We start from the raw sequence: 72,089 nt of genomic DNA on the forward strand, positions 1-72,089 counted from the left end.
GAACAGTTGGTTTAATTATACATTTTGTCCGGGAACACAGTTACAGAAGGGGGTCTGAGGGCTGGCTTAAAGTACAATCAATCTGAAAGAGTCTTTGTACAGTTCTTGGGTGTCATAAAATACTTCAGATGATCCTTTTTTGGTAAAAGAATGCAGGCCATGTATGGAGAGTCATACATAAGGCCCCTGATAGCAAATGCAGGTGGGCCTTGACATTGTGTATACACAATGGGGGCCAGTGTGTAACGTGTCCAGATGTCCAGCATGAAGGGTGGATGATCACTGCATTTACTGTGTGTTCTGTGTCCTGATTGGCGAAGTGTTCCTAACTTCATGTGGAATCTGACTTTATGATGTTTTGGTAATGCGCACAGCCCTCTGGCCATTTGTACTTTATTGGGGCAATCTCCTTGGACCATTGTGGTGTCACTGCGCTTATCTGGGGCATTGACTTGAGTTTCCTGTTCGCACGTTTGTCTACTGGATATGTGGCAACCCACCTGTGACCTGTAAGTCAGTAACTTCAGGCTTAGGTCACAGAGCCTGCCTGACCATTTATTTCTGAGTCAGGGTTGATGGAGAGTTCCTGACATTTTGTGCTACTGAGATTGAGATGTGGCATTGCCCATTATCTTGTCACATTTCCTGAAATTAGGTCTCGTCCATCGGATTTGGTACCATGTCCAAGTGACAACAAAAGTAAACAGAGCACACTGCACTTTTTATTATTCTGTAACTTTTACCGTAATCTTAGATGTTTTTATCTTAAACCTGTGTTTGCTGCCCAAAATATGAGGTTGCATAAATTAGCTATGGAATTTTTGGTGTCATTAGAGGATCCGCTAACATGTTACAATGTCGCCCTGTTCATCCTGAAATTGATCAATGGAAGAAAAAGCATTCTGTTACAATTTAAGAAATGAATTGCTCTTAATAATTGGTATTGTAAATTATGTGTTTATTCTTGTAGATGTATCTTATTGTCTGTACTTTCATGGCTGTTTTTTCTTTTAATAGCCGAATAAAGATTTTGAATGTATGAATGACAGGTGAGTTTTATAATAGTGATGCGATTTCGCGCATATAAGCGAATGTATCATTATACACATTGCCATCGATTTTATCAATTTTAACAGTAATTTACAGATGAGCAAAATAGCAGATGTTTATTAGTTCCATATACAATAACAATGATTAATTCCTGCCACTTATGCCATTTCTTTAGCTTTGGAGGCCCGGGATAGTCTGAATTATCCCATTTGTAGGAGTGTTATGGCTAGTAGTTGCGTAGGTGTTGTTGTTGGTAGTGCTGGGACGGGCAATGGGTGGTTTAAACTACAGTGGCCTACTGACAGGGCCCTGGCGCACCTGACAGGGCCCTGGCAGATATTTCATTACAAATTAAGCACAGCACCCCTCTACTCTACAGTAGGGCATGCTATTGGCTCCTCAAAAGACTCCAAGCTACAGCCAGGCACTCCTCTGTATTTTATGTATCATCATCTTTGGATACATCCTGAGCCAATCCTGGAACATTGGAAACTTAGTTCTACACGTTGCATAGCGCTGTATTATTAATGGCATAATATTGTGAGTCATTATTTTCTGTTTCTTTCAATGTGCTTCTCCACCGAGAGACATAGGGGCCTTCTGTGATGCTGCCCATATTAACCAGTAGCCTAGTGGGCTATATTTACTCTCACTCATATTACTAGTGAGATTGCACTTCTCTGAAGAGTTAAACCTTAAATGTAGAAACACCTGAGCAGTCAGCCAAACATGAAAGACTCAATAATCAGCAAGGACAGGGTTGAGGTTCCTTTCATTCAATCCATTTCTGGAGGTTCTGGGAAAACATTGTGCAAACGTCATGAGACTTGCTGTTGAAATAAAGTGACTCATGATTTTTGTAACTTATTTTTCAACAACCTAACGAAAGTATCCCGGGGAATGTATTCGCAAATGTTGCGGAAAATAAACTAGTAAACTGACTTTTTTATGTAAGATCTTTGAAAAGATGATTTTGCATGAATACTTTGACAGTTACATACTTGAATAAAAGGTTATTTACTGCCTAACTTCCTGAAATTGGAAACTTTTTTACTTCATTCTCTCCTACCCACGGAAGATACATTTTGCACACTCCAGTAATAAATGCAATCAAAAAGTAAGTGAAGAGTAGACAAACGGTCTGTAAATTCACAACTTACAAATGAATCCGTATAGAAGGATATGTGTTGTGAGCTGTATATCTCTCTATAACTTCATTTACAGCCAGCCTCTCTAATTAAGAGGTAGTGGGTGAGTTATTTTCATGACTCGTCATTTATTCGTTCTTCTACCTCGTTGCATTATTGTCTTTTCTCATAATATGACTTATGCCAATGCCCAGCAAAGCACAGGATTTCTGCCCCTTACTTAAAACATTTTATTGTTTGGGGTTACTCAGCGACTTGAGTATGTGCTTAGGAGCCCTGCTTCTCATAAGAAGAAATTAATTTTGAGTATCGTCATGAGATAATGAGGATTATGGATTACAAAAGACATATGGTTGATCCGTAAATTGTACACAGGATTGTGTATCAAAATAATGCTCCTTTATTCAAAGGCAACTGTTATATGTTTATGAACACCCTCATGGTTCTCCAAACACTACCAATTGATCTCTTCCTCTGGTGCACCCCGCTTGGTCTACTTCAGCCTCCATCTTCTGAAGATGCCTATCTAGTGAACAGCGCCCACAATAATTCCAGACTACCAAGCACTTTTTCTCCCAGTGCGCCACGGGAGTCAAGGTAGAGCCTTCTTCTCCTAAGAGGTTCCATCTTTCCAGGCATGAAAGCTCTTCTTTGCTGCCTAATCCCCCCTTCTTCAATTACACATAGATTTCCTATTCCCTGATCTCTGGCTGGCTCTTCTTATTGGCACCGTGCCATCACGCCCATGTCTCTTGAGCTCTCCTTTATATCATGAGAGTCTCATTACTGTACCTAGAAGTTCCTAATTGCATCTCATCTGCTGCTACATGCCATGTTTATGTTATCTTGTCTCCATACAGCTTGGCGCTCTACTCCCTATGGCTTGCCACTTTCCGCTCTATGACAGGATGCAAGACTTCTGCACAAATGAATGACAGTCTAATCAGGAAAGTAATATGTGGCTCCACTAAATATTCAAGAGGCATTCCAAGCCAATGAATGCAATCCAATCTCCTGTTTCAAGAAGATGGAAATACATCAAAAGATGTGGATGCCTCCGTGAGAAACAATCGCATCAGCACCGAAATGATCTAATTATTACCAGACTATTAACAAAAGTAACACTCTGGTCACTACTGTCATATATTTAGTTTCAGAAATGATTATTTTTTTGTTTATAAAGCACCGTGTCCTTTATGGTAAAGAAAAGGCAGAGTAAAGGTCCATTGTGCATATTTTTACACAATTTCCCAGGGGAAGAGCACGCTGAGAATCAGATCCCTTTAGATTGATTTTCTAAGTGTGTCCCCTAAAAATGCTGCTTACAAGATGCCTCTGATTGCAGCCCCATTAATCACAATGAAGGCTTCCTCTTAATGTGGATGTAATCCATAATGCCTCAGCAAGTCCAATAGCAAGGGCAGCGGATTGCACCGCTGCCTTCCTCCTGGACACTGCGGCGTGCCGTCCCCTCTCGCCCGTGCGCAGGGGCGGCTTTAGGTTTAGCATATACACTGAGGGCGACTCCATTTATATTCTCGCATCTTGCATTATTCACGAGTTGATTGCCAGCTGCTCTGCTCCCTTTGTGCTGTGTGATGATGATTCCCATTGTCTGCAGTTTTTTATGTCGCCGAAGAGCCTTTCAGAGGGCTTGTTGGGACAGAATGAAGGGTATATGAATAACACGTCCTCACGAGCGCAGCCTGCACGGAAAGTTCAGCAGCCAGTGTGACTGGACTGGGAAAAGCAGTGACGTGCAGCTCTCGGCTCACTATCACTGGCTGGCGTCGTTCCTCGTTAGTGAAATAATAATGCAGCGTTTTATCTGTTTTCAGACTTACTGTTCAACTCTGAGAGGTCACTTTGAACTCTTATGTGACGAACTAGTACAAATAATTAAGCAAAGCTTTTGCAGCTGTGTATCAAATTCCTTTAGGCCTAGTCAGTAACAGGCAGTGCCGCTGGAATTTCGCGATTCTGTGGCTTTCCCGCATAAGTATGCATTTGCTGGATGTGCCCCATAATCCATCTGCGGCATTCATTGTCAGATTTTAGCAAAACAAAATCTTGTTTGTATCTCCGACAGATTAAAAGTTACTGAAATTGCGTTGACCCATGTTGCCGTGCGGTCGAAGGCCCTATGCAAAGGTTGAATTATTTTTTTTCACTTACCTGAACTCGCCACGTCTCTCCTCCCTCTCTCCAATGTCGTCTCTTCCAGTAAGCATCCAGGCTCCCCACAGCCAATCACCAGGCTGCAATGCAGCGTTGTGATTTTAAGCACCCATGATCCCCTGTGCCAATCACAACGCTGCAACGCAGCGCTGTGATGGTTCTGAGCGACGGGGTTTGGCGCTCAGACAGGGGCTGGGGGCCTGGGCATATTCTTCACCCACGCTGTAATGCACCCTGGGGTGAGAATATACAAGTGCGCATTACGCATTGGCCGGCCCGAGAAAACCGGCCAAAGCGTCATGCACACTTTAGAGTGCAGCAACCACTCCTCCTCCCTGACATCAGGAGAGCCAAGCCCTGCCCCGCCCGTGATGATTCTAAAAATAAAATGATAATAATATCATCATTTTATTTTTTCTTTCACACTGCTCCGCGAGCAGTGGGGCAACGCTCCTCTGCCTTAGTGGAGGAGTCACCACTGGTTGTACCTGAATAGTGGTATAAGACCGAACTGTACTATTTGGGATTTTAATCACGGTTTACTAGTTTGTGTAATCAAATGTCATCTGTCCTCTCTATTGCAATGATTTTAATTAATTACGCAAATAAAGATATTACTACTTAATAGAAATTAGCTTGGTCTGTATTCAGTGCTTAATTTGTAAATAAATAAGTTCTGGGGCCCTCATCAGGAGGCCACCACAGTTTGCACCACACATTTCCACTGCATTTACTCAACTACTAACCATCACACTGCTACAAGTGTGACAATTCAAACTGTTTAAGGCCGCCAAAGCCTTAAGTATGGCTTGGGCGGTAGGTATTAGTTGTTTTTATTGTATATTGAATTAACAAACACCTGTTTTTCTGCTCATCTTCAAATTACACAAACAGCCACCATGTGACAGCTGTCGTAAGTGCAGGTGCCAGCAATTAAGTGCTGGTGCCCAGAACCGGAAACCACCGGCTCAAATTAAGCACTGAGACCGGGCCATCATTTTTTGTCCACTGTGCCGCAGCGGAAAGGGACCAACAAAGACATGCCAATGTTGACTTCAGCTCCGAAAGAAGCAGTCCATGGAATTTCTGAAGCCATATGCCCCCTGGAAAAGGAACACACAGGCCAGGAAATGTTTACTCCAGTTTTGACACTATTGCACAGGAGACCAGCAACATCAAACGGTGCAGGCATGTATCACGGTCTGCAGACACACTTCACACCGCCACCCTTTCAGGAGGATTATACTCACAGTAAACAGTAAAATGTGGTGCAACCTCCGAGAGGGAGTTGGGTTTTTAGGAAGTTTGCAGACGATCCGCACTGTTAAAGTCCATTTTGTCTTTTACCACTCTCTAGGACAGGGGAGGCCAGCTGGCCTTCTTGTGTTGGGCAGTTGTGGCAACTCAGCTGCTCCAATACTGGTCTTGCTCGAAAGCCCCACCCCTTCCCTGGACCATGCTGCACCACAGTACTTTTCCTTTCCACTCTTTCACACAGTGAAAGTTATTGCCACAAAGGCAGGTATGACATAGGCTCAAATGGCCACGTACACTAGATAAAGCTTCTGATACATTAGATAGAGCCCATCTGATAGAGCTCCTAAGTGTGAGTTCGAATTGTGGAGTTTTCAGTGAGTTGACTGAGAAAAAGGGCAGTGGACCATTTCACAAGTGCTTTTAAAGGTCAGCATAATCCTGAGCCATTCTTTTGGGGTTCGCCAGTTGTGTCCTTTCCACACTTGCTGCGTGACCTGCCATCTCTGAGTGCAGTCAGTGTGCTGCCACAATGCAGGGGTGAATTATAGTGCCGACTCTGTATTTGACCGAGGCGCTGTAGGACATGGTGGTTGGACTGTGCTCCTGCATAAGCTGCACAGATTTATTCATGAGTCGGGGGCCTGCCAGAGTTTGGGGCCTATGCAGGTTCTAAATGTACAGGGGCTTATTTATGAGCCCTTGCGTCACTTTTACGCCGCCGGTGCGTCACTTTTTGTGACACACCAGCAGCATATAAAATGCAGCACGTTGTTTCATATTTACAAAGTGACGCCTCTGGGTATATGCATCTCTTTGTAAACCCCAGCGCCACATTATACCTGCGCCAGGTATAATGTATGCAGGGTGGGCGTTCCGACGCATGTAAGCCTCTTAGAACTGACGCAGTGAAATTTATGAGATTTCACTGCGCCACTTCTAGGACACAGATGCGTCAATATATTACGCCTGCCTCACAGTACGCATAAGACTGACGCAGGCACATTTGAAATCGGACTTGCCCATGTGAAATGACCCATTACTGAAGTTATGTCACTTTTGTGACACACTCCAGCATTGCGTCATTTTTGTGCCTACAGATACGTCAGAAATACTAATGTATCTGTAACCCCTTGCGACATGATGCTGTCATACTGTAAATATGATGCATCCAGCGTGTCGCAAGGAGGGCGCAATGAAAAGTGACTCATCGCTGTTTTCACGCAACGATGCATCACTTTTCATAAATCAGAACCTTGAAAACTCCTGAGGCGGAAGCCGGGAGACCGCCGATATTTTAAAACTGTCACTGTTGTGTATTTCTATGTCACCACGCTGATAAATTGCATTTTAAAAAAGCGCACTCACCCGGCAAGCAGTCAGAGCGGGCTAGAGTCACGCTTAAACAGCGACTCCTTCGCTGCAACGATCATACCCAGGAAAGCACTTTCCCGCCGCCACTCACGGCGAGGAAGCAAGGACACGCCTACCTGAGGCCACGCCCACCCGCCCCTCCTCTGCCCTATAAAAATGTGTAATCACCGGATGCGCAGCGGACGGGCGCAGCGGGCGCGCCGTCAGCGCGCCGAAGGCGCGCCAAAGGCAAGCCCGTCTGGGCCCGTCCGAACCCGGACGGCCCTTGGCCCCGTTACACTGCCAGGTGACCCTCAGGATCGAGTGATGTATACGGCTGATACATTATACGCCCTACGTCCTAAAAACATCCTGCCTGCTACCACACGTTCAGTGCAGAGAAGGCCTTCTCGACCTGCCCACACTGCAATCCGATTCCCCCCCCTAAATCTGCCATACCTGCCCTGAAATCAGGACTCCTCAACTGCCGTTCTCTCCCTAAACACGCCACCGAAGTAAATCTCTTAATTCAGAATCAGGATCTTGACCTGTTGTTTTTAACCGAAACATGGCTTTCTGACTACACCGACCCGGACGTTGTCACAGCCCTCCCTACAGGTTACCTCTGTCAAGCTCTAAATAGACCTAAAGGGAGAGGAGGTGGGGTAGCCATAATTCACAGGGAACAATTCATCTGTAGGATGACTAACGCTGACATTGAGGACTGTGAGTGCGGCCAGTTCTCCATCCAAATCTCTCCAGCCCTCACCCTGGCAGGGCTTCTGACCTATCGTCCCCCTGGGGCGCCAGGCAACTTCAGCAATGCCATAATTGAATCCATTTCCCAATTAGCTTCATCCACCTCCAACTTCTTTTTATTAGGTGATCTGAATCTCCACTTCCTAGACCCGATGGATCGAGTAGCCTCGGACATTAGACAGGACCTCACATCTCTAAAGGTATGTCTAGTGAACAACGAGCCCACCCATGAGAAGGGCCACCTATTGGATCCCATCTTCACCAATATAGCAACGGTGACCACCAACTCACCTGTGACCCTTCCATGGACAGACCATTTCCTGGTCCCTTTCTCCTGGGCAACTCCCATACCTACTCACCTAACCCCTAAAACCCAGGTTACCGACCGCCAATGGCACAAACTATCACCTGAGAAATGGGCCCTTTCTCTTGCAGATTCCATTCCCGAGCTCTCCTCTGACTCTAATACGGCCGACAAACAATTCAGTGATTGGATCACGTCGTCTCTCGACACTACACTTCCAAAAATCACCTCCTTTAAACAGCCTAAAAGGATACCCCCCGCTTCATGGTACACGCCAGAGCTTAAAGCCCTACGCCAAGAGTGTAAAAAAACCGAACGCTCATGGAGACGCAATAAATCAGGAACCAATAAAAATATCTACTCTATTTCTCTTCTAACCTATAAAACCGCTATTCGCAAAACAAAAAGCGTGTTTTTTCAGGAGAGGATAGAGAAGGCGGGATGCTCCGGGAAGGAAGCATACGCTATCCTTAAAGAGCTGTCAAAACCTCCAGAACAAGAACGAGGACCGCCCTCCGACCCCAAAGCCGACCAGGAGAAATGCCAACAATTGGCCAACTTCTTCCAGGACAAAATTCGTCTAATCCTGGACTCAATTCCTCCCTCGAGCCCGAGGGGAGAAATTGCTCTCCCTTGTGCGACTTCTTCTACTAGTCTGTCCACGTGGGGCCAGGTCACTATAGACGAAGTACGGACGACGCTCAACTCAATAAAGAGCGGTTCCCCCAGAGATCCTGCTCCTCTTCGGATCCTTAAGGAGGTAGCCCCTTCTATCGCCCCCTCCCTCACTCATCTGATTAATACCTCACTCCAACAGGGAGTTGTACCCCCGAGCTGGAAGAAGGCTGTGGTAAAAGCCTTACTGAAGAAACCTGCGCTTGACCCTGAGAACTTGGCGAACTACAGGCCCATTTCCTTACTCCCAGGAGTTAGTAAGATCGCGGAAAAACTTGTCAACAGGAAACTCTCGCAGTTCCTAGAGGCCAATAACAAACTTAAAAACTCCCAGACGGGCTTCCGACCAGGACAGGGCACGGACATCGCCCTCCTGGCGGCGGTCGAGGAAGCTAGAACGCTATTGGACGGGGGAGGATCAGTGGCAGTGATCCTCCTCGACCTTAGCGCAGCGTTCGATACCGTTGACCACCAACTCCTTATCGAACGACTGGCAAGAGTTGGAGTGGAAGGTACAGCCTTATCCTGGCTTTCATCCTTCCTGACACAACGATCATATCAGATCTGGGAGAAGAACGCCCGATCCTCCGAAATGCCCCTCCAATGTGGTGTGCCTCAGGGCTCCTCCCTGAGCCCCACATTATTTAATATCTATATGTCCACATTGGAGGAAGTTATCACCCCTTTCGGAGTGAGTGTCGTCAGCTATGCTGACGACACACAATTAGTGGTGTCTCTGTCCCACCCCAAACAACAGAAAGCTGATCTCTTCAACTGCCTCACGCAGGTCCATCATTGGATGAATAGATCAGCCCTAAAGCTAAACGGGACAAAAACTGAGGTCCTCTTACTTGGCCCAAAAGGAACCTCACTCCCCCTGGACATGTGGCCAACCTGTCTAGGTCCCCCCCCAGACCCAAAGACTGAGGTGAAAAGTCTGGGTGTATGGATAGACTCTGAACTCTCATTCGCCCCGCAAGCAAAGAAGGTCGTAGGGACCTGCTTTGGTCTTCTAAAGTCCTTGAGGAAAGTCCTGCCTCTTCTTCCTCCTAAATCGCAAAAATTACTAGTCCAAGGTCTTATAATATCAAGACTAGACTATAGTAACGCGATTTATTTGGGCGCACCGGAAGCAACTCTGAATAAACTGCAGAGAATCCAGAACACGGCTGCCCGGATTATAACCAACACCCCGGCCAGATCATCGGCCAAACCCGCTCTCAAACTCCTGCACTGGCTCCCCATAAGGGAGAGAATCAAATTTAAAGCCCTGTGTCTGGTGCATAAAACTTTGCACAACCAAGGCCCCCCAGTCCTCTGCAATTTTATCACCCCTTACATAGCCACTAGATCCCTCCGTTCCAACGCAGAAAATTTCATCAGCACCCCAAGATTTAGGAAAGTCCGTTCAGGAGGAAGACGCTTCTCGGTACAAGCGGCCCGTCTCCGGAACTCTCTTCCTCGTGAACTACGTCTTGAACCTCAATATCTGCGTTTCAGGAAGCTGTTAAAGACACATCTGTTTCCCTAGTTCCTGCGCCCTCCCCGTGAAACTCAGCCTCGGCTCTCAGGCTTTTTTCTGTTTTAGGGTTCTCTAGCGCTGGGATACCTCCGGGTGACTATGCGCTTTATAAAAATAAATAATAATAATAATAATAATAATAAATGAGGCCCACATTTTTTTCCTGATGAGGAATAGGCATCCTCGGTGTTATTTGTTTTTTGCATTTTAATACATGAAAACATCAGTAATAAAATCTACCTTTCAATCTGCACTCATTCAGGTAATGAGAAAACCCGGATAATGCTTTTAAATGATTCACTGATCCACGCCTGGTAGTTCAGGGTCACTGTCCTTGCCTCTGACCTGTCGTTTTAAGGGTCGAACATAAAGAATTTGAATGCCCTTTTCGTGTTGCTTTAGCTGAAGGGAGCTCACTCGGGGGCTGCTCTTGAGGTGTGCAGGCGGCAACAGAAACATATGTTGCACTTATCCACAGATATAATTCTCCCCCTTTCAGTGCGCTTTAAGTCCCCCCTTTTAATTAAGTCTTCTGGGGTTTAAATATGTTGATCCCATTTTAAGACTGAGCTCAGCACAATTAGACACACCGGTGAGATGGGAGATAATCAGCAGGCACAAGAATCTGCGGAGACAATGATCCCCCTGCAAGGCCGAAAATGACGATTCTAGTTTTTATCTGGTTGAAAAGAGAGAGCAAAATTGATTATTTTCTGCTTGTCATACATCTCATTTGCGGCGGGTCAAACCTTTCGCATTCACAATTACCACTAGTTAATCTTATCAGGGAAAAATTCAATTACATTTATCAAGGTTATTCCATACACTGTGCCTATTGCCTCTGAAAATCGGCTTTCTGTTTAAGTATGTCGGCATTGTGTTTTCTCTTTTTGTTTGCTAAATAATTAATTTCTGCTTTTGCACTGATATTACCAGTGCAACGGCAATAAAGCAACGTATTACAGATTTGCATAAAGTTTTATTAATACATAGATGACTGAAGTTTGAAAGGAAGGCCCCTAATGGTTAATAGGTTTCAATTCTCTGCCTACATTGACATTTAAAAAATCTAGTTTCAAATTTGATAACAGATTACTAGCGAGACTGGAAGCCAGCCACCTGATTAAGGCAATTTAAATGCTCGCAAAGTGGCGAGATTAAAATCAAATAATGCTGATTTTTTTTCCCCCGCCTGACTTATCTCTTCTTGGATTCGTTCCTCTGCTGCCAGGTGGTAGAGGACTCTGGGTAATTTTTTCCCTCCGCCAATTACCCCAGGATGGTTTTTTAGGGTGAAGCAGAATAATTACTGTGCTATCAATCCAAAATGGGTTGCTTAATGTGTTTAAGAAATACTCGGCGCCGTGGCAGGGGGCTGCCTGGAGCGCGCTAGGCTGGCGGTGCCAAAGCCCACTCACGCCTGTTCGTGTAGCTAACTGCTCTGCGGAGAGCCTGCGCACACCCAAGGTGAAAGACAACACCGAAAACTCCTGGGAAGCCGCGCGAGAGTTAATGAGCTGCTACCGACGTGTGGCAGGCAGCAGTCGCAGGTGGCTGAGAGAAGCTAGGCAGGTTAAAAAAATATTATTTATCATCCAGCTGCCTGCCAGGACCGCCGTCTTCATCAGAACAGTATCTCAAAATCTATACTCAACATGAGGGAGAACAGATTTACTGTAAAACTATTAAAAAACAGGCAGTTTAGCAGAAAACCAAGTCCCGTCGATGCAGTCGGTCTTTTTGGGCGCTGCGGCAATCGGATCTGATGCTATAAAAGAAACATATTGATTTAATTTTCTCTTAAGGCCTAATCCAAATGCACACATTATGGAGACAATGGTCTTGTTTAGCTACAGATTTAAAGAATATCTTTCAGAAATAGATAAAATAATCTACATTTCTTCCCTTTTGAACTAAGTTGGATGCTAAAGTGTTTTATCTGACAAGAGTTTTTGTTGTCCAAATATGGTCAGGGGATGTCCAGGGAGATAGAACATAAAAAGTGTTTGCGCGTTGGAAATCAGACGGAAACTTCCGCCTGGTGGGATATGTGTGATTTATTGGATGGAATTCGGTTTGTCTCATGTTCTCTCCCACTTTGAGGGAAGAATCTTCAGAGGATTCGATAGCAGGTCTACTATTTAGGCGGCTAGCAAGCAAAACCATATTTTGTGTTAATGTTCTGTTAGCGTCTGCACTATTGAGTTGTAGAAGCCTTGGTGTCCATCAAAGGTTGACTCGTGCTGTTTTCATAGCTCAATGACAATGAACTGTAAATTCCAGGCTAAATTTGAGCAGTGCAACCAGCTTGGACCAGTGTACATGGCCTTCACTTTATGTTTGGGTTTGGGCTCACAGATCCTCAGAATAGTAAAACCCACCAGGGTTTTTCTTAATCATTACCAAAACTTTGCATATAGTTTCAAGCGAGGTGCAATGTATGTATCATTTTTCTCTACATGTATTTTACTGTTCACTGGATTGATAAATCCTTTGTTGCTTAGGAACAATTGCAAAAGTTGAAGTTGACTTTTCGTGGCATATTTGTCACAGGCAGGAAAATGCTTAAAAGTGTCACTTTTAAAATACCAATGTAAAATCAAGCTTGACAATTAAGTTGGATTTTAAATTACCATTAAAAGAGTGTTATTACCCAGTGTTTCCCTACGGGAGAGACAGCCGCCTTCCAGCAGTGAACAATAACTTTTGAGATTTTTCACTGCCAGAACTTTTAAAACATAAGTACATATGTCCTAAACTTTTAAAACATAAGTACTTATGTCCTAATTTTAAAATACCGTGCACCCTGCCCTGTCTGCATATAAGGCCTACTTATAAGTATTAACATTGAAAGTTTAGACCTGGCAAAAGTTTTATTTGCCAAGTCAAGATGACAGTTTTAAAACTGATTTCCAGACTGCAGGGAAAGGCCTGGAGACATACTTTAGTGGTGCCACAATATGTGCTAGAATCCACTAGTGGCATTTAACTTACAGGCCCTGGGTACACTTTTGTACCATATATCTGGGGCTTTTATGTAAATTAAATATGCCAATTAAAGAGTGTAGCCAGTTTTGTCATATTTTTGGGGTGAGAACAAATACACTGGGGCCTGCTTAGCAGTGTACCAGTGTGTAAAGTAAAAAAACACAGCAGCATCAGTTCAACCATGCGTAAAAGAGCCATTTTTCTACAACTTCAATACTCTTTCAAAGAAAAAAAAAGTAATTCATCCTAATCCTATCCGCTCCATAATGCCAATTCCCTTTAACAGCAATCCTGACTTCTGATCCTCATTCTACTCCCATTATAACACCAGTACACTAGGGGTGTGAGGAGTGTGAGGAATTGTATTTCACATTAATACAAATGCAAAGTCAGGAATTTTTCAGCTTTGAGAAAGCATATTGAGTTTCTTCACATCTTATATCTTGCATATCCAATGTAAAATGAAGCTAAAAAATTTCACATTGGCAATGTTATCCTTCTGTCCAACTAGTTGACATCTTGGAGAAGGAAATCAACAAATAGCCAAATCACAGTTTCACACTCCAGGATGTAATGCACTCAGCCACATTATGCACAAGTAAATCATACAAGACCCCATCGAGTCCCAGCTCGTCCTTTCCCTAATTCCACGATGCCGCGTACAATACTGCTAAATTTTGCTGATTTTCAAATCAAGGAAAAAATATTGACTAAAGCAATACAACAGAGGCAGTTTCCAGTAAACGAGAATGTAAAATGTCGTGTTTTTTCTGATATGACTGCAACCGCGGCTCGGAGAAGGAAAGAATTTGTTAAGATGTTGTGTCTGTTTAAAGCCAGAGGAGCTCAAGCAACCATTGCTCAGCAATCGAAATTGAGAGTATTGATAAGGGGCAAGTTTTATATGTTTTCTGATTTGGGGGAAGCACAGAAATTATTGAATGAAATCTCAGAGGGTCCTGCATCTTAGGCAGGATCGGTCTAAGTTTAAGACTTTTTCTTTGATCCAAGAAGGAAGGGAGGAAGAGAGGAGGGAAGAAAGGAGGAAAAAAAAAAAAGAATGATGAAAAGTAAATTTGTTGGGGTTGCCGGGATGTGTGATCACTCGGGTGTAACAACAGGACACCCAGAGAAGAGGAGGGTGGGGAATGTGGTCAGCGTGGTTGGTGGGGAGGATTCCACATTCAGAGGGGCTAATGAGGGAAGGGTTAAAGGGTGTGGGGTATAAAGCAGGAAAAATAGAGCAAGTGCAAAATGGTAATTTTTATTACAATCAGATGTTTGAGATGAATGCAGAAATACAGAATTTTAATGGTAATTAATAATTGCAAAATCTTATCAGTCAATATCAACGGGATGTTAAACAAACAAAAGTATGGGGCCCTGATGAAGTGGTTGATATCCTGCAATCGTCAAGTAATATTTTTTCAGGAAACCCATCTAAAATCAAACTCTCCCAAAGTATATATACCCATATATTTCTCATATGCATTTTTTGCATCGGCAGGTTTGGCCCAGAGAGGTGTAGCAATCTATTTTTCAAGAAATCTACCCTGGGAAATAATAGAAGTCCAAAGAGATATACTGGGGAGATATATAGAGGTCTCAGTTAAGATACAAGGGCAAATTATCAATTTTGTAAATTATTATGGACCAGTGTCAGACGATACAATCAGTCTGGTCAAAATAAATGGGCTTCTAAGAGGAGCTTCGGGGCAGCTTATATTGGGAGGGGATTTTAATTTTATACAAGATTTGAAGAGAGATACATCAAACAAAAACAAAAAACAACTAAAACCAAAAACTTTGAAAATCATTGAAGCCTTGAAACAAGAATATCAGCTAATAGACCCCTGGCGCGTTAGAAATCCGGAAAAGACAAAATTTACTTGTCAGTCATATCGTTTTCAAACCGCTTCTCGGATCGATTTCTTTTTGATATCGAGATCCCTCCAAATAGACAAAGTAGATAATAGCTGTAATTCCTTTTCAGACCATGCAAAGGTCGAGCTTGAGATTCTGTTAGAGGCCCGGAGCGGAGAGCGACCCAGGTGGCAACTGGATCGCACTCTGCTCCAGGATCAAAAATGGGTCGAAAGTTTGAGGAAATGGATTGTAGATTATTTTAAAATCAACGAAGAAACTGCGGAACCTTTCTCTATATGGAGTGGATTTAAGGCGGCTGTGCGTGGACAGATTATCGCCTATACAGCTGCTCAGGCAAGGAATCGGAGATTAAGGATAGATACATTAGAAAAAGCGGTTGAACAGGAATATGCTCTACATTTACAACAGCTTCCTAATAAATTTGAGCAGGTGAGAGCTGCTCTTAGAGATTTTTTTTTATTAGAGGAAATCAACAGCTCAAATATGTATCAGCAAAGGGTATACGAAGAGAGTCAGCTGGTAGGAAAACCTCTGGCTAACGCTACAAGGAATAAGCAGGAGGCAGCAAAAATAGTGAAGATTTGGAATCCCTCTCAATATCGATTAAAAAAACAGCGGGCGCAAAAGCATGTGGGAATGATGGATTCCCTATCGAATTCTATAAAAGTTTTTCAACGGAACTATTGAAACCCCTTCAAAGGCTATTTAATTTTATTAAACAGGGAGGGTCAATACCCACAAGTTTTAAAGAATCAATAATCGTGTCTTTTGTAAAAAAGATAAAAATCCTAAAGATGTAAACTCCTATCGGCCAATAAGTCTTTTAAACTCGGACTACAAGATTTTTATGAAAATATGGGCCGAGCGTTTTTCCTTCGCTGCTCAGGAAACAATTCACGAAGTCCAGACAGGACGATCTATGGCAGCCAATACGGAATTCCTAATACAAGCCCTGGATTATTTTAATACTACCCTAACTCCAGTATGTATAATAATGGTAGATGCTGAAAAAGCATTTGATTTAGTTAACTGGTCCACTTTGTTTTTAGCCCTTAGAATATCTTGGCTTTCCAGTCCAGATAGTAAATATGCTATGAAATATTTATAAGGGGGCGACGGCCCAGATTTTAATAAATGCAAAACAAGCAGGGACAATATCAATAAATCGCGGGACAAGACAAGGTTGTCCCCTTTCGCCATTACTTTTTACGTTTTTCATTGAGCCTCTTGCAGTCAAAATAAGAAATAACACTGCAATTGTACCCCCATCCCCCGAATGACTAAATTGAAGTTATTTGCAGACGATATAGTTTTATTGTCAAGAATTCCTGTCATACAAGGGAAACACGCCCTTATGTAAACAGGAGAGCTGTTACATAACTCAAGGGAAACACGCCCTTATGTAAACAGGAGAGCTGTTACATAACTCAAGGGAAACACGCCCTTATGTAAACAGGAGAGCTGTTACATAACTCAAGGGAAACACGCCCTTATGTAAACAGGAGAGCTGTTACATAACTCAAGGGAAACACGCCCTTATGTAAACAGGAGAGCTGTTACATAACTCAAGGAAAACACGCCCTATAAAGGGAGGAACCGGGAGGTACAAGGCTGTCGGATATTGTGTTTACACCGACGTACCTGCTTCGTGAAGAGCAGTGTTCCAGAGTGGTGCTCCAGTAAGGCAAGAACGGAGGTAGGTCGAGTCGTTACTCCCTGGGCCGTGTCTTGCCCCATCGTCACCTGTGAAGGACCCGGAAGCTCTACCGGTCAACCATTGAGCTTCGCTTTTTGACTCGGCTGAGTCCAAGCGCAGTGGCGCTTTTGCTGGTTGGAGTCGTAACTCCCAGCCCGACCAGAGACACAGGGACTGCCAGCTGTAACGCACACCAGGAGGTGTTTGCCGCGTTACAGACTCGGAAGTCCACAGGATCGATCGAGCGGCTGCTCTCGGTTCAGTCTTCTTGCTTGTGATTGGGGTATCGGTGACGCATCACCAGGAGGTGACTCCGCGTCCCGGTGCAGTCTGAGGAAGAGGTTGAGCGGCTGCTCCCTTCAGGTAGAGATCCCGGCTGGGTGTTTCCCTGACTCCTCGATTCTCCCCAACACTCTTCGTGCCCCTCACAGCCTACCGATTGGCATTGTCGGCCATTTCATTTCTGCCCTCTGTTGGCATACGCCGGGATCGGCGTATATGCAGAGGACGGTTAGGACCATCCGTGCTGTGGGCTGGTAACGTACTTAGCCTGGAGGATTCCAGTGACTATAACTTTTGTTTGTTCTTTGTATTTTATTTGCCTTCATTAAAAGAACTAACCCTTCACAAGTGGTTGCGTCCTCATTGTCGTGTCTGTTAAATGATCCTGAGACGTTCAGGGCGTTACAAAATATCCGACCTTAATAACACTAACTGTCTCCCGGTCGATAACAGACATGGCAACACTTGATGATGTGCTGGCTGCTTTAGCGGCCATGCAAGTTGAAGTGGCTGCCTCTAGGCAAGAAACAGCCGATGTAAAAGCCAGACTGGATGCTATCCAATTGGACCCGCTCACGCCCAGCACCTCCCTCACGAACCAGACCCCTGCGGTAGTAGTGGAAATGCCGGTAGCCATCCCCTTGGCAACACCAGAGAGGTACAGTGGGGATCCTAACACAGTGCAGGTATTCCTCACACAAGTGGCGCTACATTTATCGTGCAAACCAAAGGCGTTCCCCACGAGTCAGGCTCGTGTGGCTTTCCTTATATCCTATTTGGCTGGAAACGCGGCACAATGGGCCGTACCTCTGGTGAGCAGGGACGACCCCCTCTTATGTGATTGGGGTGCTTTTCGCGAGGAATTCCTGAAGGTATTCGACAGAAGGGCTGACTCGTACACGGCGGACCGTGAAATGCTTGAGTTGAGACAGGGATCCAACGACCTGGTGCAGTATCTCAACGCGTTCCGAAGGCTGGTTGCGGAAACCAAGTGGCCTGTTGCTAAACAGACGGCGCTCTTCCATCAAGGGCTGTGCGATGAGCTCAAGGACGCCGTGGCTCATATTGACCCTCAACCCAAGACATGTGAGGGCCTTATCAACCTGGTATTACGGCTGGAACATAGGCTAAGTGAAAGAAAGGGGGATCATGGGAGAAAAGGAAAATCCCTTCCATCCTATGTGACGGTGGGAAGTCCTGAAACTTCCACCGCATCCAAGGGAGAACCCATGGACATCAGCGCAATACGAGCGAGCCTCACAGCCACGGAGAAAGAGTCACGCCGTAAACAAGGATTGTGCCTATATTGTGGCAAAAAAGGCCACTACGTACGTGAATGCCCTGCCAAACCGAAGACGTCACGTTATCGGGCCAACCGGTCGGTAACAGCCGTGGTGGACATACCGGCGGAAAACTAGAGGACTCCAAGACCAGAGAAGGGGCATCTCGGAGTCACTCATCCATCCCTTCACTTTCCAACTCGGTCACTAAGGGACAACGACACCTGTTTATCACGGTGCACGTGGGAGTGCATGACCAGTGGATACCCGTTGTGGCCATGGTGGATTCAGGGGCCACTGGCATGTTTATGGACCACAACGAGGCATGCAGGCTAGGGCTAGTGCTTCTTCCCAAAGCAGTACCCGAAGACGTCTATGCGGTAGACGGAAGGCGATTGGTGACGGGGCCCATCGGACAGCACACGGGGGTCCTTCCGATGAGATATGGGAGGAACCATTTGGAACAAATCGATTTTAACATCATCCGAGCGCCCCAATATGGCGTCATATTGGGATTGCCGTGGCTACAGAAACACAACCCCTTTGTGGATTGGCCAACACATCGCATCGAAATGACGTCACCGTATTGCATCCTGCATTGTGGAATAAGAACGGAATCCCTTGACGCAGATGAGAGCGGGAGTCAGACGGTGGCTACAGCGGCAGAAAAAGATGTGGCTCTCCCCCAGGCTTATCACAGTTTTGAGGATGTATTTGATGAGGTGAAGGCGGAAGTGCTACCACCACATAGACAGTTTGACTGCCAGATCGACCTGGTGCCAGGGGCCAGCGTTCCCAGCGGCAGGCTGTATGCCCTGACGGAGCCTGAAAACGTGCATCTCCGGGGGTACCTGGATAAACTCCTCAAGCTAGGATTCATCCGCCCGTCCAAGTCTCCGGCCGCCTCGCCACTCTTCTTCATCCCGAAGGCTAATGGGGAGCTGAGAGCCTGTGTGGACTTTAGGGCATTGAATGCGATAACCATAAAAAATCGGTACCCCTTGCCTCTCATCAGTGTACTTCTGGAACAGGTCAAGAAAGCTCGTATCTACACCAAGTTGGATTTGAAAGGGGCATACCATCTGGTGCGCATGAGGGACGGAGACGAGTGGAAGACCGCCTTTAAGACCAGGTTCGGCCTTTTTGAGTACCTCGTCATGCCGTTCGGTCTGTGCAACGCCCCGGCAGCCTTTCAGTACTTTTTGAATGAGGTATTCAGAGAGGAGTTGGATATCTACGTGGTCGTATATATCGACGACATCCTCATCTATTCGTCCAGTGTGGAGGAGCACGTACACCACGTCAAAGCTGTGCTCCAAAAGCTGAGGGAAAACATGCTGTTTTGTAAACTCAGCAAGTGTGACTTCCACGTCACATCCGTGGAATTCCTCGGAGTGATGCTGAGTCCAGAGGGACAGGAGATGGCAGAACGAAAGATCAAGGCGGTGAAAGAATGGCCGGTGCCCCAAAGCGTGAAGGACGTCCAAAGTTTCATTGGCTTCGCCAACTTTTACAGGCGGTTTATAGATGGATTTTCAGGAGTGGTGGCCCCAATCACACAGCTACTGAGGAAGTCCAAGGAGTTTGTCTGGTCCCCTGAAGCGAACAAAGCCTTTGAGGCCCTGAAAAGCGCCTTTGGTAAGGCGCCGGTGTTGGCTCACCCCGATCCGGATCTCCCCTACGTGGTGGAAGCGGACGCGTCGGATGTGGCGCTGGGGGCTATCTTGTCCCAACGCAACCACGACACAGGGGTGCTTCATCCCGTTGCGTACATGTCCCGCAAACTCAACGACGCCGAACGCAACTACCATATTGCGGAGAAGGAGCTTCTCGCAATCAAGGACGCCTTCACCGAATGGAGGCATTGGTTGATGGGGGCAAGACATGTGGTATCGGTGTACACGGACCATCGGAACCTACAGTTCATGACGGCCACTAGACACCTTTCTCCCAGGCAGCTGCGGTGGATGATCTTCTTTGCGGGGTTCAACTTCCGCATCACATATCGGCCGGGGACGGAAAACCGGAAGGCGGACGCCCTGTCCCGTCAATCTGCAGTTAAGGAACCATTGCCTGCAACCGAGCGTTCCATCATTTCCCCGAGGATGGTATTGGGGGTTATCCAACCGGATACTTTCCTGAGGGGAATAAAGAGAGGGATCAGGTCATTCGCATGGCGGAGGTGGCTCCTCAGTCACAGAGAATGGCAGCTGAAGGACGGGATACCCCTGAAGGGCAGGTGCCTATTGATACCCACGCCTAGGCTAAGGAAACAAGCATTCATCTGGTGCCATGACTCTCCATGCGCAGGTCATTTGGGCTTTGAAAAAACGGTGGCTAGCATGGGACGGCATTTCTGGTGGCCAACCATGAGAGTGGATGTCAGGAGGTGGGGACAGGAGTGTCCTACGTGTGCTACCATGAAGGCCGACCATGGCCGAACCCAAGGGCTCTTACATCCACTTCCGACCCCGGATAGACCATGGGATAGCATATCACTGGACTTCGTGGTGGGCCTACCGGTAGACCAGGGGATGACGGCAATACTGGTGGTGGTGGATTACTTGACGAAAATGGGGCACTTCATCCCCTGCAAGAGAGTCCCTACGGCCGGGGTATTGGCGTCACTACTCCTAAAGAATGTGGTACGACTGCATGGATTACCTGGGGTGATCGTGTCGGACCGGGGGTCGCAGTTTACTGCGCAATTCTGGAAGACTTGGTGCACTGCGCTGCATGTTAAGACCGCCCTGTCCACCAGCTACCACCCTCAAACGGACGGCCAAACCGAGCGCCTGAACCAAACGCTCAAACAGTATCTGCGATGTTTTGTGGACCAGGGCAGGGAAGAATGGGTCGACTTGCTATGGGTTGCAGAGATAGCCTATAACAACGCCACTCACAGCTCCACACAGTCATCTCCGTTCTATAGCAACTATGGCCAACATCCCAGGTTCTTGCCATTTCTACATCCGTTCAGAGAGGACAGGATTCCCGCCACAGCGGACAGGGTGGCACACATAAAAGACACGTTGATGCGCTCAAGGGCTGTCCTAATAGAGGCCAAGAGAAGATACAAGGCTGCGGCAGATAGGAAGAGAAGGCCCGGGCCACTGTACCGCACTGGAGACTACGTCTGGATATCCACAAGAAACATGAGGTTTCGAAAGAACAGTGTGTTCCATCCCAAGTACATGGGCCCCTATCGAATTACCAAGTGTATGGGTCCCGTGAACGTGAAGGTGTGCTTGCCGCAGTCATTGCGGATACACCCTGTCTTTCATGTATCATTGCTCAAACCAGCACCCTCCAAGCCGTCTGGGACACCTAGGCCGGTATGCGTGGAGTCGGAGGTGGAGTATGAAGTGTCGGGCATACGGGCGTTCAAATGGCGCAGGGGGAAGCTGTGGTACCTGGTTGCGTGGAAAGGCTATGGGCCGGAGGAGCATTCATGGGAACCGGCTGAAGGGGTTCATGCTCCGCGCTTGGTCTCCTTGTTCCATCGGCGTTTTCCTGCCAGCGCTGGACCCGTGGGGAGCCGCTGAGAGGGAGGATGTACTGTCAAGAATTCCTGTCATACAAGGGAAACACGCCCTTATGTAAACAGGAGAGCTGTTACATAACTCAAGGGAAACACGCCCTTATGTAAACAGGAGAGCTGTTACATAACTCAAGGGAAACACGCCCTTATGTAAACAGGAGAGCTGTTACATAACTCAAGGGAAACACGCCCTTATGTAAACAGGAGAGCTGTTACATAACTCAAGGGAAACACGCCCTTATGTAAACAGGAGAGCTGTTACATAACTCAAGGAAAACACGCCCTATAAAGGGAGGAACCGGGAGGTACAAGGCTGTCGGATATTGTGTTTACACCGACGTACCTGCTTCGTGAAGAGCAGTGTTCCAGAGTGGTGCTCCAGTAAGGCAAGAACGGAGGTAGGTCGAGTCGTTACTCCCTGGGCCGTGTCTTGCCCCATCGTCACCTGTGAAGGACCCGGAAGCTCTACCGGTCAACCATTGAGCTTCGCTTTTTGACTCGGCTGAGTCCAAGCGCAGTGGCGCTTTTGCTGGTTGGAGTCGTAACTCCCAGCCCGACCAGAGACACAGGGACTGCCAGCTGTAACGCACACCAGGAGGTGTTTGCCGCGTTACAGACTCGGAAGTCCACAGGATCGATCGAGCGGCTGCTCTCGGTTCAGTCTTCTTGCTTGTGATTGGGGTATCGGTGACGCATCACCAGGAGGTGACTCCGCGTCCCGGTGCAGTCTGAGGAAGAGGTTGAGCGGCTGCTCCCTTCAGGTAGAGATCCCGGCTGGGTGTTTCCCTGACTCCTCGATTCTCCCCAACACTCTTCGTGCCCCTCACAGCCTACCGATTGGCATTGTCGGCCATTTCATTTCTGCCCTCTGTTGGCATACGCCGGGATCGGCGTATATGCAGAGGACGGTTAGGACCATCCGTGCTGTGGGCTGGTAACGTACTTAGCCTGGAGGATTCCAGTGACTATAACTTTTGTTTGTTCTTTGTATTTTATTTGCCTTCATTAAAAGAACTAACCCTTCACAAGTGGTTGCGTCCTCATTGTCGTGTCTGTTAAACGATCCTGAGACGTTCAGGGCGTTACATTTATATCTGAAGCCCAATAAGGAAATTATAGAGAAGGTTTTAAGAGAATTTAATAAATATGAGCAAATTGGGGGGTATAAAATAAACTCAAATAAGACTGAAGTTTTGGCTGTGAATATAGATATTGATTCCCTTCCTCCAGGCTTGAGGCTACAAGCAGCCAAACTAGATCCAATTAGATATCTTGGGATCTTCGTAACTACTCAATATCATCAATTATTCCATCTAAATTATATTAAAATGAAAACTAAAATCAAGAAGCTATTAGATCAGTGGCTGCTACTCCCCCTTTCGATTATAGGCAGGGTTTCACTAATCAAAATGTCTAGTGTTCCGCTATTAGTGTTTTTATTCAGCAATCGTCCTATTAGAATTAATATATCTTTTTTTAGGAGTTTTATCTGGGGAAATAAGGTATCTAGGGTCAAACGAGCAGTGGTTCAACTCCCAATCGCCCAGGGGGGGCTTGCCCTACCGGATATAAAAACATATTATGAGGCAGCCTTCCTAGATATAGTGGCAGGACTGATAAGACCAAAATCCAATAGAGATACTTTTTTTTTGATAAAATGATGTTGGAAGCCGGCTCTCAACTTTATGTATTTTTAAAAACCTCTAAATGTCCAAAGAAAGTTAGATACAAGACAATTGGAACTTATTCATTTAGACTTCAGTCCTTTTTTAAAAAAGAGGGCTTCTCGGGGCTGCAACATTTAAGTATAGGGGAATGCTCAAGCTTAGGTCTTCGAATTAGATACAATCATTTAATAAATTGGGCAAACTACGGATTTAAGGAGCTAAGACATTTTATTACCCAAAATAGATTAGTTTCATGGCAGGAAGTTACAACAAGAGCTAAAAGTCCCAATCCACCTATTTTCTTCGAATATTTGCAGATTGTTCATTTTTTGAGTAGTATGGAAGACTTTATTAACCCAGTAAGCAATCAGGTGGTAGCCCTGTATGGGGCAGGAACGAAGGGTATGGGAAAATGGTATAAATTAATGCACAATCAAGGCCATACACAATTAATCGAAAAACATTTAGCCAAAATAGCTAATGAAACACAATGTGTTTTGTCGACCAGAGAGTGGGACAAAATCTGCCATCTTGGAAGTAAAACCCTGCGTGCAGCTAATTTTAAAAAGATGGTCTTTTTATCTCGTTGGCTGGCCTATCTGACTCCAGAAGCTTTGGGGAAACAGTATGCGGAAGTTGAAAATCGCTGTTTTAGGTGTCATATTAATGGTCAGGGAGGTTGGCATCATATATTTTATACATGTTCCCAAATCCAACCCTTCTGGGAGGCAGTTTTTTTAGATATAAATTTGGCAATTGGAAAGAGACTACCGCCTGAAATAGAATCAGCCTTGTTTGGTATATCCAAGGAAAATATGTTATTGACCAAGGCTGAAGAAGTATTTTCATATATCTCTTGTACTGTAGCTCGATCATTAATATTGCAGAACTGGAAGTCCAGAGATGTACCGTCCCCATTGAAATGGTATAATAAAATGAAAAGGATTTACAAATTCGAAAAAGCATATGCAAGCCGAGTGGGAGCTCTCAAAAAATTTGAAGTGAATTGGAGATATTTTGAAAATTTAGAAAAGGATAAAGGGGATTAAAATGAAAATGTTTTATATGATTATTTAATGGATTTAGTCAGCATATTTACAAGCAATTGCACTTTATTTGTGGAAATAGTATTCATTAGATATGAGGAGTTAATAAGCACCTTGCACTTTCTATGGCTATTGCACTTTAGTTGAGATTTCTTTAAACTTTTGTCAAAAAGGAAAATTGAATATGGCAGTATAGAGGTTATTGAATACTACTGAGAGTCCCTCTTCTTCGTCGTTTTTTCTGTATTATTAATTGTATTTTAAACATTTAATTGTATTTTAACATCTGATTGTAAAAAGAAATATATATTTTATTGTATGCCATGCTCAATAAAAACATTTATAAAAAAAAAAAGTAAATCATAATCTGGTGATTTCCTCCTGTTCATTCCAGTTGCTGAATCCCACTTTTCAAACAAGGAGGACTGCTCAGGATTTTCTTTGATGGGAGTGTTGGGAATGGACATGTGGTGAGCAGCAAGCAATGAAAGCATGACCAGGCAGTTACATGTAGGCTGCAGTGGGACCTATCAATCAATCAATCATAGGCATTTGTATAGCGCACTGCTCACCTGGAGGGTCTCCAGGCGCTGGGGGGGGGAACGCTACTGCTCGAACAGCCAGGTCTTGAGTTGCTTCCTGAAGGCGAGATGGTCTTGCGTTGTCCGGAGGTGGATGGGGAGGGAGTTCCATGTCTTGGCTGCCAGGTAGGAGAAGGATCTTCCTCCGGCGGTGGCTCTGCGGATCCGGGGGACGGTGGCGAGAGCGAGGCTGGCGGAGCGGAGCTGGCGGGTGGGCTTGTGGAAGGTCAGGCGGCTGTTGAGGAACTTGGGGCCCAGGTCGTGGAGGGCCTTGTGTGCGTGGGTGAGGAGTCGGAACGTGATTCTTTTGTTGACGGGGAGCCAGTGCAGGTCTCTCAGGTGTCCGGAGATGTGGCTGTGTCGGGGGATGTCCAGGATGAGTCGTGCTGAGGCGTTCTGGATCCGTTGGAGTTTCTTCTGGAGTTTGGCGGCGGTGCCGGCGTAGAGGGCATTCCCGTAGTCCAGCCGACTGGTGACGAGGGCCTGGGTGACCGTCTTCCTGGTCTCGGTAGTGATCCCCCGGAAGATCTTTCGAAGCATGCGCAGGGTGTTGAAGCATGAAGACGAGACGGCGTTGACTTGTCTGGTCATCGAGAGGGAGGAGTCCAGGATGAAGCCTAGGTTGCGTGCGTGGTCCGTTGGCTTGGGGGTGGCTCCCAGGGCAGGGGGCCACCAGGAGTCGTCCCAGGCGGAGGGTGATGATCCCAGGATGAGGACCTCCGTCTTGTCTGAGTTCAGTTTCAGGCGGCTATTCTTCATCCATTCGGCGACGTCTTTCATCCTTTTGTGTAGGCTGGCTCTGGCGGCGTCCGGGTCGCTGGTGAGGGAGAGGATCAGCTGGGTGTCGTCGGCGTAGGTGATGATCTTGAGGTTGTGTTGACGTGCGATGGTTGCGAGGGGGCTCATGTAGACGTTGAAGAGGGTGGGGCTGAGCGATGACCCTTGTGGAACGCCGCATATGACTTCGGTGGCCGCTGACCGGAACGGGGGGAGGCGGACTCTCTGGGTTCTTCCGGCGAGGAATGAGGTGATCCACTCCAGGGCCTTCTCCTGGATGCCGGTGTTGTTCAGGCGCTGTACCAGGGTGCGGTGGCAGACAGTGTCGAACGCTGCGGAGAGGTCCAGGAGGATGAGGGCCGCAGTTTCCCCGTTGTCCATTAGGGATCTGATGTCGTCTGTGGCTGCGATGAGGGCGGTCTCCGTGCTGTGGTTGGCTCGGAAGCCGGATTGCGAGTGGTCGAGGGATCCGTTGGTCTCGAGGAAGGCGGCTAGCTGTCTGTTGACGGTCTTCTCGATGACTTTGGCAGGAAACGGGAGGAGCGAGATGGGGCGGTAGTTCTTGAGGTCGGAGGGGTCTGCAGTTGGTTTCTTCAGCAGGGCACTGATCTCGGCGTGTTTCCAGCACTCCGGGAAGGTGGCGGTGTTGAAGGAGGCATTGATGATGTCGCGGAGGTGGGGTGCGATGATGTGGTCGGCCGCGTTGAAGATGTGGTGTGGGCAGGGGTCCGTAGGGGATCGGGAGTGGATGGTGTTCATTGTGCGTGTTGTGTCTTCGGTGCTGACTGGGGTCCAGGTGCGGAGGGTGGTGGTGGGGGCCATCGGTTCGGTGGTGGGGTTCGGGGTTGGTGGGCCGAAGCTGTTGTGAATGTTGGTGATCTTGTCGTGGAAGAAGGCTGCGAGGGAGTCGCAGAGGTCTTGTGAGGGAGTGATGTCATTGTTTCCGGCGTCGGGGTTGGAGAGCTCTTTGACGATGCTGAAGAGTTCCTTGCTGTTGTGGGTGTTGTTGTCCAGTCGTTCCTTGAAGGCTGTCTTCTTTGTGGCACGGATCAGTTGGTGGTGTTTGCGGGTGGCGTGTTTGAGGGCCGTCATGTTGTCTGTGGTCTGGTTGGTGCGCCAGGTGTTCTCCAGGGAGCGGCAGTTCTTCTTGGAGGTGATGAGCTCGTCGGTGAACCAGGAGGCTTTCTTGCTGCCGCGTCTACACTCCCTTGCCTGAGTGAAGGTGTGACATTGATCAGAACAAGAACCATTAGTGAGGCTGCTTGTGTGTGAGGGTGTGGTGTTCATCAGAAGAAGACCCAATAGAGAATGTGGAACTGTGGGATGGACCCTCAGCAAGACCAGAGCCAGAGAGACTGTGGGGGTGGGACCAGGGCCCTTTGCATGAATTTGCCTCTGGACAGAGGTGAGGGAAGGCATCAACAAATGCACTTAGTCCTGAATATTCATAATGACAGTAAGAATCATTTAAAACAGAAATGCCCAAGATGCAAATCCACAGGATTTTCAACTTTACACACCTATACAACACACCTCAGTTTTCAATTCTAGTCCTATTCATAACGTCAACTTAACACACCCAAATCCTCCTTCTCATTCTGAACATAAATCTCAACCCAATGAAGCCTAGCTCCTATTCATATTTCCAATGCCATCCCAGCCTCGCCACAAAACAGTTCTTTCTATTCCTAGTACTACCAACAGCCATAACACACCATCTGTAAATGGGAGTGGTGGGGGTTGAGGCTACATAAAATTGAAACATGTAAAAGACCCAGTTGAGCTCAATGTGTAAACAATCTGTGCTCCATACTTGAAGTTGTATTCTGATGGTTGCCTGCTGCAGGTGCAAATGGTCTGGGTTTCAAAAGACCTCCTGTAATGATTAGGTCATAATATTGATGCATATACAAATACAAAAATACCAGAAGATAAATATTGTTAACAAACATTTCGACTTTTTATACTTATACACAATTATCAAAACCACATATTTCATTGTTAAAAATATTGATTTATACTTATATCAAAAATAAAAATATTGTAACCTTTAAATAACATATAATACATGAAAAATATTAATTCATGGCCCATTGTGAGAATTCTGTGTTTTTCATAAGGTCCCGCATGGGGAAACACTGATTCAAGCTGATGTTTTTGTGCAATCAAAAACAGATTTTCTTCCCACCGGACGGTAACTTTAGCCATCATTGCATTAATACTTACCGCACTAATTCCATGCATTGCCAATTGTGGTTGAGCATTTTGGTCATCCCTTGCTGGGGTTTCTGTAATGTTTTGCATAATTAACTGTATTAGTCGTTGATATAATGCAACTATATCTATGTATAGTGCAAGTAGCTTTGGAGCTGCCAGGGATCCTATATCTGGATAAGGTGTGTAACTGGCTAGGGCTGGGCATTTACTGCATCATTACTGAGGGGGGCAAGTATGACATTTCTATTGTATGTGGTAGGGAACCTAGAAACGAATTCATGTCTTCCTGATATGTCAATGGGATTTTCTAAATCCTCACATGGTCTATAATTGTTTGGTACTTGTGCTTCAGTGTATCTGTGAAAATTCCCTGTGTTAGCGTTTGATTCTGGGAATGTGATCCATGAATACAATACCTATGTTCTATACGCTTTGTGGGTATCTACCACAAAGGTAATATCCCCACCCATCAGGGTGGGTCCATGGTGTAATAACATTTGTGTTTGTGCATGTCTGCAATTTAGTGGCAAAATCACATGTGCTGGATTGGCGATGTGAAAATCAGGAATTCAGAGAGGGTACCTCTGTGAGGTGATCCTTTTAAAGATTCAAGCTTGAAAAAAATACACTCAGAAGTAGGGGCTTCCTACTTAGCTGAGGAGGATTTTTTCAGAATATAGCATCTTACTACGCATGCTATCAAATCGCGTTCCTTTAAAAAGCGGTTGTTACAATGACTGCGTTGTTAGAATGTGATACTTTTACAACGCAAGTCATTAGATCAACTTGCTGTGGGGGGCGTGCTGGACTTAGGAATAGAATAATTTACTATTCCAACTCCAGCCTGTCCAACAGTAGGGAAGGTGTTGGAATAGTAAATTATACTATTCCTTATGTTAGAGCAACCCCTACAGCAAGTCGATCTAATGACTTGCTTTTTAAAGACATTGCGTTCTAACAACGCGGTAAAGGAACTGCGTTGTAAACGTTGTCTCCCATTTTTTCCCTAACATCACAGGCGTCACCAGTAAATTGCTGTGTAGGGTCTTTGGGCACACAAAGGAAAAATGACTAGGGAGACCATTAAATAAGTACCCAAGCTAGAACATTGGTAGCACCATATCATATGGTCAGTGGCGGCTCCTCGTGCGAGTGCTGCGGGGAAGTGGGGCAGGGCAGGGTGGGGGGTAGTAAACTCCGGTTTACGGCCGAATGGAGTTAAGTAAATAAATAAATAAAACGAATGACATTGCGCACGCTGCATCGCCGATTGCGATGCAGTGCGCGCAATTTAATTCATTTTATTTATTTACTTCACTCCGTTCAGCCGTAAGCCGGAGTTTACTACCCCCACCCTGCCCCTCCCCTGCTCCACCCACCGCCCAGCAGCACTCCAACCAGGAGCCGCCACTGCATATGGTTCATACTATATCAGCAAAACCATGCGTTTGGACAGCATAATTGTCAAAACAGGGTGAGACTGAGACCATGCACACCATAAGGCTAGCTCACAGTGCACCATCTGGACATCTGAACTTTACAAAGTACTGGAGGGTATGTGCAACCTCAGAACATGATAACTCTGACTCCCCAATGAAATCGTGGAAAAAGATCAGTCCCTTTCATTAGTTACTCAAACATGCCCAAAGAGAGACAGAAGAAATACTAAAATTGATTTAGGTCATTTTTTGAAGCACTATGACTCGCGTAAAATATGCGCACCGCAATGATTAATGGGAGGAAACAGAACAGTGTAAGCAGCATTACCCTGGTCAAACCTCTTCTGGCCCCAAGAGCTCAGCACCACTCCAACACCAGTGCCAGTCGTAAAGAGCCTGGGCATAAAACTAGACACTAAACTAACCTTAAACAATCAGGTGTCAGCTGTAGTGGGGAGCTGCACTGGTCTGATGCGGCAACTCCGCAAGCTCGGGACCCTGCTGTCATTCTCTACCATGCGTACCGTCGTGACGGCCCTAATACTGTAATGTCTGGACTACGGCAATGCAGTATACACAGGGCTCCCTGACAAACTCCTGGAGAAACTTCAGGTGGTTTTAAATGATGCAGCAAGGCTGATTTTTAAACTACCAAGAAGAGAACATGCTACCTCCCCTGCTAAAACAGCTACACTGGCTCCCTATCACGCAGAGGGTCAGGTTCAAGGGTCTGTGCATTGCGCATAAAGCACAGCATGGAGTTGCGCCCAAATATATCAAAGATCGCCTGAAGCCCTATGTGCGTGGACGCCACCTCCGGGCAGCTGAGGCTACCCTGTTGGCCTGCCTGCTCTTTAATAGAGCTACATTGGGAGGGCGGGCTTTCTCAGTTGTGATTCCCCAGATCTGGAACAGGCTACCGAACAATATGCGCAGGGAAACCATGCTACTCCCATTTAGGAAGAAATTCAAAACCACCCTGTTTACTGAGGCATTTGGTTAAATCCATCTACTGTGCGCTGCATATCCTCGGGACCAAGGGACCCTTGGCTCATGGTCCACGCTGCAAGCGCCTAGAGACCTTTGGTGATTGGCGCTCTATAAATATAATCTAACATTAACATTAACATTACTAAAATGGTAAAGAAAATGAAAAATTCCACCACTGTGCTGTTTCATTGATTAAAAGCATACCAGTATAACTATATCCATTCTCCTACCTAGGGCTTGCTAACCTATTGGGCTTAGGGGGTGCAAACCTGCAAGAATACCCAAGGGTGATCTAACTCCTCAGTTACCTGTGGGTATGTTTCATCTGTGAGCCTTTTCTTGTGCAGTGCAGGCCATTGTCCTTCTCAGGAAGGTAAACAGGATTCAGCTGACCTGACCTTGTCAGGGAGAGCAAAATGCTCCTCTGTCTGAACAAAGGATTGGTGTTGGTTATATAATAAACTTCACCCATGTTGCCGTTTTGGAGTTCTAGCCAGGCCTTCATTATTGATTCTACCCGTGCAGTGCTGTCGATGAGTGGACAACAGCTAACACCAACATTTTGCACATTGAACTTAAGCCTGGTACAGAATGTTCAAGGCTCTGATAATATGCCTACAGAGAAGTGTAAATGTAAGCAAATCTCTTTCAGACAATATTATCCTATATTTGCATATATGCAAATGTGTGTGAATAATCACTGTGTAAGAAAGATGTCAACTTTGAACGCGAACATGTAAAAAGCTGGTGTCCTTTGTCTCAGGTATATGTAACCACATAACAGCTTGTGCACTCTCCTGCCTTCTTTTTGCATTTTTTTCTGGTGGTTTACAACTCTAAAATTAGAAAAAGATGACATCCAGAGGATACCAATCAATCAATCAATCAGGCGTTTGGTAAGTGCAACTACCCACCCGTAAGGGTCTCAAGGAGCTGGGGGTAGGGGGCCGGTGCAGGTTCCAGTCCATCAAGGAGGGAGAATGTCGAAGAGCCAGGTTTTGAGGTTACTAGAGAAGATGGGAAGCGATGTTGTCTATCGAGGGTGGAGTGGAAGGACGTTCCAGGCTCTGGCCGCAAGGAAGGAGAAGGAGCAGCCTACCAATCTGATCTTTCTGGTGCGGGGGACCACGGCGTAGGAGAGCTGGGCTGATCGTAGCGTCCTTTGGGGTGCGTGGAAATTGAGTAAGCTGTTCAGGTATGCTGGTCCGGTGTTGTGGAGGGACTTGTGTGTGTGGGTGAGCATCTTGAAGGTGACTCTGGCCTCGATGGGGAGCCAGTGGCATATGCGTAGGTGCTGGGAGATGTGGCAGTGTCTTGGCAGGTTGAGGACCAGTCTTGCGGCGGCATTTTGGATGTTCTGTAGCTTGCGGGTGAGGTTTTTGTTTATTCTGGCGTAGAGTGTGTTGCCGTAGTCGAGTCTGCTGGTGACCCAGGCATGAGTGACAGTCTTTCTGTGTTCGAGGGGGATCCATTTGAAGGTAGCAGGGAGATGGGTCTGTAGATTTTAGGTTGGTGGGGTCCGCCAAGGGATTCTTCTGGAGGGGGTTGACCTTGGCGTGTTTCCAGTCATCAGGGAATGAGGTGGCCACCAGGGAGCGGTTGATGATGTGGCGGAGTATGGGTGCGATGGTGTCGGATCTGTTGAAGATGTGGTGGGGGCAGGGGTCCATAGGGGCCCCGGAGTGGATTGACTTTATTGTCTTCAGTGTGTCTTTGCTGGTGAGGGCTGTCCAGTTGTCGATCGCTGGCTGCAGGGTGTAAGGGGTGGCTGGTGGGCAGTGTGTTGGTTGTCTTCATCGAAGTTGTTGTAGATGTTCTTGATTTTGTGGTGAAAGAAGGTGCTGAGTTTGTCACAGAGGTCTTGTTAGGGAGGGATGTCCGTCGACTCACTGGTGGGTTGGGCGAACTCCTTGATGATGTTGAAGAGTTCTTTGCTGTTGTCTGCGTGTGTGGAGATTCTGTCTTCAATTCCTTTTTTTCGTGTTTTTCTGATGAGTTGGTGGTGGGCGATGGTAGTGGCTCTGAAGTTGTTGTGTGCTTCTGTGGATTTGGTGTTCCTCCAGGCCTTTTTGAGGCGGCGGCAAGTTCGTCTGGACTCTCAAAGTTCGGTGGTAAATCAACTGGCTTTCTTGGCGTGGGTGATTTTGTTTTTCTTGAGGGGGGCTATAGTGTTGGCACTGTCAGAGATCCATCTGTGCAGGGTTCCGGCTGCGGTGTTGGGGTCGTCGTTTCCCACAATGGTTGGGGTGGAGTTGCTGAGTGAGGAGGTGAGCTGTTTGTCGGTGACTCTGGTCCAGTTTCTTCGTGGGAGCAGGTGCTGGTGTCTGTGGATGGTGGGTGTTCTGAAGGTGAAGTGGACGCATCGGTGGTCAGTCCATGGGAGTTCAGTGGTGTGGCTGAAGGTGATTGAGTTTCCTGTTGTGAAGAGGGGCTTGAAGGTGTGTCTTGCTAAGTGCGTTGGCTCAGTCACGATTTGGAAGAGTCCAATGTTGTGGAGGTTGTCCAGGAGGGATGTGGTGTTGAGGTCCAATTGGTTGGCAAGGTGGAAGTTGAGGTCTCCCAGCAGGGTGTAGTTGGTGGATGCGATGGCATGCGGGGAGATGATGTCCGTGATGGAGTAGGTGAACGGTCCGCGTGGTACAGGGGGTCGGTAGATAAGGGTTCCTCGGAGGGTGGTGGTAGGGCTGGTCAGTATCTTAAAGTGAAGGTATTCCATCAGGTCTGTGGTTTCGTCGGGGAGTGTGCTCAGGTGGAGGGTGGATTTGTGGACGATGGCGATTCCTCCTCCTGGGCTGGTGGGGCGGTCCTACCTGGAGATCGTATATCCTTGGGGAATGGTAATGGCGATGTCTGGCCCCGAGGTGGTGTTGGTGCAGGTTTCGGTGAAGAACGCTACGTCCAGGCTGGCGCTGTCGAGGAGGTCCCAGATTTTGGTAGCATGTTTGTGGAGGGATCGGACGTTGAGGATAATGCATTGCAAGGTCCTCTGTACCGGTGTGTTCTTGCGGTCGGGTTATGCTGGGTCCATGTTCCTAGCGGTGCTGTAGGTTTGTCAGCAGCGGTGACAGCTGAAGGGTCTGTGGGTATCGGCTGGTGAGGCTAGCATGCAGTTGTTGTTGCGGCCTGGGTTGGGTGCGCGGAGTGCTGCTGGGTCATATCGTTGGCGGTGCAGAGGTCCAGGGTTCCTGGTGCTGGTTTGCGGTCGGGTTGAGGATGGGCACAGATGGGCTTGCCTTTGCCAGCGGCGCACCGGCGCAGCAGCCGCCATGAAGTAAGGGTCAGGGAGGGCTGGACAGCTGGGAAGCGGGACCATGGAGGGGAGCTGGATTGGCCCGGTTGCGCTGGTCGTGCTGGGGGGAGGGGCCACGGGGGCAGCAGCGACAGGGAAAGTGGGCAGGAAAGGAGGGAAAAGGAGGAGTAAAGGAAATAAAGCAAAAAGGAGCAGAAATGCAGAAAAGTGCAGAAAGTAGAATAAAAAGAGGGTAGAAAAACGAGTGAAAAAACTAGTGAAAAACAGAGTGAGAGAAAGGAGATAGAGGTCCACTGGACCACCAGGGATGAGGCGCAGGAAACCTGCAGGTGGAGGAGGGCCTCGAGCACCAAACACTCGAGAGTGCAGTGGCAGGCCATACTTAATGGTGGAGCTGCAAGTGAGGGGGAGCAATTTCACTGACAATGGGTCAGGGGTATTGCTCGCCTGTCCCCGCAGCGGCCGCCATTAAGTAGGGGTCGGGCAGGGCTGGACAGCTGGGAGGCGGGAGCTGGATTGAGCCGGTCGTGCTGGTCATGCTGGGGGGAGGGGCCATGGGGGCAGCAGCATCAGGGAAAGCGGGCAGGAAAGGAGGGAAAAGGAGGAGTAAAGGAAAAAGGAAATAGAGCAGAAAAGATCAGAAATGCAGAAAAGTGCAGAAAGGAGAATAAAAAGAGGGTAGAAAAATGAGACAAAACAAGTGAAAAACGGAGCGAGAGAAAGGAGATAGAGGTCCACTGGACCATCAGGGATGAGGCGCTGGGAAACCTGCAGGTGGAGGAGGGCCTCGAGCACCAAACACTCGAGAGTGCTGGGGTAGGCCTCACTTAATGGTGGAGCTGCGAGGGAGGGGGGAGCAATTTCACTGAAAATGGGTCAGTGGTCTTGCTCGCCTGTCCCTACAGCAGCCGCCATTAAGTAGGGGTCGGGGAGGGCTGGACAGCTGGGAGGCGGGAGCGTGGAGGGGAGCTGGATTGGGCCGGTTGCGCTGGTTGTGCTGGGGGAGGGTCCACGGGGGCAGCAGCGGCAGGGATAGTGGACAGGAAAGGAGGGAAAAGGAGGAGTAAAGGGAAAAGGAAATAGAGCAGAATGGAGCAGAAATGCAGAAAAGTGCAGAAAGGAGAATAAAAAGAGGGTACAAAAACTAGTGAAAAACGGAGCTTGAGAAAGGAGATAGAGGTCCACTGGACCACCAGAGATGAGGTGCAGGGAAACCTGCGGGTGGAGGAGGGCCTCGAGCACCAAACACTCGAGAGTGCAGGGGCAGGCCTCACTTAATGGTAGAGCTGCGAGGGAGGGAGAGAAATTTCACTGACAAAGAGACTACCTGAAGATCCTCAGGATGAAGAGGAGCAGCCCACAACCTCTCCGCAGTCCACAGTTTGGCAATTATTTTTCTTTTCCACTTGGAGACAATAAGGTGTTTGCAAAACTGGTGACTTGCAATTCCTGTCAGAAGGAGTTTAGCAGGGGTACATGTAAGAAGTACTTCTTTGGTATTTTGGGAATGATGAATCTCCTCACATTCATCATTCCAGCAGGCACATAAATATTTCAAAGTGAAGACAGCAGGATGATGAAGGAATCTCAACATCTTTTGCTCCACTCCAAACTAGGCCTGGGCTACGTTTCCATTCCGCTCGCGGAAATTGCGATTATTTGACATTTTCGCGTTCTGCGGAAAGCGCGAAAATGTCAAAATTTCCGCATTCCGCAGCTTAGCGATAATTTGTTTCTTGCTCGTGCTGTAAAATAATACATTCTCGCGCACGCCCGATCGCCTTACCTGAATCCCCGCGTTCGGCCACAAGTTTTCCCGATCCGGTCGCGTTCTCCACGAGATGTTGGATTGTTGGTAGGCATTTGCGCTGTCTCGTGACAGTTCATGCCCGCAGTAATGTCATTGGTCGCGTGATCACGTCTTTCTTCTCGCGATCATGCACCGCGAGAAGAGTGAAAACAAGATGGCCACACCCGCGAGCAACCGCATGGGTAAGTTGGCGAGCCGCGACCACGCAGAAAATACCGCGAACGGGCGGGATAAAAACGTCCGCATCTTCGCGATTTTTAACATTTTCGCGATAATTAGCGAAAGTCACTTTTGCAAATTCCACCCACCCCTACTCCAAACTCTACAGCACAACAACTCTTTACCAACACAAGCCCTTGCCATATAAATGGAGATGAACACTTAATTTGAAAAAATTACGCTGTACTGACCTAAGTGTTGTAAAATTATTTCTATAGGAGAGCAGAATGGTGCAGCTCATGACAAGCAAGTGGCTGCACAGCTGGCCGACTGCAATAAATAATTTTATTTCTATTAATTTATAACACATTTTAATGCAATTTTTTCCTATTTTGAGTAAACAAAAATGGACTGAAATTGCAGGGAAATAATGTATTTAATAATAAAAAAGGCTCTTTTTAGGGCCACCATTCTTGATTAAAAAAACTGTTTCTGTCTGGACGAAATAAAAATCCCAAGGATTTTTGGATCACGAGTAACCATCTTAGTAGGCGGCTCGAAACAGAAATGAGGAGATAATGGGGATAACATAAATGGGAATAATGTCACCCCTCAAAATTAGATTGCACTCATTGACTATTTGTATATTGTATCAACAAAACACTCTAATCAAAACCCCACCCGCAGCAGGTAAAACCTCGCACAAGGAAAGTCTGAGACATCAGAAGAACAACTCGGTCAATACATGACAACTTGCAAAGCCACAAGAATAGCAAACCTGATCCAGAAAAGCAGAGGCGATGGAGCTCCAGGCCCAAATGGGATCCTAGATTGAGTTATAAACAAGAATTTGAGTTTTGGTCTATCTCCCTGAAAATCTGTTTAAATATGTCTAACTGCAAATTCCATTCCCTCATTGTGGCAAGACTCGATTCTACATCCCATATATAAAAGAGCCCAGTGGCACTACCAAATAGCTATAGCCTCCTTGATGTTGAGGGTAAATATTTTGCATTACTATTACTGGAGGACTTAGAAACTTGGTTAAGCTCGAAAAATCTAATGCCTTTCAATCAAACTGGCTTTAGACATTTTTCAAGCACAACTGATAATCTAGTGCCCATTAGGAAGTTTGTCACAAACCAGATAAGAAAGAGCAAGTCATTATATTGTTCTTTTATAGACTACAGCAAGGCCTTTGACTAGAGAGCCCACCAATATCTTTGGTCCAAACTCAACGCCTGGCAAATTCCGGAGACACTACATCACGGCATCCAGCTGCTTTACTCTGACACAAGGACCAGAGTTAAACAGGGAAACAACACAGCAGTCTCTGATAAGACAAACACCGCACAAGGTTTTAAACAAGGTTGTACACTAGGGCCAGCTCTTTTTACCATGCTAATGTGTGATTTGGTGACAGCGTTTAATTCAGCAATTAGCCACGTGCCAAAACTGGCAAACCAACATATCTCTTCTTTCATCTTCAAAGACAATGTTGTCTTTTTTTGCCAAACGCTGATGTGGCTACAATAGCTGATCACTGTTTTATACAACCATTACAGCTCAAATGGGGTGACAATAAACAATGAAAAACACAAATGTTATGATATTTGGCAGGACAAAGAAAATAAAAAGCACCTGGTTTCTAAACAAGCATCATCTGACTGTCTCAAATAAATACCAACCCTGGGCATAGTTTGCAAAGTAGCGCTACGTGTAGCTATGCGAAGTGCACGTCGCACTACGCGAGCTACGCATAGCTTCGCAAACTGCGTAGTGCACTGCGGAAGATGCTGTTCGCACTGATTCCACAGTGCTGGATGTTTGTCCGCACTGTGCAATCAGTGCAAACTGCATCTTGCACAGTGCAAGCGGTCATTTTCTTCCGCTCGAGAAGATTTCTACTCGAGTGGTAGCTTTCTCAACGTGGATTGGTAGTTTCTCATCGCGAGCGGTCGCGAGCATACGCGACCACTCACAATGAGAAACCTGACTTCCCCACGTTGAGAAGCTCGCCAGGAGGTTTATTTTCCACACTCACGATCGGCAACTTGATGTTGCTGATCGCAAACAAGGAAAAGTCTCGCCGGGATGTCATTTTCCTTGCTCGCGGTCGCCAACTTGATGTTGAGGACCGTGAGCTAGCAAAAAATGACCGCTGCACTACGCTACACGTGTTTGCACTGTGCTACGTGCAATTCGCGTAGTGCGAAGTAGCGCAAACTTCGCAAACTACGCAAGCGTAGCGTAGTGCTTTGCCCAGGCTTAATAAATACAAATAATTGAGTTGCTGGTTGGATGACAATTGAGGTAACTTAATACATCTTAACTAAGGGAGGAGCAGCTGGGAGGCGGGAGGCGAGGGACGGGTGTGGTGAATGGGTGCAGAGGGGGCAGGGCTGCAGGGGAGGCAGCGGCGGGGGCGGAGGACAGGAGACCGGCGCGGGGCACAGAGGAGCAAAGGTGTACAAAAGCAAAGGGGCACAGAGCAAGCGGCGATCAGAAAACAAAATTCAAAATACAAAGGGCACAAGCAGAGCGTCGATCAGGATACAGAATATAAAATAGGAGGGACCTCTACAGATACTCACACACCACCATTCATACAGAGTTACTCACACACCTAGTCAGTCATGTAAAGAATCAATCACACTTCCATTTACTCACCTATACAGTTATACTCACACCACATCACTTATTCATACAGAAACGATTACATACTTACTCTTTTATACAATCACTGATACAAGTACACACTGATCCATACAGCCACTCTCACAATCACTGACTCTCATGTATAGTCATTTATATACTCCAACTCTCACATACACTGCCTTTTACATATGTAGTTACTTTCACATGTACACTGAGACATCCATTCACTCACCAACACAGCCATACACACACTCACCCACCCATACAGCTGTTTCCACATGCAGTCTTGAACCCATACACCCAGTGAATCAATCACTCAAACATCTATGCACAGAGTCACACACCTCTACCCACCCACCCACACACACTCAGGCACCCATACAAATACTCAGGCAACCAATCGATAACCCATATAGACACTCATGTAGCTACTGACCAACCCATGCAGCAGCTTACACAACAACAGTCAGACTGATTCAGACACTCACACAGTTTAATCACTAACCCATGCATTCAGTAAGAACCATTTAATCACTCACTTAAACAGTCAGTCACGCACCTACTAAATCCTACATCCAGACACTTATACACTCACTCATTCTTTAATACACCTTGGCATATATATAAAACATATTTAAACTTTAAATAAACACACAGTCACTGGATGATGTCATCAGTGATGTCATTTGAGATGTCATCAGTGATGTCACTGACCATGTCATGAATCATGTAATATGTGATGTCATCAGCAGAGCATTGTGGGGGCGCGAGTTGTAGTTAGCTGAACTAACTATAACGGCAGAACTTCTCTGGGTTTGTATGAGTGAAAAGTCCAACTAACTATAACATCCCTGAAACCTATGGTTTTTTCAGTGAATTTCTAAGGTTTTTAAATGCTAATTTCTAACTATAAAGTGCCTGAAACCTATGTTTTTTCCTGTGAATATATATATATATATATATAAATATATATATAAAAATATATATATATCTTGCTCCAAAGTCCACCTTGGCGTACACTGCACTCTTCTGATGGGTGCAAGGCAAAATGGAGGTGGGTCCACTCTAAAATATTTGGCTCGGGTATCGTGAAACACGATGCACTCGCGGGGTGGATTAATCCTTTATTTTCAGAGCACACATTGCAAGGACGTGTTTCGGTATTTCTGCCTTCTTCCAGCTCGCGTACGCTATGTCGAACATGGGTGGGTCAGTTCTTTAAGATATTAGAGCTAGATGCTCATTGTATGCGGTAGCTGGTAGTGAGAGAGGGATAGGTCAATCAATGTCCAATGCCTTTGGCCCCTCTGGTTTGTTCATCTCCCGTTACCGCTGACTCTGGCACCCCTCCACATCATGTAGATGTTTGAAGGCACCCCTCGTCAGCCACCAGGTTTCGTAACATTCAGCGCAGGGGTCGGCATATTCCCGATACTCCTCCAGTCTGAATGGCTGGCGCTTCATCACAACGCTGATATTTCTACGCCCCGTGGCGGTGCAAAACGCTGTATTTACCTTGCTCCAAAATCCAACATGGCGTACACTGCACTCTTCTGATGGGTGCAAGGTAAAGTGGAGGTGGGTCCACTCTAAAATATTTGGCTCGGGTGTCGTGAAACACAATGCACTCGCGGGGGGATTAATCCTTTATTTTCAGAGCACAGATCGCAAGGACACGTTTCGGCGTTTCTGCCTCCTTCCAGCTCGCGTGCGCTATGTTGAACGTGGGTGGATCATTTCTTTAAGATATTAGAGATAGATTCTCATTGGATGTGCTAGCTGGTAGGGAGAGAGGGATAGGTAGATCAATGTCCAATGTCTTGGGCCCTTCCGGCTTGTTCATCTCCCGTTACTGCTGACTCTGGCACCCCTCCACGTCATGTAGATATTTGAAGGCACCCCTCGTCAGCCACCAGATTTCCTAACAGTCAGCGCAGGGGTCGGCATCTCCAGTCTAAATGGCTGGCGCTTCATCACAACGCTGATATTTCTACGCCCAGTGGGGGTGCAAGACGCTGTATTTACCTTGTTCCAAAGTCCACCTTGGCGTACACTGCACTCTTCTGACGGGTGCAAGGTAAAGTTTTTATCCTTTACCAAATGTCCAACGTGGCTGCCCACATCTTCATGGTGGGCGCACCCACTCGTGAGGCAGGAATTTGCATGCTCCACAGCAACTAAAACACAGAATGTGGGGCACTTTCAGGGTCAAAAAAAGATTTATTAGTTGCAGTTACTTCGGCATAATGAGTTTCAGCATTCTGCCTTCCCCAGATGTTGTAAATTAAGGCAGAATGTGATTAAGCATTCACTGAAAACATTAGTGTTTCCCTTTTATCGTGTTTTCCTCATTATGTTGGCCGAGGTCCGGACTCCATTTTGTATTGACATGCTGCCACGTGCTCACCACGAGGAGAGTCCGACCTCTGTGTTAGTTGCTCTTGTAATCTGCCTAGCAACAGTTTATAAATAGCCCTCTCGTCCATCTGGCGCATGCCCAGACTTGACCACATCTGTTATAATTAGCTTTGCTTGACCATGTGTTTTCGCGGGCCCAAAGAGCGTGTTGGCTCCGCCCATGTATTGATTCAGTATCGAGAATGACCCTAAATGGTAATGTTCTTCAACTCCATGTGGTATCCACCCACTTATGAGCCCCTCTGTTGTGTATAAAAGGGGACTGTGTATGCAAGTTCTTTGTGCTACTCCTTGCAATACTGAAGAGTGTTGTGTGGATTGTAGGACCACCCTTAAGGGTTAATAAACGTTGTTTTTGTACTTTGCAGTTTCCGTGCCAACTTCCTTATAGATTTCGTTACAGAAGAGCGAACCCTTGTCTCTTGCGGGCCTAGCTGGGGCTTGTATTCATCAATTGGCGCCCGTCACGTGGGGCTCATCGGCGACTCGGATGCTCGAAGGATTGGTCGCGACGAAGGTGAGGAGTTTGGCCGGGGACGTGATCACTGCCAGCGGCGTCTTAGCCCTGGCATCCCGAGGTTTTTTCTTCCTTCCCTTCCGAGCTGACCATCTGGGTGGCGCCGGTCATCGACTGAGACCTCTTCTGTCGGTCCTGCCGTGAGAGCCGTTTGGGCGATTGTGGAGCTTGGCAGTTGGAACCTGGACTCTTGATTGGTAAGAACCGTTGTACGGTACTTGCTCCGAGTTTTGAAGCCTGGTCTGGCTATTTGAGTTTGATTGATGGTGACTAGTCATATTTTGAATTTGTCTTTGTGAAAATATATGCGTTGCAACACATATAGGCAGGTAATGTGGAGAAATTTCTCCGGAGCTGTGTAAACTTGGAACGGCGCAACGATTAAGTGCCATTTTTTTTTGATAATACTGCATATTTTGCATTATTCCTAGCATGCCTGCTTTTAGCGCACTCCGTAAGTGGTGCTGCTGTTTGGGTAACCGGTTGAACCTCGAGGAATCTGCTCCAGCTCCCCCAGAGGGGACTCCTAATAGGGATATGTATGTGAAGCATGGTCTTTCTTCCATAATGTACAGCACGTTGTGGAGGAAATATACCAGGAAGGATCCTGAGTTGCGATGGCCTTTGTATGGATCGTTTGATATACGCAAGATTGAGTATGTGGAACAGTGTATGTGTAAGCGACGTGCTCGTCAGGATATGTTTGAGTGTGTGCGATTATGGGTGAAGGAAGTGCGTGAGCGAGAGAAACGTGAGAAAGCGCTGTTTGATAAGGAGCAACGAAAGAATGATCATATGCGAGCGCAGGAAGCGAAGCGTCGAGAGGACAAAGAGCAAACGGACAGACAAGAGAAAGAGCGTAGGCTACAAGTTTCGGGTCAATATGTTGTTCGCCAGCCGCTTTATCCTGTCCTTAATAATCCTGATGACGATTTTTATTTACTAGATCGCTCTCCGCCCCCTTATGTTGGTGCATCTGCTCCGCGGCCACAAGATTCTGGCCCGGCTTCGGGTAAGGTCGACACGCGGTCCATGTTATCGACCGAGCACATGGCTGATCTTCGGAAACTTTCCCTCCGTGCACTTAAGGGCAAGATGTCTAAGGATGAGTTGTTCCATACTTGGGGGTCGTGGCAAGATAGAGAGAGGGTGTATTTTCTGTCTTATTTCGCAGATGAAGTAATTGCTGCTTTCCGAAAATATTCTAGTGTCCTTGAGCCTGCCGACGTGTCTTTGGATGCCGGAGCATTACGTAATGGTGTTTTTTCTCCCCCTAAGGCTTCTGAGGCGGCTCGGCGGCTGTTCGCTTTGCGGGACGAGGTGCTGGCCCTTAGAGAGAAAGCACGTCAACAAACGGAGGAGGAGAAGCAGTCGGATTCGTCTGCAGCAGGGGGCCACCCATCCGCCTCCCAGTCAGATAAGGATGACATAGTGCATGTTAAACCAATGCGAGAGGCGGCGCCTTTGTATGTTCCTCCCAAGGGAGCAGGGACTAGCTCGGATATTAATTCTATCGATGCTAGGGGATATTTTGTGTATAATTGGGTTTATACTCCATGGCATAGGGCCGATGTTATGGCATTAAAGAATGCGCTGCCTGACCCCCGCAAGAATCCAGCGGCCTTCTATGAAGAAGTCGAGGGGGCCTTGAATTCTTGCATTATGACCTTAGCGGATATAGACTTGTTCTTTGGCCTTATCCTACCGCCGGATACGTGGCGCTCTGTCCGGAAGGTAGATGATGTGGTTGCCTTCAAGGGTCGGTGGTCTGACCTTGAGGATGAGGATAGGGAACGGAAGCCCGCACAGAAACCACCCCAGAATATTCTAGATCTCCCTGCGGCTATTGTGACTAAGTTGAAGACGATTATCCCCCCCAAAAAGATTGACTGGAATATGTTAGCTGCATGTAAACAGAAAGTTGACGAGTCAGTTGCAGATTTCTTTACGCGCTTTGAGGAGACGTTTCATGACTTTAGTGGCCAGTCGCTTACTGACGACACGGGCCGCCACCTTTTTGCGGACAAATATGTGGCTAATCTGCTGCCGGCAGTTGCGGCCCGGTTAAAAGCGAGTGAGAGTTCTTGGTCCTCCGCGACACCGACGGCCCTTCTGACCATCGCCCAGTATTATGAGCGTCAGGAGCACGAGGCGCAGGGCCAGGAGGAGAAGAAATCGAAAGATCTTAAAACCAAAGTGATGTTAGCACAAGTATATGGCCCGCCCCGCCGGGGTAATAATAATAGGGGAAGGGGTGGATCTTATGGTCCCCCTTCGGGCCGATCTGATTTGAATAGGAACCAGTGTGCGTATTGCAAGCAGTTGGGCCATTGGGCCAGGGATTGCCCAGCGTTGCGTGCTTCGCGTCAGGGGCATACTCCGGGTGGCCCGAGAGGTAGAGGGGGCTTCTCGAACTTTAGAGGGAATTCTAACGATAATGTCTGTTTCGATACTACCGGACAGCACCGAGATGGCTCCAACGTTTTCGATCGCCAGCACCAGTATCATGTATCGGACATCGATCGATCGGGATATCATGATTCTCAGCATGCATAGGAATGCGTAGGATGGGGGTCCGAATCAGTTGAGGTGCCGGTCGATCAGACGGGTCCTTATGTATCGGCTGAGGTTTTAGGTTCTACTGATCAGTTCCTAGTGGATACAGGAGCGACACGTAGTGCATTGTCTAGGTACTTGGTTCCGGGGGCTCCCCCATCCGGCTCAATAGTTACATCGGTAGGGTTTGACGGTACACTCTCCCGAAGCCCTCTTTCACAGCCCCTTGCATTTAAAGTTGATTGTTTTTCTGCGCCCTGCCCGTTTCTGCTTGCCCCGTACACACCGGATAACATTATGGGCCTTGATATGTTAAAGTACTTTAGGGCTACAATCCGCTGTTCCCCTGAGGGTGTGAGGGTGATTTTAAATGACAACTATCCCCGGTCTGGGCGGATGTGTACGATATCAGAGGATGCGTTGTTGGCTACCCTCCCCCGAGCTTTATGGGCGACTTCGGACACAGATGTGGGACAAATGGTGATTCCTCCGGTCCACATTAGTGTCCAGGAGGGGGCGGTACTACCGCGCCTCCCACAGTATCGTATTTCCCAGGAGGGCGAGGAAGCTCTCATACAGATTGTGCAGGATTTGATCGCAGTAGGAGTAGTGGAAGAAGTTCCCTATAATATCTGTAACAGTCCGATTCTCCCTATTCTGAAGAAGGACACGGATGCAAAGGTCTATCGGTTCATAATTGATTTGAGGGAGGTAAACAAGATCGTGATACCTCAGTACCCGGTGGTTTCCGATATCACGACGTTGCTTACCTTGGTCCCGCCTACGGCGACCGTGTTCTCAGTGATTGATTTGAAAAATGCCTTCTTTTCTATTCCCATTCACCCTGATAGCCGATTTCTTTTTGGGTTCACACTAAACAACAGATCTTATCGTTTTTGTAGAATTCCCCAGGGCTACACAGAAAGCCCTAGTATCTATAGTCAGGCTTTGAAGCGACAGTTGGATTCCTTTGTTTTACTCGAGGGGGTCGCCCTCATTCAATATGTTGATGACATCCTGTTGGCGGCTGACACCCTGGAGTTGTGCGAGAAAAGCACGATAGCCTTACTTTCCTTTTTAGCATCCCACAATCACAAGGTCTCTAGGAAGAAATTGCAATTCTGTAGACCAAAGGTGACTTATTTGGGTCACCTTTTGTCTAAGGAGGGGCGTGCACTCACACCAGATCGTATCCAAGTAATCTTGGACACACCAAGGCCATCCACGCAGAAGGATGTGCGTGCATTTTTGGGTCTTGTTTCTTTTTGTAGACAGTGGATATTGGGGTTTTCACACACGGCTAAGCCATTACTAGCCCTCTTGACAAAAGATACGCCTATCCCAATCCCTTGGTCAGATGAGTGTGATGCTGCTTTTCAGCAATTGAGACAGGCCCTTTGTTCAGCACCAGTGTTAGGGACCCCTGATTATGCAAAACCCTTTTCGTTGTATGTGCATGAGAAAGATGGATGTGCATTATCAGTTTTAGTTCAGATGCATGGTGATAAGCAGCGCCCTTGTGCATACTTTTCGGCTGTACTTGATCCTGTCGCCCGAGCATTGCCGGGGTGTTTTCGCTCGGTTGCGGCGACAGCTGTGTCAATACGGCAGAGTGAAGGAATTGTATTGTCCCATAAACTGTTGGTGTTAGTTCCCCACGCTGTTGATGCCCTGCTTAATCAAACAAAGACGCAGCATTTGACCAGTGCCCGTTTAACGGGATATGAGTTGACGCTTTTAGCTCCTCACATTACGTTAAAAAGGTGCGTGACATTAAATCCGGCCACATTGTTGCCATACCCCGAGACACAGCCTGAGGCACAGAAAGCGCATGATTGTATTCTTGTGACTGAGGAACAAACAAAGGGTCGTATTGATCTCCAGGATACGCCCTTTTCAGAGGTAGATGGAGAGTTGTGGGTAGATGGATCATGCCTGAAGCTACCAGATGGTACGACTTCAGCAGCATATGCAATTACCACGTTACAGACGATAGTGGAGACAGCACGCATACCACAGAAATCAGCCCAAGCAGCGGAACTGATAGCGTTAACACGAGCATGTGAGCTTAGTACAGGATTGTGTGTGAATGTTTACACAGACAGCCGCTATGCCTTCGGAGTAGCGCACGATTTCGGCCTACTCTGGAAGGAGAGAGGGTTTCTAACGTCACATGGGGTGCAGATAATGCATGGGGAGTTAGTCCACAACCTTTTAACTGCATTGACATACCCAAAGAAAATCGCCATTGTTAAGTGTAGCGCCCATAGGAAAGTGGTTGATAAGGTTGGAGAAGGGAATGCGTTAGCGGATCGAGTAGCACGGGAGACTGCGATGCAGCCCGGTACTACTGCCATGTATGTAGTGAAGTCACAGGTGGAGAGATGGCACGATGCGAAGGAGGAAGTGCGAGAAATACAAAAGACCGCTTCTGACAAAGAGCGGGAACAATGGGCTAGCGAAGGAGAACTGGATGACGAGGGTTGCTGGAGAAATAAGCAGATGGATAGATGGAAATTACCCACGGCTTTTGTACAACCTATGGTCCAGATGGCACATGGGCTAGCACATGTTGGAGCTTCCGCAATTGTGAAATTGCTTACCCAAGTTTGGGAGCATCCAGAGATTGCTAGCACAGCAAAGAGGGTGGTGCAGACCTGTATGATCTGTCTGAAGTATAACCCAGGGAAAGGCACGCGAACTCCAGCAGGAGGATTTGCGACGCCCACTGCACCCTTTGAGGTTCTGCAGATGGATTACATCCAGCTTGAGCGCTGTAACAATTTGAAGTATGTTCTAGTAGTGGTTTGCGCCTTCAGTAAATGGGTTGAGGCGTACCCTGCGAAAGACAATACTGCAATGACTACAGCGAAGCTATTGCTGAAAGAGTTTTTCCCCCGATACGGCGTCTGTAGACTTCTGTGGAGTGATAATGGCCCTCACTTTGTAGCAGATGTTATAAAGTATGTCTTGAAGGGCCTAGGCATCACCCAGAAGTTCCACGCCGTGTTCCACCCCCAGTCTGCAGGACTAGTCGAGAAATATAATGGTACACTGAAGCTTAAGATTGCCAAAATTCAAGCTTCAACGTCTTTGACTTGGCCAGACGCTTTGCCACTGGCGTTATTGTCAATTAGGTCGGTGCCACACTCTCGAACCGGCCTTACACCCTATGAGATTGTATTTGGACGCCCAATGAATGTTTGGGGTCCACCAAGACCTAAGGCTGTGTATGATGTACCCTGTGTGATGATGAGTGATTATCTGGCACAGTTAACGGATAACTTGGTTTCTATTCATCAACAGGTCCGAGAGGCGCTCCCTGATCGGTCTACCGGTGAAGGACATGGTCTCCGGCCTGGGGATCATGTCATGCTGAAGGTTTTCGACAGAACGAACAGTTTGGAGCCGAGATGGGTCGGACCTGAGCAAGTTCTTCTTGCAACGAGGACGGCTGTGCGAGTCTCGAACAGGAAGAATTGGATCCATTCCTTGCACTGTCGAAAGGTACCGCCCGGATTGGTGGAGTCTGCCGTGCTGACCGATCAACGAGACATCCTAGCAGCAGAGACAGGCCGTGCTGCAGAGCCAAACGACACTGAGGAGCTCTTTTCGGACCACACGACTTCTGGAGGAAGGCGATATCATCTGCGACCAAGGAAGTGAGGTTTCCAGTACCGGGACATACTGTCAGAACGGCCCTTGGGTTAGTGAAACGGAGAGCCGATGAGGCAAGGGGGGGGGGGATCAGCCCTGCATTAGTGTAGCGACACCCGTCTTGGCCCGCTGGTGAAGAAATCAACCGCTGCCCAAGGGGAAGAGTTCTGACAGACTTTTAGTTTCAGGAAGATATCAGGGTATTGTTTCCTTTGACATGGAGAAGAAGAAAATTCTTTGTGCGTTGGGGTTCATGCTAACAGTAGCTATCGTCGGTATAACCACATGGTTTGTGGAGGAGGCAACTCCTGCCCGAGAGACACTTGTGTTGACGACTCCAGTGCCTGCGGAGCACTACTTTTATACATTGCCGTATCAAGAGTTGAAGCATCGACAATCCTATTTGAATAACACTTTCATTCAGATGCTGCATCACACCCACGTTGCTACGAACGCTACGAACTGTTGGATATGTGGGATGATGCCAGCCCATCAGAAGAAAGGAGGTACGCCATTCATACCACTTCCTTTCTCTCACAATGGCTCTTGTAGAGCTTGGTACACTTTGTTGTTTGCCACTCGAAAACCGACAGTGGGACGATTGCTTTTCAGACTTAATAAAGAATGCCATCAGGACAAGAATGGATATCCACAAGCGAATGGGACAATTTGGGAATGGGACGAGTACCGACCGGACAATGAATCCATTCCCTATATCTTCACGAATACCAGAGACACTGTGGGGAAGGAAAGATTTGTAATCCAAGTGGCACAAGCCCAAGCGGACCTGTGCGTCCAGAGTGTGGGTTTTATCCCTGTTGGTGTCAGTGATTGTATAACTGTGTTAAACATTGATGGGTTAAATAATAGCACCTTTCTAGCATCCCATAATACCTACTTTGTATGTGGAAATAAAGGTTATTACCGTTTGCCGGCTGGGTGGTCTGGGGTATGCTATGTATCATTCCTATTACCTCCTGTATTTCTAGCACCTGCGTCATATCATAAGGATTTGAAATTGCTGAATAATGTGACTGTAAATAGATATAAACGTACTCTATCTATTAATGAGGTGGATCAAACTGATACTAGCTTGCAACAGTATATTGATTTCAACTTAGGACTGTTTTTCTTTGTTGGAGCTGCTTTGAATAGTAGGAAGATCCGAAGATTAACAAGAGTGGTAGAAGCTGTGACTAATCAGACTGCTGCTGCTCTTGGGAATCTTACGGAAGAATTACAGATTACCAGGATTGTTGCATTACAGAATCGTATGGTATTGGATGTGATGCTAGCTGATCGAGGAGGAGCCTGTAAAATTATTGGAAGTAGCTGCTGTGTGTTCATCCCTGATCATACGCCATCCGTTTATAACGCCATTAATAAGCTGCATAAAATAGCAGCTGAAATCCACACAGAAAACGGCACTTGGTCCTTTTCTGGATGGTTTTGGGCGTTGGTTACTGCCTGGGGATGGAAGGTCTTAACTGGTCTCTGCATTATTGTAGCAATTCTGTTCCTTCTCTGTATGTGTATTCAATGTGGACCATTGTGCTGTTCCGTATGCATTTCATTTTGCATTCCAGATAAGAAAGCTATTGCCGATGTTGCCCGCCAGAAGGGTCTAGCTAAAGAGGTTAAAGGAATGATGATAATTGACATATATGATGATTATTCTTGGAAACCGGATGTCTTCAGTAAATGCTGAAAGGGTCGTCTGTTGTAAATTAAGGCAGAATGTGATTAAGCATTCACTGAAAACATTAGTGTTTCCCTTTTATCGTGTTTTCCTCATTATGTTGGCCGAGGTCCGGACTCCATTTTGTATTGACATGCTGCCACGTGCTCACCACGAGGAGAGTCCGACCTCTGTGTTAGTTGCTCTTGTAATCTGCCTAGCAACAGTTTATAAATAGCCCTCTCGTCCATCTGGCGCATGCCCAGACTTGACCACATCTGTTATAATTAGCTTTGCTTGACCATGTGTTTTCGCGGGCCCAAAGAGCGTGTTGGCTCCGCCCATGTATTGATTCAGTATCGAGAATGACCCTAAATGGTAATGTTCTTCAACTCCATGTGGTATCCACCCACTTATGAGCCCCTCTGTTGTGTATAAAAGGGGACTGTGTATGCAAGTTCTTTGTGCTACTCCTTGCAATACTGAAGAGTGTTGTGTGGATTGTAGGACCACCCTTAAGGGTTAATAAACGTTGTTTTTGTACTTTGCAGTTTCCGTGCCAACTTCCTTATAGATTTCGTTACAGAAGAGCGAACCCTTGTCTCTTGCGGGCCTAGCTGGGGCTTGTATTCATCACAGATGCCTTCCACTGCATGTAACTTGGTACACTGCCAATGATTGGTTCAAATACCATATCGGCCATCGTGATTGGTCAATTCTCGGCCAATGAGAGGACGTTATCACCCGATGTTTACTTTTCCTTACTCCTCCCTCATGACGGCACAGCCACGCCATCCACGGTTAAAATTAATCAATGTATGGGTTCTAATGCACTATCTATTGTCCACCTTGATGGGCTAACCTAAGAATGCGTGGCATAGTCCTCTGAGACAGGATCATAAGGAAATGTCCTTGCAATATATTACGAGTCCTTTCAATATTTGACTGAAATAGTCTTGAAACCTCTGTATGGGGTGGGGTGGGCTGTGCAGCGCAATCAAGCGACCCCCTCGCCAGCCGCTGGATGTAATCCTGGAAAACAGCCCTATGTACACCAGTGATTTTGACAGACTCATAGAACTTTTATGTCTTAAGATAGTCTGGTCTGTTTGCAACTTTTATCTAGGTTAAAATTTACAAAGATTTAGAGCTTCTTGAGTGAAGATTGATAGCCTATCATTACCATTGATACATCTGCATAATTAACATGTACGTATAGCCGAAGGTTAGCGCTAGAATGCTAAAACATTTCAGTGCCAGATGCAATAAATATTTTAATACTAAGTGACCACTAGAGATACTGTGCAGATTATGTACTAGACTGAGGGCCATATGAACGATCATTCACTTTAGCGAGTTGCAAATTGCGTCAAATTGCGACTCACAATTTGTACAACAGTGTCTCAGACACTGTTTGCCATTCCCAATGAGGTCGCAAATTGCATGCTTAATCAATAGTCATGAGGCAAGTACAATTTGCGACCTCATTGGGAATGGTTAGCATTCTCAGGAATGGTGGCATGCTGGGGTCAGCAGACCACCATGTCTTTGACTGTTTTTAAATAAAGCAGTTAGTTTTTTTTAAATGCATCCTCTTAAAGGAAAACGGGATGCATTTAAAAAAGAAACATTTAACTTTTCAGTTTCATTTTTTAGGGGCAGGCAGTAGTCCCTGGGACCAAGGCCTGCTCTTAAAATTATTTTGCACACACTCACAAAGGGGAATGGGTCCCCCGTGGATCCCTTCCCATTTGCAAGTGGTTTACCACCTTCTTAAAGTAGGAGGTAAACTGTGAGTGTTTTGTGGCCGCAAATGCTTGAGGATTCGCTAATTCAAGAGAAATTAAAAGCAGCTGGTATTGACCTCGATCCTTGTTTAATTAATAGATGGCAGAGCAGTCTTCTACGCGCATCTGATAAGATGGGGCATATAAAGATCAAGTGAACTAGTCATTCCTGGAGCAGGCTGCATAAGCAGTACATATTGGTATTGGGATGGCACACCCAGGGGTGCAGAAGATCCAATGATGAGTAGCAGCCCATCCGGAGTTGGCAAAACTTCACTTTATAGTGCACTGAGAATGTTTTAGTGATGTATGCGTGGACCCCTCTGTTACCCTAGCTCTTGATGACCATATTCACATGCTTTCTTTTCCTCAAAGTTCGGCGGTGATTTATGAAAGATTTCATATGTTCCTCTTTGTTTAGGGCTGCTTTAAACTGCTGATGAGGCGGAATAAAATTCCACAAAGCTTCTGTTCCTTTAAGCTTCGAGGCATCCTTAAAAGCATTTCAAGCGGTTGGTGTCTGAGACTATATTCAAGTGTAGCTTCTAGCCAAATGACATTTTTCAAAGATCCCTTTTTGGCGACCCATGAGGAGTGCATATATTTCAGAAGACTGGCTCTCTGTAAAAGGAGCTGGTCACTCAACATAAAATCCATACTGATATGAGATGGTGAGTAGGTATGTGAGAATTTAAACAGTGACCTGAAGACAGACATTTGGCAAACAAATGCCAAACTTGCCTGGGAATGCTTCTGCACCATAAGCCAGAGTCTGGATCAGTTTAGCATCGATTATTTTAGGCAATGATTTGAGAGTGGGTTGTTTTATGCTCTTGCATATGGTGTTATAGGCAAATTGTAGTGAGGAAGATTTGCGTTTTAATTAGTTAAGATGTATTAAGTTACCTCCATTGTCATCCAACCAGCACCTCAAGTATTTGTATTTATTACGTGGGGAAGTCAGGTTTCTCATTGCGAGTGGTCGCGTATGCTCGCGACCGCTCGCGATGAGAAACTACCAGTCCGCGTTGAGAAAGCTACCACTCGAGTAGAAATCTTCTCGAGCGGAAGAAAATGACCGCTTGCACTGTGCAAGATGCTGTTCGCACTGATTCCACAGTGCTGGATGTTTGTCCGCACTGTGCAATCAGTGCAAACTGCATCTTGCACAGTGCAAGCGGTCCTTTTCTTCCGCTCAAGAAGATTTCTACTCGAGTGGTAGCTTTCTCAACGCTGACTGGTAGTTTCTCATTGCAATGAGAAACCTGACTTCCCCACGTTGAGAAGCTCGCCAGGAGGTTAATTTTCCACACTCGCGATCGGCAACTTGATGTTGCTGATCGCGAACAAGGAAAAGTCTCGCCGGGATGTCATTTTCCTTGCTCGCGGCCGCCAACTTGATGTTGAGGACTGCAGGCAAGCAAAAAATGACCCCTGCACTATGCTACACGTGTTTGCACTGTGCTACGTGCAATTCGCGTAGTGCGAAGTAGCGCAAACTTCGCAAACTACGCAAGCGTAGCGTAGTGCTTTGCCCAGGCTTAATAAATACAAATACTTGAGACTGCATGTGGAAACAGCTGTATGGGTGGGTGATTGTGTGTATGGGTGTGTTGGTGAGTGAATGGATGTCTCAGTGTACATGTGAAAGTAACTACATATGGCAGTGTATGTGAGAGTTGGAGTATATAAATGACTATACATGAGAGTCAGTGATTGTGAGAGTGGCTGTATGGATCAGTGTGTACTTGTATCAGTGATTATATAAAAGAGTAAGTATGCAATTGTTTCTGTATGAATAAGTGATGTGGTGTGTGTATAACTGTATAGGTGAGTAAATGGAAGTGTGATTGATTCTTTACATGACTGACTAGGTGTGTGAGTAACTCTGTATGAGTGGTGGTGTGTGAGTATCTGTAGAGGTCCCTCCTATTTTATATTCTGTATCCTGATCGACGCTCTGCTTGTGCCCTTTGTATTTTGCCTTTTGTTTTCTGATCACCGCTTGCTCTGTGCCCCTTTGCTTTTGTACACCTTTGCTCCTCTGTGGCCCGTGCCGGTCTCCTGTCCTCCGCCCCCACTGCTGCCTGCCCTGCGGCACCGCCCCCTCTGCACCCATTCACCACACACGTCCCTCGCCTCCCGCCTCCCAGCTGCTCCTCCCTCCCCACCTCCCCATATATGGCGGCCGCTGCGCGGTGAGGAGAGCGACCCTTGACCTTCTGGTAGGTCGCTCCCCCGCTGCAGTGCCACCTGCACCCCCACTGTCTGCTGCCACCGGGGGAATTCGAGGCCCACCACCACCCGCAGGCTTCCAACTGCTCCTCATCCCTGGTGGCCAGTGATGGCCTTAGGTACGTTTTTCCAGTGTTCCATTGCTGCCTGTTGCCTTGTATCCTGATCGCCGCTCTGCTCTATACCCCCTGCCCCCCCGCTCGCCGCTCTGCTTTGTGCCCCTCCTATCTTGTATTGTTTATCCTAATTGTCGCTCTGCTCTGTGCCCCCTGCCCCCTGCTCGCCGCTTTGCTTTGTGCCCCTCCTATATTATATTGTGTATCCCGATCGCCGCTCTGCTTGTGCCCCCTGACCCCCGCTCGCCGCTCTGCTTTGGGCCCCTCCTATTTTATATTCTGTGTCCTGATCGACGCTCTGCTTTTGCCCCTTGTATTTTGCATTTTGTTTTCTCATCGCTGCTTGCTCTGTGCCCCTTTGCTTTTGTACACCTTCGCTCCTCTGTGCCCCGCACCGGTCTCCCGTCCTCCGCCCCGCCGCTGCCTCCCCGGCTGCCCCGCCCCCTCCGCACCTATTCGCCACACCCGTCCCTCGCCTCCCGCCTCCCAGCTGCTCCTCCCTCCCCACCTCCCCATATTTGGCGCACGCTGCGCGGTGAGGAGAGTGACCCTTGACCTTCTGGTAGGTCGCTCCCCACTGCTGCAGCGCCACCTGCACCCCGCTGTCTGCTGCCGCCGGTGGTATTCGAGGCCCTCGACCACCCGCAGGATTCCACCTGCGCCTCTTCCCTTGTGGCCAGTGGTGGCCTTAGGTACATTTTTCCAGTGTTCCATTGCTGCCTGTTGCCTTGTATCCTGATCGCCGCTCTGCTCTGTGCCCCCTGCTCTGCTTTGTGCCCCTCCTACCTTGTATTGTGTATCCTAATCGCCGTTCTGCTCTGAGCCCCCTGCCCCCCGCTCGCCGCTCTGCTCTGTGTCCCTTCTATTTTAAATTGTGTATCCCGATCGCCGCTCTGCTTGTGCCCCCTGCCCCCCGCTCGCCGCTCTGCTTTGGGCCCCTCCTATTTTATATTCTGTATCCTGATCGACGCTCTGCTTGTGCCCCTTGTATTTTGCATTTTGTTTTCTGATCGCCGCTTGCTCTGTGCCCCTTTGCTTTTGTACACCTTTGCTCCTCTGTTCCCCGCGCTGGTCCTCCGTCCTCCGCCCCCGCTGCTGACTCCTCTGTGGCCCCACCCCCTCCGCACCCATTCGCCACACCCGTCCCTCGCCTCCCGCCTCCCAGCTGCTCCTCCCTCCCCACCTCCCCATATATGACGGCCGCTGCGCAGCCGCGCTGAAGGCGTGCCGAAGGCAAGCCCGTCTGCGCCCGTCCGCGACCTGGACCGCGCCCAGTGCCAGGACGACCACCTCTGCTACGACGCCAAGACCCTCATCGCTCTCAACCCAGGAAGAACTCACACCTGCTACAAGGCTGCCCCGAGGCGCACCCACGGTCCCTTCACCTGCTGGAACTGCAACTCCTCCTGCCACGAAAGCGCCAAGACACCCACCACATCGGAAGCCAACCAGCTCAGATGCATCCTGATCAACACCCGCTCCACACACAAACACGCTGTCGACCTCTGAGACCTACTCAACACCACATCACCGGACGTCACCTTCCTAACCGAGACCTGGATGAACAAAGCCTCCTCGCCAGACATCGCCATAGCCATCCCAGACGGGTACAAGATCACCCGCAGAGACCGCACCAACAGGGCCGGAGGAGGAATCGCCATAGTCCACAAAAACACCATTAAGATCTCAACAAACACCACCGACATCCTCAGCACCGCCGAACACATGCACTTCCAGATCCACACGAACCCAAAGACCACCTTAAGAGGCACCCTCGTCTACAGACCTCCAGGACCCCGGCCTCAATTCTGTGACTCCATCGCCAACCTCATCAGCACACACGCGCTGACCTCCACCGACTACATCCTCCTCGACCTGAACTTTCACCTGGAGAACAACAACAACAGCAACTCCTCCACCCTGATCGACAATCTCGCCAACCTCAGACTGAAACAGCTCATCACACTCACAACGCCGACCCACAACGCCGGCCACACACTAGATGTCATCTTCTCCTCAAGCCCCCACATCACCTTCAGCCACGCCTCCGAACTCACCTGGCCAGACCACCACTGCATCCACTTCTCCTTCCGAAAACCACCCACACACCACCGCACCATACAGACCCCCCACCGCCGCTGGGGCAAAATCACTGAAGAACAACTACAGACAAACCTCGCACTCAACTCCCCGATGACCCCAACCAACCTGGATGAAGGGGCACTCGCCCTCGAACGCTGGCTGAACGACTGCACCAACACCATCGCTCCTCTGAAAAGCCCCACCAACGCAGACACCAGCAGAAGAGTCAGCTGGTTCACCCCGGAACTCCTCAACTCCAAACGCACCTGCAGAAAACTGGAAAACATATGGCACAACAAAAAGACGCCAGACAGCCGCACCGCCCACAAAGACGCCATCTGCAACCACCACCACCTCATCAGGTCCGCCAACAGAACCGCCTTCACAGACCGCCTTGACAACAACGCACACAACAGCAAGGAGCTCTTCACCATCGTGAAAGAACTCTCCAACCCCAGCTCCAATGCGAATGACAGCCCACCATCGCAAGCCCTGTGCGACTCCCTCGCCACCTTCTTTCACCGGAAAATCACCAACATCCATGACAGCCTCAGACCCCGGACGACCCCTACTTACCACACCACACCGAACCAACCGCACCCCACCGCCCACGACACCCTGACAACCTGGGCCAACGTGAGCATCGAGGACACAATCAAGACCATGGGAACAGTCCACTCCGGATCCCCATCCGACCCTCTCCCGCACCACATCTTCAACAAAGCCAGCAAGTCCATCACTCCCCACCTGCACAAAATCATCAACCTCTCCTTTGAGACCGCCACCTTCCCTGAGATCTGGAAGCACGCAGAGATCAACGCCCTACTGAAGAAACCCAAGGCGGACCCGAGCGACCTCACAAACTTCCGGCCCATCTCCCTGCTTCCGTTCCCAGCTAAGGTCATCGAGAAGATAGTAAACACCCAGCTCACCCGGCACCTCAAAGACAACAACATCCTTGACCCGTCCCAATCAGGATTCCGCAGCAACCACAGCACCGAGACCGCCCTCATCGCCGCCACAGACGACATTAGGATCCTGCTGGACAACGGCGAGATGGTGGCCCTCATCCTCTTGGACCTCTCTGCCGCCTTCGACACCGTCTGCCACCTCACACTATGCACACGCCTTCACGACGCAGGGATCCGTAACAAGGCCCTGGACTGGACCACCTCCATCCTCTCCGGCAGAACGCAGAGTCCGCCTCCCCCAGTTTCGATCCAAGGCCTCCAAGATCATCTGTGGCATCCCTCAAGGATCCTCCCTCAGCCCGACACTGTTCAACGTCTACATGGCACCACTAGCACGCATCGCCCAACAGCACGACCTCAACGCCGACGACACTCAGCTGATCCTCTCCCTCACTAAGGACCCCCTCACTGCCAAATCCAACCTCCACCAGGGAATGAAGGCCGTCACCGACTGTATGGAGGACAGCCACCTCAAACTGAACACAGACAAAACGGAAATCCTCATCCTCGGATCCAACCCCTCCGCATGGGACAACTCCTGGTGGCCCACATCACTGGGGTCCCCACCGGCCTCCACCGACCACGCACGCAACCTGGGAGTCATCCTCGACTCAAAACTCTCCATGACCAAACAATTCAACGCAGTCTCCTCCACCTGTTTCAACACCCTCCGCATGCTCCGCAAGATCTACAAATGGATCCCGACCAACACGAGGAAAACAGTCACCCAGACCCTTGTCAGCAGTAGACTCGACTACGGAAACGCCCTCTACACCGGAGCCTCGTCCAAGCTCATCAGCAGACTACAGAGAATCCAGAATGCCTCTGCACGCCTGATCCTCGACATCCCACGCTGCGACCACATCAGCCCCCACTTGAGGAACCTGCACTGGCTCCCCGTCGACAAAAGAATCCCCTTCAAACTCCTGATCCATGCACACAAAGCACTCCACAAAACCGGCCCAGCCTATCTCAACAGTCGACTCTCCTTCTACGTACCCAACAGGAATCTCCGCTCCGCTGACCACGCCCTGGCCACGGTCCCACGCATCCGGCGAACCACTGCCGGAGGCAGGTCCTTCTCCCATTGCGCCGCCAAAGACCTGGAACACCCTTCCCCTCTACCTGCGACAGACCGAAGACCTGCTGACCTTCAGGAGAAAACTCAAGACCTGGCTCTTCGACTAATAGCAGCAGCAACCGCTCCTACCCCCCCAGCGCCTTGAAACCCTCACGGGTATGTAGCGCGCTTTACAAATTATGTGATTGATTGATTGATTGATTATGAGTGCATTTGATAGTGTTGTATTGATGAGTGATTACATGTATGGGTGAATGAGTGGATGTGTGTGTGTAGACATAGGAATTAGTGAGTTTGTATGTAGTAACTGGTATTGGTGTGTCGATGGTTTCAAAAATGGTAGTCTGTATTTTACAGTGGGTGTATCAAAGGTTATATTAGAGTGTGAGGAGGTGCATCAGATTTTCACGTGGATGATGTCATCAGTGATAACATCAGTGATGTAATTTGAGATGTCATCAGTGATATCACTGACCATGTCATGAATGATGTAATATGTGACGTCATCAGCAGTGCATTGCGGGGATTATGTCATTTGAGATGTTATTTGTGATGTCAGCAAGATTTCATTTGAGATCAGTGATGTCATTTAACATGTCATGAGAGATGTAACCAGTGTGTGCAACAGTAGGGAAGGTGTTGGAATAGAAAATTATACTATTTCTTAGTTTAGAGTGCCCCCTACAGCAAGTCGTTGTAACGACTTGCGTTGTGATGGTACTGCGATGTAACAATGTGGTTGGTGTAATCGCATGCATTATAACGCATGTGATGTGATGACTGTTTCATCAAGTCAAAACCTGTTGCAAAAAAAGAAAAATCAAGAAAATGCAAAGCTTCTGCTTTCAATAGATTATCCACAAGTGGATGTCTGAAAATGTGCCCATTTTAACTAGTTGTAATACAGTGATAAAGACAACATATAACAAGGTTGTTTATTAGGTGTAACATCACAGAATATTTTGAGGTATTGCAGATTATTAAATAATATAGAATGTATGGGTGAGCCACTTAGTGGTGGCTTAACAATGGTGTTGTACACATGGCTCTAAGTTTGAGAGCTATTGTGCTCATCTCAGGAATGTGTGTAGTGTATTTTACCAAAATATGGAAGGTCTCTTACCGATGACAAATGTATGCCTGCCGTTCTCTTTACTTAAAATTACAGGTCATGTGAATTTTTTGAGAGGGTATTCCTGTTAAGAGGGAACTCCTTTTTAGAGGTTGTTCAATGTTTAAAAAAAGGTATGACCCAATAATGCCTATGGAGGAATTTTAATTGTTAGGTGCATCAATACCAGCAAAAAGAATGTGCAATTCACCAAATGACAGATATGCTGAGTGTCCAGCTTGTGGTCAAATGTTATGTCCATTATAGCTAAGCCTGGGCAAAGCACTACGCTACTCTCGCGTAGTTTGAGCTACTTGGCACTACGCGAATTGCACGTAGCATAGTGCAAACACGCATAGTGTAGCATAGTGCAGCGGTCATTTTTTTTTTCTTGCTCGCGGTCCTCAACGTCAAGTTGGTGATTGCGAGCAAGCAAAATGACATCCCGGCGAGACTTTTTCCTCGTTCTTGATCGACAACATCAAGTTGCCAATCGCTAGCGTTGAAAATAAACCTCCCGGCGAGCTTTACAACGCGGGGAGGTCAGGTTTCTCATTGCGAGTGGTTGCGTATGCTCACGACCGCTCGCAATGAGACACTACCAGTCCGCGTTGAGAAAGCTACCGCTCGAGTAGAAATCTACTCGAGCGGCATGAAATGACCGCTTGCACTGTGCAAGATGCAGTTTGCACTGATTGCACAGTGCGGACAAGCATCTGGCACTGTGCAATAGTGCAAACAGCATTTTGCACAGTGCACTACGCAGTTTGCGAAGCTACGAGTAGTGCGAAGTGCACTTTGCGTAGCTACGCGTAGCGCTACTTCGCAAACTACGCCCAGGGTTAAAGCTATGATTTATAGCTTCATTGCTGATAGAAAATTGGGCTCAGGTGTAACTGGCTAAATTACATATATTCCAGAAATCCTATAGGACGACTTCACAATAATTGGATGATGTACATAATTATGTCATTTGAGATATTATCAGTGATTTCATCATAGATGCTATTTAACATGTAATGAGAGATTTAATTAGTGAGGTCATAAGCAAGGTATGAAGGGGCGCAAGTTGAGGTTAGTTTACTAAAGTATAATTTGCAGATTTCATTGTTTTTTTTGCCTATATACATTAGTTCATATCTCATTTCTTCATCAAAGTTTAATATCATTTTAACTCTTGTTTTTTTTACTGAATATATACAGATGTCCATCACACAGTAGTGGGCTGTGTATTTAAGGCTGAGCCACAAGTTCCATTAAACATCTATGTTTTTTCATTTGCTTATAATTTTCAACTCCATGGACGTATTTGGTCAAACCTTGCACATCTACTAATGTATGCCACGGGATCTTAGTCGCTGGGAGATCTGAATTTCAGATCATATTGCCCTCACACACCTTTTTAGGGGTGTCATGCTTCATCATAGGGCGCTCCTCGTCGGACCGGCGCTGCAATGTCCGACGGGCCTGGTGGCTGCTTTGGCGGAGTTCTTTTGATCTGAAGAGACGCCATATGTGAGGTATGTATGTTGGTAATCAATACTATGTGTATTGTAATGTGGATAAGTGTTTTTTAAAAAAAGGCTCCAGGTCTATAGAAAATCTTTATTCCGTCCTAGATCTGAGTCTCAATAAAAACAGTGGAACCACCTGTAGGGCTTAAGGTACCTTGGTGGCTGCTTGGTGTGGATCAGGTCGACATGTTTCGTGTCTTAAGGGCTCCAAAATCGGGCGACACTTCTTCAGGACCTATGTTGTGATGAACCAGGTTAGAGAACGTCAGATTAGCTGCGCCTCCCGACTTGGGTGAGGGGGCGTGAAAGTACCAAAGGTGAGTCCTAGATATGGATCTCACCCAACCTTTCGACCTAAGTCAAAAATTGGAGACAAAAGGGAAGGAATAAGAAAAGAAAAGGGGACAAAGATAAGCGACATAGAGGTAGACTCAAAAAATGCGCAAGAGCTACAAATAAGTATAGTCTCAGCGCTAGGAGACAAAGTCCCCTTGTTAGTGGTTATGATTAACCAATAGTAGTAACTAGAGTCCCCAGGTCCCAAGAATAGTCCTGGGCGAGGATCTACTGTGAATTAAAAAGGCTAATAACGCGTCAATACTAACCCAGAAAGGGTGCCCAGTCTTAAAGAGAAGAACCTTGCCAAAATATATAAAAATAACATCTGGTTGATAGAGACGACATCTGTGTCTTACCTATGGTTGGCAGTAGGTTGTATAACATGAAGGAGGGCGAGTCAGCTCAATAAATTAAAGGTAGCCAACTGCGTAAAAGAGATGAAAGTTCAGAAGGGAATTGTTGAAAAACAGGCAGCACACACATTAATGGTACTGGCAAACATCACGATTAAACCATTAGGGAGATTCTTGAATAGCGGCCCGCACACAAAACGGTACTGGGAACTATCACGATTTAACCCATTAGCGAAAGAAGTTGAAATCTTAAACAATAGGCAGCACACGCATTAATGGCACTGTGAAACGTCGTGACTAGCCCTGAAAGGGAGAGTGTCTAAGGAAGTGCACTAGCAGTGGATGGACTACAGTGACGCGTGTACTTAATTAGAAGTAACGCTCAGAAAGCTAAAGTGAGCTCGAACGCGAGGAAACCGTAAGGACAAAGATCCCAAACCAGGTATAAGTGGTAATGCAGGGAGCAAACGGGCTATTCCCAGCAGTCTAATGTTCGATCGACGGACCGTAATTACCCATCAAAGTACCCCAAAATACACTACCCATTAACGTGACTCTAGGGTGTGTATCCCGCGAATAACAAAACCTTGGATAAGGGGTGAGCCAATTAAACTCAACCCTGTATTAAAAATCATGCGTGTGTGTAAGGACCGTTACCGGGGTTGTGAAACACTCACCGTCAAGGTAGAGGGCAAGCTCTCCTCATACCAAGGCTCTCCCGCTGCCGAATTGGGTCCGGGTTGTCAGCGTTTACTATTTAAATTGCATTGATCCTAACGGGGCGTATGTTTCTGTCAACAAACACAGTGAAGTGGAAGCGGGCGTGGGCAGGTGCCATCTTCTCCCTAGGACATTGCCTGACTTCATAGAAAGAGAAGTCATGAAATTGGCAATAGTATTTACTGAAGAGGTGTTCTAAAATAGTTTAAAAATGCCGTGGTAAAAAACAAATATTGGTATTCACATTAATGCATAAGGAACTACTTATACATAGTGCGACAGGAAGATTGGAATATCGCAAAGATGTGGTGCAGAGGGAAGAGTAATGGAACCACTAGATCATGTAACCAAGTAGTTCATATGTCATGTAATGTAGCAGGATTAGTATATGACAGACAGCGTTAGTACACAAACGGGATAAGGTACCAGACGATTTAATGTCTGCTCTGAATCTCTGACCATGGAATGGCGTCGTTCAGACCCGTCTTTTTAGTGGACAGACGGAAAATCCATCTTTGTTCAGTCTCGAACAGTTTTTTCGCTGACCAGCTAGTATTGCTTTCAATTATGGTCCAGGTCATCTCATCCGGCCCGTGTGGATGTGTCAGGAAATGGGTGCTCATTTTGGTTGATAGCCGGCCGCAGCGTATATTACTGCGATGTTCCATAATCCTGATTTTGAGGGGGCGGGTGGTCATCCCCACGTATTGTAGATTACATGGGCACTTGATGAGGTATACACAGTTCTTTGTGTTACAGTTGGTGTGTGATCTCTGCATCCAGATTTTACCTTCTTCCAGGTAAAGTTCCTTGGTGGTCCTCGTAAGTGTGCATACTCCGCATTGACCACATGGAAAGTGGCCCCGTACTGGTGTGGTGTTCCAGAGGGTGCTTTGTACAGTTTTTTGCCCAATTTTAGGGCAGGTATGAATCAGAATGTCTCTCAAATTGTTTGTCCGTTTGTTGGCGAACCTTGGTAGGGGTAAGGAGAGATTTCCTGTTGATAGGATTTTCCAATGTTTGCGGATGATCCTCTGGATAGTGTTGGATTCTGGAGTAAACGTCGTCACACATGTGACTGCTTCATCAGTCTTCCTGTGTTGGACCTCCAAGAGAGCTTCTCTATTGTTATTCAGTGCTCGTTTCCTTGACTGTTTTATGATGTTCTGTGGATAATCTCGGGCTGCAAATTTTTTGCTCAGTACTGTTGCCTCTTTTTTGTAATCCAGGGTTGAATCACAGTTCCTGCGGAGGCGCAGAAACTGCCCAAAAGGAAGATTGTTCCTTAATGCTCTTGGGTGGTGGCTCCCATATAGTAGTAGATTATTGCAATCAGTAGGTTTTGTATAGGTATGCGTTGATAATTTACCTTCATTCAGGTTAATGGTCAGGTCTAAAAAATGTATCTCTGTGGATGATACCGATCTAGTAAAGTGGAGGTAGGGGTCCAAGGAGTTGACCCAAGTGAAAAAATTATCACAAGTTTGTGTGTCTCCCTTCCAAAAAATGAGAATGTCATCTATGTAGCGCTTCCACATAATGATGTTATGTTTGTAGGTGTTTTCCTCGGTCAAGTATAGACGTTCGAATTCTGCTACACAGAGGCAGGCCAAGCTCGGTGCAAATGTACTGCCCATACAAGTGCCCTGTATCTGATGGTACATCTGGTCTTGGAATTCAAAAAAGTTTTCACGCACACAATCGGGCGTCCCGGAGGTGGTAGCGCCCCCTTGCATTCTTTGAGGGTAAGGATTACAAAGAACCTACTGACACAGGCCTACGGAAACCGTCAAAATTTACTCCTTTGGATCAAATGACCCCCAATGAGATACTAACCTTTGAGCAAGCAGTCATCAAAGATGTAGACAGCATTAGTACAAAACCACACTTCAACAACCTACCCACGAATGAGAGGCAGGCCATCAAAAGTCTGTCTGATGATATCAATTTAACCATCAAACCAGCAGACAAAGGAGGGGCCATAGTTCTGATGGATACTTGTGACTACAACCAGGAATGCCTCCGGCAACTAGCACAGGTTAGACACTATAAGAAAATTGCAAAAGACCCAACGGAGAGACTTCTAACTAAGGTCAAATCAATCGTGACCTCTGCAGAAACACAAGGGTGGATTACTAAGAACGAAGCAGAATTCTTGGCAAATTTGGAACCACGTACCCCAGCGTTCTACACCCTCCCAAAAATACACAAGGGGGTGCTACCACCTCCGGGACGCCCGATAGTGTCCGGAATAGGTTCACTGTTGGAACCATTGAGCACATTTTGCGATTACTTCTTGCAACCCTTGGTAAAGAAGATCCCCTCATACCTACAAGACACAAGGGATGTGTTGAATCTCATTTCCAACACCACCAACTGTGAGGAAATAGACCTGCTAATGACAATGGATGTGGAGGCCCTCTACACTAATATATCACAAGAGGAGACCTTGAAGGTAGTAGAAGAACGCCTCCGCGCAGAGACTTGGACATCAGAGACTCCAGTAGCATTCATTATGGAATGTGCTACCCTTGCGATGCGTGAAAACTTTTTTGAATTCCAAGACCAGATGTACCATCAGATACAGGGCACTTGTATGGGCAGTACATTTGCACCGAGCTTGGCCTGCCTCTATGTAGCAGAATTCGAACGTCTATACTTGACCGAGGAGAACACCTACAAACATAACATCATGATGTGGAAGCGCTACATAGATGACATTCTCATTTTTTGGAAGGGAGACACACAAACTTGTGATAATTTTTTCACTTGGGTCAACTCCTTGGACCCCTACCTCCACTTTACTAGATCGGTATCATCCACAGAGATACATTTTTTAGACCTGACCATTAACCTGAATGAATGTAAATTATCAACGCATACCTATACAAAACCTACTGATTGCAATAATCTACTACTATATGGGAGCCACCACCCAAGAGCATTAAGGAACAATCTTCCTTTTGGGCAGTGTCTGCGCCTCCGCAGGAACTGTGATTCAACCCTGGATTACAAAAAAGAGGCAACAGTACTGAGCAAAAAATTCGCAGCCCGAGATTATCCACAGAACATCATAAAACAGTCAAGGAAACGAGCACTGAATAACAATAGAGAAGCTCTCTTGGAGGTCCAACACAGGAAGACCGATGAAGCAGTCACATGTGTGACGACGTTTACTCCAGAATCCACCACTATCCAGAGGATCATCTGCAAACATTGGAAAATCCTATCAACAGGAAATCTCTCCTTACCCCTACCAACGTTCGCCAACAAACGGACAAACAATTTGAGAGACATTCTGATTCATACCCGCCCTAAAATTGGGCAAAAAACTGTACAAAGCACCCTCTGGAACACCACACCAGTACGGGGCCACTTTCCATGTGGTCAATGCGGAGTATGCACACTTACGAGGACCACCAAGGAACTTTACCTGGAAGAAGGTAAAATCTGGATGCAGAGATCACACACCAACTGTAACACAAAGAACTGTGTATACCTCATCAAGTGCCCATGTAATCTACAATAGGTGGGGATGACCACCCGCCCCGTCAAAATCAGGATTATGGAACATCGCAGTAATATACGCTGCGGCCGGCTATCAACCAAAATGAGCACCCATTTCCTGACACATCCACACGGGCCGGATGAGATGACCTGGACCATAATTGAAAGCAATACTAGCTGGTCAGCGAAAAAACTGTTTGAGACTGAACAAAGATGGATTTTCCGTCTGTCCACTCAAAAGACGGGTCTGAACGACGCCATTCCATGGTCAGAGATTCAGAGCAGACATTAAATCGTCTGGTACCTTATCCCGTTTGTGTACTAACGCTGTCTGTCATATACTAATCCTGCTACATTATATGACATATGAACTACTTGGTTACATGATCTAGTGGTTCCATTACTCTTCCCTATGCACCACATCTTTGCGATATTCCAACCTTCCTGTCGCACTATGTATAAGTAGTTCCTTATGCATTAATGTGAATACCAATATTTGTTTTTTACCACGGCATTTTTAAACTATTTTAGAACACCTCTTCAGTAAATACTATTGCCAGTTTCATGACTTCTCTTTCTATGAAGTCAGGCAATGTCCTAGGGAGAAGATGGCGCCCGCCCACGCCTGCTTCCACGTCACCGCGTTTTTGACGTAAACATACGCCCCGTTATGATCTATGCAATTTAAACAGTAAACGCTGACAACCCGGACCCAATTCGGCAGCCGGAGAGCCTTGGTATGAGGAGAGCTTGCCCTCTACCTTGACGGTGAGTGTTTCACAACCCCGGTAATTGTCCTTACACACACGCATGATTTTTAATACAGGGTTGAGTTTAATTGGCTCACCCCATATCCAAGGTTTTGTTATTCGCGGGATACACACCCTAGAGTCACGTTAATGGGTAGTGTATTTTGGGGTACTTTGATGGGTAATTACGGTCCGTCGATCGAACATTAGACTGCTGGGAATAGCCCGTTTGCTCCCTGCATTACCACTTATACCTGGTTTGGGATCTTTGTCCTTACGGTTTCCTCGCGTTCGAGCTCACTTTAGCTTTCTGAGCGTTACTTCTAATTAAGTACACGCGTCACTGTAGTCCATCCACTGCTAGTGCACTTCCTTAGACACTCTCCCTTTCAGGGCTAGTCACAACGTTTCACAGTGCCATTAATGCGTGTGCTGCCTATTGTTTAAGATTTCAACTTCTTTCGCTAATGGGTTAAATCGTGATAGTTCCCAGTACCGTTTTGTGTCCGGGCCGCTATTCAAGAATCTCCCTAATGGTTTAATCGTGATGTTTGCCAGTACCATTAATGTGTGTGCTGCCTGTTTTTCAACAATTCCCTTCTGTACTTTCATCTCTTTTACGCAGTTGGCTACCTTTAATATATTGAGCTGACTCGCCCTCCTTCATGTTATACAACCTACTGCCAACCATAGGTAAGACACAGATGTCGTCTCTATCAACCAGATGTTATTTTTATATATTTTGGCAAGGTTCTTCTCTTTAAGACTGGGCACCCTTTCTGGGTTAGTATTGACGCGTTATTAGCCTTTTTAATTCACAGTAGATCCTCACCCAGGACTATTCTTGGGACCTGGGGACTCTAGTTACTACTATTGGTTAATCATAACCACTAACAAGGGGACTTTGTCTCCTAGCGCTGAGACTATACTTATTTGTAGCTCTTGCGCATTTTTTGAGTCTACCTCTATGTCGCTTATCTTTGTCCCCTTTTCTTTTCTTATTCCTTCCCTTTTGTCTCTAATTTTTGACTTAGGTCGAAAGGTTGGGTGAGATCCATATCTAGGACTCACCTTTGGTACTTTCACGCCCCCTCACCCAAGTCGGGAGGCGCAGCTAATCTGACGTTCTCTAACCTGGTTCGTCACAACATAGGTCCTGAAGAAGTGTCGCCCGATTTTGGAGCCCTTAAGACACGAAACATGTCGACCTGATCCACACCAAGCAGCCACCAAGGTACCTTAAGCCCTACAGGTGGTTCCTCTGTTTTTATTGAGACTCAGATCTAGGACGGAATAAAGATTTTCTATAGACCTGGAGCCTTTTTAAAAAAAACACTTATCCACATTACAATACACATAGTATTGATTACCCACATACATACCTCACATAGGGCGTCTCTTCAGATCAAAAGAACTCCGCCAAAGCCGCCACCAGGCCCGTCGGACATTGCAGCGCCGGTCCGACGAGGAGCGCCCTATGATGAAGCATGACACCCCTAAAAAGGTGTGTGAGGGCAACATGATCTGAAATTCAGATCTCCCAGCGACTAAGATCCCGTGGCATGCAGTGATAGTGTCCCTGTCCATGCCACATATGCTATACAAGAGGAACTGGTTACCCTGTAATTGTTTAGCGTGTACACATAGAGGAGCACGGGTACAGGACCTCTGTAAATATTAGCTCTTCAGCTTCCCCCCTTTGATTATACATCTACTAATGTAGTCAACTAAGCTCCAGCATGCCAACTTTTCTGAACATTGGTCCACTGCCAGTTTTTGACATGTACCCTGGTAAACGCAGTCTGTAAATGAGGCCATCTACCACTCAAACTTCAGTCAATCATAACCTACTCCCTCAGGTGCCAAGAATCTTGAATCTAAAGGGACAAATGGCTTATTTAAAGAGTATTGATATGTTACTTTTATCTGGTAAATTGATTTACTTTCTGAGAAAATGTAATCTTCAAGTCCATACATGGGTCTTAACATGTGCTATTACAATTTATTAAACAATTTTGTTTCTGTACCTGCCTGAAGCACACTTAAGACTTAGCGTTACTGCATACTTTAAATACGTTTCAATTATAATATCCTATGTTGAACACTGCACAGTTTAGCTACACTGTTTCAGTAAGTGGAGCCTTTTTCTGAACTCGTCACATTGAAGTGAGGATTTCAAAACTAAGTAGAAACAGCCTTTTGCTCCTAAAAATATCTTTCTAACAGTCTTCTCACATTCTATCCAGTAGAAGAGCATTACACAAGATCATTAGTGTCCACATTCCATGCTCCAACTGATGGGAGGCAAAACTCTGGTCCCTGATTTAGGCATTTGCCTTGCTTATTTGTAATGCTTGATAGCTATTTTTGTATTAAATACATGTTAGAGTTCTATGCTCTATCACAAGTGTCTGTTTTCTTTTATACTTACACATAATATTACACCAGAATAGTGTGATATTATATGGGAGCAAATATGCTCTTGTGGGGCCCAATACATGATGCTACTGGGGCACCTACAAATTATTTGGTTTATTATTGGAAATATACATTTTGTGTTCATAAAACAATATTCTTGCAAAGTGATTTACTCACATCTGAGGTTACACAAGATGTAATATTAACCCACTGGGTACTGTGGATGTTACCTCCACATCCATAGCACTCTCAATCAGGTGCTATGGAAGTGGAGTTCACATCCAAGCACCAGGCACTGAAGCAGCAGGTCTGGAGCGCTGCTCTGGTGCCCCCTCCTTGTCACACCCTTTTTGTCAGAGTAGAAGACTTTTCCTCTACAGCCCAGGGGATGTGACTCTCCTGCCAATTACGAGATTGCTTCAGTGATGTGATCATGTCATTGGCAGAGCTGACACCCAGGATTCCACTTCCCGGTTTACCTGGGGGAACAGAGGGGGCTGAAAACTCCCAGGGATTTGTGCCAAAAAGGGAGGTATCGTTGGAAAGCTGCAAAGCTCAGCTTTCCAGGAAAACCCCACTTTCACTGCAGAGAGCCAGGCGATCACAGTGGGAAGTGATCACTTGCTGCTTCTCCTAAAGACTTGAGATTTCTTTAGGGGGAATAGACCCTTGGGCAAGGGCTTTTGCTTCCCCCACCACCCCTACATTTATCAGCCTTTCTGTTCCCCCTGTAAACACAATCTGCCCTCTAAGGTCAAAGAAAGCCGACTAGGCAACAGGGATAATTGCAACAAAAACAAAAAGAAGGGGGTGAGTGCAGCCCATTATATGCCGGGCGATATTTCAGCCCAAAAAAGGATCCAACAGTCTGTCTTCACCTCCTGGGATCAGATTGGGGGAATTTCACCCAAATCTGGTCCCTGGGTGGCAGAAAGCCCACTAGACACATAAATAATTGAATAAATACCAAAAAGGTGAAGGTGTCCCATCAATCGCAGGGCAATACCCTCACCTTAAAAAGGAAACAACAATATCTGCACCTCAGTGGGCAAAAACCGGGCTAAGCATGAGTGATAAGTGAAAAAAACTGAGATCAGCTCAAGGCCACTGCGTCACTCCAAAAAAGGACACTACTGTCTTTCGTCCCCCTGGGGACAGTTTGGGGGTTTGCCCCCAATCTACCCGCTTGACACCAAGTATTATTTGCCCCACTATACTATAAGGGACAGGTGGCCACCCTGCACAGGGACATGCCTCCACTCTACAAAAGGCACAACAGCTTTTCTGCCCCCCCATTGGAGGCAGATGGGGAGTTTAGGCCAACCTGCCCCCTAAGAGAAAGAATCACCCACTAGAGACCAGGAGGAAAAAAATAACATAACCCACTCAGGCCTAGTGGCAGATGTTCTCTACATTAGGTCATCAGCCTCACCTCAAAAGTGGGCAGTACAGTACTGCTGCCTCCCAGTGGATGATGGGAGTGATTATACCCAATCTGGCCCCGGGTCAGAAATCCCAGTAGACACCAGGGTTTTCCAAGTGGGCAAAGGACAGGGGTACAGGTGTCCCACCCTGGCATTAGGCCATACCCCTACTCCTAAAGGGGCCAGCAAGACGTCCTGCCCCTGGGTACAGTGAAGAGGTTTGCCTCAATTTTCCCTAGAGGACAGTAAGCCCACTAGACACCACACATTTCAAGGAGGTGCCAAAACATGTAGAAGGGTGGAGGCAGCCTACCCTGGCATTGAACCATAGTCCCACCTAAGCAGGGGGCAATGCAGTCTTTCTGCCTTCCTTAGGGGCAGATAAGTTTGTCAGAATTGGGGAGATTGACCCTGATCTACAAACTGGGGAGGGTAATAGAAGGCTCACTGGACACCAGTGATTTTACAATTGGGCAAAGCAAAGTGGTGAGGGTGTCCCACCATTCCACTGTGCCATACCTCTATCACAAAAGGGACAGACCAATCTTCCTGCCACCCCCAGGGGGCAGAAAGGGGGTGTTCTCTGTATTTTCCCCAAGGAGGGTAGAAAGACACAAGTGATTTCACAATAGTGCAAAAAATTATGGGTGTGGCCTACTCTGGCATTGAGCCATGTCCTTCACCAAGAAGGGGTTATTGAGTCTATCTCACCCCCTCCCCAGGGACACATAAGAGGTTTGTCCCAATTGGGTAGTATTGGAAAGTGGAGTTTTATGTAATGCAGCTTGTTAGGCTTCACTATGCAATACTCTCACAATACCCCAAAATAGGTCCATTGGATTTACACTAATAAATCTCTAGCTCAGTCCTGGTAGTATGCCCCAGAGCAGTCAGGCTTTACTAGAGGAACTCGTGTTATCTATTTTAGAGTACAAACATGGATGACAAGACAGGACTTAAAATAAAAATCTAACACTAATTCATAAATAAAAAGCAGGTTTTTTATATAAATGTAGACACCAACACAAAGAAAATCGGATGAGTATAACTGGCGTTATGGGTTTTAGAAGGAAATAAATCAGTGTATTTCACTACTACAAAACTTTAACGCAGCGGTCAAAGTGAAAAAGCACTAATTACAGTCAGTCACTTGCAGGTTGAATCCTGTGGAATCCACTGGGGGTAAGGTGATGAAGGTCCCAGGACCAGTCCACAACAGTCAGATGAAATTTACTTGGCTCACATGGCTGTCCTGGCTGTCCCTGGCACTGAAGCAGGAGCCCCGGGGGACCTGGTTTTACCACTTCGGCGGTGCTGGTGAGGGAATGGATGCAAACATTTTACAATAGAGCCACTGAGGTAGCAAGTTGAAGATGCTATGAGGTGCCCTCGATGCACAGTGTCAAACAAAGGTAGTGGTAGCAGGACTGGCCACCAACAATTCTTGTTAGTTGCAAGCCCAACCTGGAGTTACTTCAACATCCTGGAGTCTGGGGGGAAATGGTACCCACCTGAAGCATGCCAGAGATCAGGACTACATTTCACGTGATGCACTGGGCTATTTACTTTTAGGCAATCCCTCAGCAGGCCCGATGGCTAGTGATTCTTTGGATCCTGGGGCATGCTTTAACCTGCGGGCTGCAGGGGACTAGTACCTCCAGCCTAAGGGAGTTTGTTGGAATGAAAAATGTTTTTAGTCAGCTTCCCCTTGCATTGTATGATTTAAATTAGCATTTGCGGCACCATTTTGTATTCAGCTGCCATTTTGTACCATGAACAACACTAAATTTCTGTCTCATCACTTTCTGTTTGCCTCAGCAGATAGCAGCCTCAAAGTTTTTTTTTCCTATTTCTCCAAGGTTGAGCTGCGCTGCACTAATGAATAGACTGTTTTGTCATTACATACCTTTCCCGTTATATAGGGCCTGGTCCCACCCATAGAGTGGTGGTCACGGGAGGAATAACCTTGAGATAGCATGTACCCGGTCTTCGGATTGTAGCTCATCCTTCTGTGTCTCTTTTGTTCACCAAGTACTAACTGGAAAATTCCAGTCTGGGCGTGTCCTCAGGGGTACTGGAAATGTATATCATGTATTACCATGTTGGCAGGGGTCAGTCCCTCTGCAGCAATCCAAGGAGGCTAGTCATACTGGACTCTGCTCGAGTGTATGACTAATAAATACCTTTGGTTTGTATTCTCCACTGTCTGGCCAACTTAATTTGTTTGTAAGGTTGAGAGGTGGTCACGAGTGACCCGGGTGACCCTATTCGGGGCACTTCCTTAAGTTCGCGCCTGAACAGGGACCCCATCTGGTGTGGCCCTTCCTCGCCCACTGACGGGTGAG

Source organism: Triturus cristatus, chromosome 4_1, assembly GCF_964204655.1.
Source record: "Triturus cristatus chromosome 4_1, aTriCri1.1, whole genome shotgun sequence".
Lineage (NCBI taxonomy): Eukaryota > Metazoa > Chordata > Amphibia > Caudata > Salamandridae > Triturus > Triturus cristatus.